At 44.2% G+C, this 72,089-nt stretch overlaps 1 protein-coding gene and 1 long non-coding RNA gene across 2 annotated transcripts; one reads left to right on the top strand and one right to left on the bottom strand.

Annotated features, from left to right (window-relative positions):
* Nucleotides 1-4,072: 4,072 nt before the first annotated feature.
* On the top strand, nt 4,073-8,360 carry LOC139566420 (uncharacterized). Its single transcript, XR_011673100.1, has 3 exons — nt 4,073-5,111; nt 6,286-6,430; nt 6,596-8,360. It is a non-coding gene; the product is annotated as an uncharacterized lncRNA (long non-coding RNA).
* A 5,349-nt stretch (nt 8,361-13,709) lies between these two features.
* Nucleotides 13,710-55,664, bottom strand: LOC139566325 (fidgetin-like). The gene is made up of 3 exons (XM_071387441.1): nt 55,512-55,664; nt 54,642-54,672; nt 13,710-22,602 (listed from the first exon to the last, which is right to left on the bottom strand). The coding sequence occupies exons 1-3, from the start codon at nt 55,623-55,625 to the stop codon at nt 20,414-20,416; spliced, it is 2,334 nt and encodes a 777-aa protein (XP_071243542.1). The 5' UTR covers nt 55,626-55,664; the 3' UTR covers nt 13,710-20,413.
* Nucleotides 55,665-72,089: the final 16,425 nt, after the last annotated feature.

The raw sequence follows: 72,089 nt of genomic DNA, 5'->3' as shown, positions 1-72,089 counted from the left end.
TATTATTGTACAGTATAATAATGTGTTCTAGTAATGATTATTTCATGCAAACAATACCAGCAGTTGCTACTTTCGAAATAATAAATATAGTGACAATCTCTTTTGAAACAAGCTGAGTGTTGGTGTTTTTCTCTCATGCCTCAGCGGAATTAGAAACATCTTTGAATGCTGTTTCGTCAGTTTTAACTTTTTGGCTGCAGTCAACTTTAAAATCTCAGAACTCGGGTTCTGATAAAGATATCTCAGTTAACAAAAATCTAAAAGTCCAAATCTGACGATGTGAAGGTTTTTCCCTCGGCCGCTACACATATTTTTTTGCCAATTCAATGTTCAAACAAATCATGTGAAGTACTATGATACTGTATCTGTCAACGTTGGTATGAAGAGATACGGGAGACAGGCGCAGGAATGCGTAATAGTTCTAAAAAATTATACCCCGAATGACGGCGTGCCGTGTAAGGGCACGGGGGCGGAGACCAAACACACACGTACACAAAACATAGGGTTGAAACCAAAACAAAAAAGCAAGGAGTACCTCGAATAAATACACACATGCACAATGATTAACACACGGGACGAATCATCTGCGCAATCCACAAGGGCACGAAAGCCCAAAACACACAGCACAGGTACTCACACGCAGCAACGGACATTGTGACAATAATCGACCCCCCAATGGAAACCAAAGGGCACATATATACAAATACTAATCAGTTGGAATAGGGGACAGGTGTGCGTGGTGAAAGTTCCGGAGGGATCCGTGACAGTACCATCCGACGTGCTGCAGCGCAAAGACACCGGCCTCGAGGACGATCACAGGAACGCAGTGCGGCTCGATCAGGACCCGATGCAGCTGCCGAAGTTGCGTCATCGTTAGACAGGCCGGTTGCCGCTGCTAAAGTTGCAGCGGCATCGGACAGACCAGTAGCAGTGGCGTCGGACAGCCCGGTTGTGGCGGCGTCGGATGGGCCAGTTGTAGCTGCTGAAGTTACGTCGTCGGACAGACCCGTTGTGGCGACGTCGGATGGGCCAGTTGTAGCTGCTGAAGTTACGTCGTCGGACAGACCCGTTGTGGCGACGTCGGATGGGCCAGTTGTAACTGCTGAAGTTACGTCGTCGGACAGACCCGTTGTGGCGACGTCGGATGGGCCAGTTGTAGCTGCTGAAGTTACGTCGTCAGACAGACCCGTTGTGGCGACATCGGATGGGCCAGTTGTAGCTGCTGAAGTTGCGTCGTCGGACAGACCCGTTGTGGCGTCGGATGGGCCAGTTGTAGCTGCTGAAGTTGCGTCGTTGGACAGACCCGTTGTGGCGTCGGATGGGCCAGTTGTAGCTGCTGAAGTTGCGTCGTTGGACAGACCCGTTGTGGCGTTGGATGGGCCAGTTGTAGCTGCTGAAGTTGCGTCGTTGGACAGACCCGTTGTGGCGTTGGATGGGCCAGTTGTAGCTGCTGAAGTTGCGTCGTTGGACAGACCCGTTGTGGCGTTGGATGGGCCAGTTGTAGCTGCTGAAGTTGCGTCGTTGGACAGACCCGTTGTGGCGGCGTCGGACGGGCCAGTTGTAGCTGCTGAAGTTGCGTCGTTGGACAGACCCGTTGTGGCGTTGGATGGGCCAGTTGTAGCTGCTGAAGTTGCGTCGTTGGACAGACCCGTTGTGGCGGCGTCGGACGGGCCAGTTGTAGCTGCTGAAGTTGCATCGTTGGACAGACCCGTTGTGGCGACGTCGGACGACCCAGATGCAGCTGCTGAAGTAGCGGCGGTGCCGGACGGACCAGTCGCAGCGTCGTCGGACGGGTCATTCCCGCTGTCTCCCTCAATGGTCAACTATTCTGTCACGTTGGTAACAATGATTCGGGAGACAGGCACAGAAATGCGTAACAGAATATTTTTACATTTTACCTAAATTACGGCGTGCCGTGTAAAGGCACGGGGACGAAGACCAAACACGTTACAAAAACACAGGGTTGAAACCCAAACAAAAGAGCGAGGAATACCTCGAATAAATAACACTAGCGCACAATGATTAACACACGGGACGAAACCCATAATCATCTGTGCAATCCACAATGGCACGAAAGCCAAAGCACACAGCACAGCTACTCACACACACCAACGGACATGGTAACAATAATCGACAAGACCATGGAAATCAAAGGGCACATATATACAAACACTAATCAGTTGGAATATGGGACAGGTGTGCGTGGTGAAAGTTCCGGAGGGATCCGCGACAGTATCCTTATAGAGAATGGAGCTCAGCCTAGAAGAGTCTACTGTACACCAGCCTCTCTTAGTCTGCCTCTCTTGATCTGCCGCTGGAGTGTCTTGACAGGCACCCAACATATAAAACAGCATTTCATCCCGTGGAGAACAACTCACCAGAAGCACTCAAAAGAAAAGAGTGGAAGCGGCGCGGCGTCGAACGATAAACGGAGCTGGACACTCCGTGACTTATTTACTGGCATTGTATTATGTAGAGAGAAGAAGAGCCGGAAATATCGCTACAGGCAGCTAGCGAACATAATGGGGCCCCTCTCAATCTTCCCAGGAGTGCTGTTGGATTGGCTGCGTCGGTTTTCACAAACACTATCCGATCAAGCACCCGGAGACATCGGCAACTAGACAGATGATTAGTCACTGTTAACAGTAGGGAAAAAAACACAGCGAGTGAGCGGATATTAATGATTCAATACAGTTGGGTGACAGATGATTCTGTTACTGCGTAGATAAAGTGTCAGCGGCCTTGTATCAATCATAATAGGCTTCTTATTGAGCATCAAGAAACATGTTTAATATCATTAAATCTAGATCTGTATCCCCCCTCCTATTTCTCCCTCCTTCCCTCCATTTCACATCTGGCAGTTATCCACGTGTGTAAGAGAGAGGAGATAGAGAGAGGAGTGGGGGTGCTGGGGTGGGGGAGAGAGGGAGAAGGTAGGGGGAATAGAGAGAGAGCGAGAGCGAGAGAGAGGAAAGAAAAAACTCCAGGGGCAATCATTCTTGGCAGTGCTCTGGCAGCTTGTGCGTTTTTGTAATTTCAGACTGTTTCACGGTGGCACCTGCAGCGAGGTGCAATAACGCTTTACGGACTGCTGCTGATGTCATCACATTTTGACAAACTTCTCAATCTGAAATGACCTTGGTCTGTTGACACTGGCCGGCCTCTGTCTGCCTCTCCTCTGCTGTTCGTCACTGTCCTTGGAGGGCGTTGAGAGAGACGGCTGCGTGTGTTTGTCTTTGAACACAGACCTCTATTGTACTTCTACTTTTGTCCTATTGAAACAGCACTACTCAGTCTGTTTCCATCTTCTATACTAGGTTTGTACATTTTGGGCTGGGTCTTGGTAAATGTAGCTGGAAGGCTATCAAACTACAGAGACAGACAGGTAGACAGGCAGGCTGACATCAATTTGGATCTCTCCATCACACAGAGGATTAAACAGGGATTCCCATCTCATTCCTGTTCTGTCTATCCCTCCATCCCTCCCTCACTCCCTACTGACCCCCCATTCCCATCCACACACAATTCCAGGGTCTGGTCTGGAATCCTACTGGTTGTAATGAAGTCATTCCATCCACACCTGATTGGTTGACATTGACATTCCCTCTCCCCCTTCTTCGTCCATTGCGGTCCTCCGTCCACCCACTACCCACTGGACTAACACGGGTGAACTCGTGTGGAAAATGTAAGATAAGTGGGTGGTGATGGTGTGGATTGTAAGTTGTCTTAACTAAAATAAAACAACCAGACAAACTACTAATTGGATGTAACCATTGGTAGTCATACATGGTGTGATTCTGTAGCCGAGAGAGTAGCCACACCGTCTAACCTCTATGAACCAATGGAGGCTCCTCAGAGGAGGAAGGGGAGGACCATCCTCCTCAGTGAAATGTCTTTTTTATTATTATTGTGAAACATTTAAAAAGTTATCCTTTTTAGACAAAACTAAACTAAATATATTCATGTCACCAAATAATTGATTGAAATACATTGTTTTGCAATGAAGGTCTACAGTAACTTCAAAAGCACTGTCTGGGGTAGCGCCATGGTGTAGCCGGAGGTCAGCTAGCGTCTGTCCTCCTCTGGCTACATTGACTTCAATACAAAACCTAGGAGGCTCGTAGGCCTCACACCCTTCCATAGACACACATGGTAATTATGACCACTTCCGGAGGACGTCCTCCAACCAATCAAAGCTTTTGCAGTATAAACTGACATGTTGTCCATCCAATCAGAGAACTAGGATCAGAGAACGAACATAGTGTGTTGAATTGGGATTGTGCCACAGAGCATTATGGGGATTCTATGTGTTGAGAAGTTTGGTGACATTGTTGGATTAAGAGTGAAGAATGATAGTTTAGCATTTTGGGGATATTATTCCATTCAAATTAGTTTTTTCAAATTACAGGAGATGGAGGAGGTATATTATGAATTGTTTTATTGGTTTTAGAACTTTATTATTGTGTCCAGTTAGTACAATTTATTTAAATTTGCCTTGCTAACTTCAGTAGCTAGCTAGCTACCAGCGCGAGTTTGTAGTTTTCTCTGCCAGAATGGTAGAATGGCCAATGCTGCCGAAAATGTTGTGGACTTTTTGTTGAAGAACCCCTTTCATTTTCTGGGGTACAGGGAAAAGTTGCGAATTAAATGCAGGGGTTGACCTCTGCCTGAGATCAGTTTCATGAAGAAGGATGAAAAGTTGAGGGCGTTCAATACCAACTGGTATCAAAAGTATATCTGGTTAACAGGGAACTTTCATCACGCCGCCTTTATTGCTGACCTTGCCTGCTTTTGGAAAGTCGGAGCCTTGGTCGAAAGGTGGGTACAGTGACCTGAAGAACATTGATCGTTCAGCTAAATGGCAAAACAAAAGCAGGGAGCATATACATGCCCACATCAGATTCAAGCTTCAGGGAAAAAGCTGCATCGATTATGATGAAGGTCTGCGTATTCAAACTGCGCAACACAACGAGAAAGTAAGAAGAAACAGGGATGTTATCAAGCTGCTTATCAACACAACTGCGTTTTTGGGCATGCAATAATTTACTTTTAGAGGACACGACGAGAGGGAAAGTTCCACCAACAAGGGCAACTACAAGGAGCTTGCAGAGGTAATTACACATTACGATGCTTTACTTGCTGAACATCTGGAACTTTCTACTGTCTTTTCTGCTTTGTCGAAAACAATTCAGAACGATTTGATAGTTTCCATCGCATCATCCATTAAAAGTTAGATTAAAGAGAGCGGTTGACACAGCGGATTTTTTCTGGTACACTCAAGTAGACTTTCCACTTTCTTCCGGTATTTATTTAGCAAAAATGATAACACATAATCACTCCGGACAGACACAAGCAAAAAGTAATTACATAAATGTTGCAGCAGCCTAGGCTACACTCAAACATTAGAAATCTGGGATGAAAACGAGACTGTCTGATCAACTTCAGTCTGATCAACTGTAGACTACTAATAAGAGCAGATGCATACAGCCTATGCACCCTGTCCATCTGGTCAGGGTAAACTAATTGGTAACGTTATGTATTTATAGTCCATTTGTGTGTCAGGAGAAAATGTGTATGTGATCAAATTTAGTTTCTATTCAAAATTTGGCTGGCTTGGCTGCCTATATTTTTTTACATCCAAAACGATTAACTGGAATTAATTAATCAACATAATAGTGATGACAGATTTGAGTACATTTTTTATAAGGCCTACAGTTGCATAGGCCTGCATGATGCAAACATGCATAAAGCAAGCTCAGCCCTGTGAGTTATATTGTCTATCAGTTGTTGTCTATGTGTCTGGGTAGAGGAAATCCCACTCCTAATCTAGTCTAAATATAATGTATATGAACCAATATAAGGTAGGTGCAGTTTGACAGGGTTTTCATCCCCCCAGGGCCAGGAGGTTATTAAAACCATGTGACCTGATTAGGACAAACTGGTCACATCATAGCCCTTATAAAACCTTTTTACAACTGATTAATCACTGTCATACACTGTCATAGAGTTTTCCTAGTTATATAAGGAAAAACTCCAGGTCTCAGTGGGTAAAAATTGCCCCATCGCTCTGGGACCAGTCTGCTTGCAGTTGTCAGTTATCATCAGGTATGTGGACGATCAGGGCTTTATTCAGGAACGTTTCTTTGGATACTTTGATGTGTCAAGTGGGCGAGATGCGCAGTCTGTGTTTGACTTGATTAATTTTGAGACTTCATAGAGCAAGTCGTTGTCCAAACCTACGATGGCGCAGCTGTAATGGAACGTATCTGATGTTTGTATTTACAGCTAAGTCCCCTCCTGTTCCCTGATTTAAGAGGTGATGACTACTCCACTTGACTACCATAGTTAACTTTCTCCTGACAATAACTGAAGACCCTTCTCATGTGGCCGCTCATCCACTGGCACATTGAATGTTTCCCCTCCAAGCACTGTGAGTACCCCTATCAATTTTCTCTCATTACTGTATGTAGAGTCAATCACATACACAATCACATTATTACACATCAATGATTTTACTCCTTGCTTGGACTAACTCATTCTTATGTATTTTGTCTAACTGTGTAGTGTGTTGTGTTATTGTTTTTTGTCTTCCCAGTCAAATCCTGTCCTGCACTGAACGCGTCTCCTTCCTGAGCGGTATGACGACTGCGTGGTCCCATGGTGTTTATACTTGCGTACTATTGTTTGTACAGATGAACGTGGTACCTTCAGGCATTTGGAAATTGCTCCCAAGGATGAACCAGACTTGTGGAGGTCTACAATTTTTTTTCTGAGGTCTTTGCTGATTTCTTTTGATTTTCCTATGATGTCAAGCAAAGAGGCACTGAGTTTGAAGGTAGGCCTTGAAATACATCCACAGGTACACCTCCAATTGACTCAAAAGATGTCAATTAGAATATCAGAAGCTTCTAAAGCCATGACATAATTTTTGGGATTTTTCCAAGCTGTTTAAAGGCACAGTCAACTTAGTGTTGACTGTGAACTTCTGACCCACTGGAATTGTGATACAGTGAATTATAAGTGAAATAATCTGTCTGTAAACAATTGTTGGAAAATTTACTTGTGGCATGTACAAAGTAGATGTCCAAACCAACTTGCCAAAACTATAGTTTGTTAACAAGAAATCTGTGGAGTGGTTGAAAAACGAGTTTTAATGACTCCAACCTAAGTGTATGTAAACTTCTGACTTCAACTGTACATACAAAATAATATGAAATGCTCTGAGACCAGGTTGACGGGGAAGGATAAGGAATGTCCCTTGCTTCAATTCCATGTGATAGTTTTTTTTGTCTTTCTCTCAACTATTTTACTCCACTGTCTACAGAAAGGAACAAACGATGGAAAGACTATTGTGAAATGATCTGAACAAAAAGCAGTCAAGCAGTCAGTCTGACAAACAAACACACACACACACACCAGACGATAGATTCGAGGAGAAAACCACCAAAAATCCCTTCAGAACTTCACAGTCTGTCTTTTGTCAGGCTATCTAGCGTTGCTATCACACTATGTGAACGCACGCTGATGCCCCTCAGTAGGCCTCTGCTGCATATCTGTCTGCCTGTCCATCTGTCACGGCTGAGTCTAACATGACAGCCTCTGCCTGTGTGTCTGAGAGCGTTAAAGCACAGTGGAATCTGACAACACAAAGCAGCAAGAGCTCTAAAATAACGATGAAAGCTCTACTCTGTACCCATTGTTTTAATAAAGCTCTACTCTATAACCATTGTTTTTAACAAAGCTCTACTCTATAACCATTGTTTTAATAAAGCTTTACTCTAGCCATTGTTTTTAACAAAGCTCTACTCTATAACCATTGTTTTAATAAAGCTCTACTCTATAACCATTGTTTTAACAAAGCTCTACTCTATAACCATTGTTTTAATAAAGCTCTACTCTATAACCATTGTTTTTAATAAAGCTCTACTTTATAACCATTGTTTTAATAAAGCTCTACTCTATAGCCATTGTTTTAATAAAGCTCTACTCTATAACCATTGTTTTAATAAAGCTCTACTCTATAACCATTGTTTTAATAAAGCTCTACTCTATAGCCATTGTTTTTAATAAAGCTCTACTCTATAACCATTGTTTTAATAAAGCTCTACTCTATAGCCATTGTTTTTAATAAAGCTCTACTCTATAGCCATTGTTTTTAATAAAGCTCTACTCTATAACCATTGTTTTAATAAAGCTCTACTCTCCTGTGACGACCGACTCAACAGAGTGTTCCTTTTAAGCACTAAAGGTGGGAGAAGGGAGATGAAATGAAGACATCAGCATCTGACTCCCTGTCATTGAGGGGGACTGGATGAAACGGATCTCCGCTTGTTTGAGTCATTAGCGGACGTTTGGGGCTCAGTAATAGATGGAGCGCCGCACTGATAAGGGACGTTAAACCCGCCATATTTTCTATTAGCTCTATCAACTCTAATCTAAAATGTATGGGCAGGGATACGGATAGGCTACATCTCTGATGACTTGTGATGATAGTCAATGAAGATACTGTACATCTATGAATAACAATGCTTTAGTGAAGAGAGAACATTTGATCTTGTCTCTATCGGATATGATAAGGCATCATGAATGAAACTGAATAAGTGAATGGTGTATTGGCTTGAGTATAACAAATGGCGGTTATCTCTTAGACTGAACTGTCCATGTATTTATCGACAACCTGAAGTAAGTGTCAATTAGGCTTACTCCATAAGTTCCAGACATACAATTTGCATGACAAAATGCAACGTGTTATCAATATCTCAATGTCAATGTCATGCATTATGTATTATTGATGTATTATCATAAAAATAATACATTATTAATAATGTATAATTTGCATAGGGAAAGGACTAATAAACCAGAGTTACATATTAAGCATCAGCAAAAAATATCCAGTCCTGACAACCTTAAAGGGATTGTTCACTCAAATGACAAAAAATTGCTAATTGTAATTTGGGTGAACTATCCCTTTAAAAACATTCTAAGATATATATTGTTTTGCGATGTCTCTCTGAAACCTCCAAGCACATGTGTTTTTAAAGGGCACAAATTAATGTCATGTCTTCTGAGAGGCAGGCAGGGAGGCATCAAGGCTGACTAGCTGCCTGAGGAGTGACAGTGTTGGGAAGAGACCAGCTCTAGGAAAACAGACATTGTTGAGGAAACAAAGTCTGTGCACTCTTCAAGATTATACTTAAGAATGTGTCTTACGTTTTGTTCTAAAAACCTACACCCCAAATCATTTCCACAAAAATATGACCTGTTTGAAAACAGACACACAGATGAAAGAGTAAGTAGTAGAATGTATTTTCTTAAGAACGCAACATTCTTATTCTAAAACACTGAAATTGATTAAAATAGGAACTTTGAACCACTAAGGGCCACTTTCAACAACACTTTGCTAAAAGAAACACGACGCTAATAAAACAAATGCTAATTTAAAAAAATAGTACCTTGTGTTCTTTGCTATCAGTCCCTCTCAACATTAATATATTGTTTTTGTGCATCTGAGGGAAACAAGTAGGAGGTCACGAATTAGAACAATACGTGTTGATTCCAATTACGGTAAAAAGCAATGAACAAGATGCGCTAATGATGAAAAAAGAAGGTGTTTGTGTGCGCTATCAAGAGCCAGTGTGGAATATTTAATATCAGATTTATTTCCATGATGTGTGTTGTGATGAGACTTCAAATTATTATTTTCCACACAGTGTCTGCATCAACACAGCAACACATTGTGGGTATTTACTTCTCTGTTAGAGTGGTGAAACAATCAAGGCTTGGATTGTAGCGACTCTTCAAGACGGCACCGATTATTAGATCGTCCCCCACTTCATCGTCAATGAGTGGCGGTAATAAAACAGACAAAATGCTTAATAAATGGCCAAGGTGTTTTATTTTATTCACATCCCCCCCAAAAAAGGAAAAAAACACAATTTTCAATTAATGAAGCTGGAAAATGTGTACGGGGTCCCTCCAGACTCGCATTAACTATGACTGGAGGGGCCAATCATACTTAGATCTGTGCTGTGGTCTACATTTCCTATGCAGGACATGCCCACTACTCTCCTCCTTTCCTCTCCTCTCCTCTCCTCTCCATCCTCCTCTCACACCCTCCACCACCCATGCTGAGGGTTGTCGGTGCAGGGCCACTATTAGTGCTGGAGAGATAAAACTGCTCCCAATTAGCGCATCACTGACCACGCTGTGGGTTCTCTTCACCCGTTAACGCTGGCTGAGAGAGGGAGGGAGGAGGATGAGCAGGGAGGGAGAGAAAGGGAGAAGCGATGGACAGTGAGAGAGAAAAAAAGAGAAAGGATAGAGTGGGATAAAAGAGCGAGGGAGTGAAATGGGGCTTAAGCATTCATTTTGAGTGGAGAGACAGGTCCCATTAGCATTTAACAGCGGTTGTGCAACTTGGTGCGGAGGTTATGATGCAAATGAGGAGGAATTAAAAGTGGACAGAGGTTTGTCATTGATGGATTGCAGTCTGGCAGTGCTCACCACTTCCTAGTGTCCATCAGAGGCGATTACTGTGTAATTAAACCTTATTTCTGGACTCTCCGGCGCATAATTACTTGTGGGGGGGGGGGTGGAATATGGAACCATCATCTAAAAGCTGTGGAGGCAGAAGTGCGTTAGCGTGATGGTCTCTCCGCTGTCTCAGTCCAATGTCAGATCCAGCCGGCTGACAGTGCAGAAGAACAGTCACTTTTAATAAGAGGTGAAAACATATTAAACGACACAGTATGCTGATTATAGTGGAATTAGGCTTTCAAGTGCTCCAGTCCTTTGTGTTATTTGCATAATGTATTCTTTCTATCCACCTCTTCTAGAGCTTTGGGCAATTTCCTCACAATTTGAATCTATTGCACATTTAAGGCTACTTAAAGAGAATTATCACGTTGCATATTTGAATTGTTGTGCGGGGAGAGGTATGTTAGTTGTATCCTATTGAGTCTTGCTCTGGCCAGGTGATTCTAGGTGTGCAGTGGTGACCAGAGTAACCCTCCAAGTTCACACATACACAAACACACACGCACGCAGGCACGCACACACACCAATATTTGCAATGCAAATGAAGAGCACAGGAGTAAGTTTCTCTTTGATATCAACAAAATGACCACATATTGATTTAACAGAGCTCCACTAATGATCTACCGGTACTCATAAGATTACCATAACAATACATACATATATAACGGTTTCAATGAAACCTGAATGAGCTAACATTATGCACTGTATCTATAAACCCATCCAAGGTTTGTATTGTAATGAGAAGACCTTGGACCTGCAACATATTGTTGCTATGTAGACTCTCTGGGCCAAATTGTAATTTAATGTACATACACGCAATAAGGATGGGACTGGTTGTAGCTTTTCAAATCAACTTAATATTTCATGTTTTGTTTCAAAAACAAGGCAAGAAAAAAGAGCAGCGGCTGAACCTCAAATCTCACAGACCTCATAAAGAGATAACATGTAGCAAAGTACAGTAGACAAAGACCAAGCAGAAACTCCATTGCTCAGCAACCTGAAATCTCAGTCTGCTTTGCACAGCTAATTACACTGTAGCTAGCTTCCTACGCTTACCATCAACCATATAATGATGCTTTCAAAACTGGTAGAGAAAAAAGCACCTCATTTACATTCAGAGTAGTCATTTTATGTGAATTCTTTGTGTGAGGTAAGGTTTTAGTGTTTGTACTTGACACTTTCCCCACAAAAATACATTAATTGTTACATTTTAATGAGAGAAATGTATGACTACACTTTTGGTGCACTGCAACATAACAGAAATATTTTAATTGCACACGTTGTAGGTTGAGGTGGCACAAGGTTTCTTAAAGAAATGTGAATTATCTACTGTATACTGCATACACAGTGCATCTTGCTGTGAAGATATTCCATAATATCTGTGTTTGATGTCAAATAATTTGCCCTACAGGAAATGTACATTGTGTAAAAACAACATTTAACATTAAAGTATATTTAAACAATTTAAAAAAAGATTACAAAGATCTCGCAGAGCAGGGACTTTGTTTTTTCAAAAGTACAGCCTTGATTTAAATCGAAACTACACTTTTAGAAAAAAGGGTTCCAAAACGGTTCTTTGCAGAGGGATAGGGTTCTACCAAGAACGGTTTTGATCTGAAGAACCCCTTTTGGAAGACAACATTTCTCTGTAAGGCAGAGTTCTACCTAGAATTATAACATCCTAAGAACTGTTTTTGGAAGAAAGGGTTCTTTGATGGTTCTTTGGAAGGCAAGAAGGATTCTTCGGAAAGGCAATAAGGGATCTTTGGAAGGCAAGGATTCTTCGGAAAGGTAATAAGGGATCTTTTGAAGGCAAGAGGGATTCTACGTAGAACCATATATCATATTTTCCAGCATGCTCTATTTCAGGGTGATTTTTAGAATTTTTTCAAATGTGTTTTTGCATGTACATTGATTGGTTGATTAATTTTATGCTACACAAAGAAAAATAACATATATTTTTTAACTAAACCAATCTGTTAGTAGTTGGACTTATTGCCCACGTTAAAGAGATGGTTGTTACAGTTTAGATCATTGAGGTAGTCTCAGTATTCAATCTTCCCTAATTCTGAATGAATGTTGCGGGTGATAAAAAATGTGATTTGTTGGATATCCTAACTCTGGCTGGATTCCATTAGGAATTACACATCACTTTGCAAGCTAGCATAATGTGAATTGCAGGCCTGAAGTGGCCTGTAAACCAGGGTTTCCTAACACCACTGTGTTAGGGTATAACTAGGCCCTCAATGAAAGGCCTCATGATATATACACTGAGTGTGCAAAACATTAGGAACACCTGCTCTTTCCATGACATAGACTGACCAAGTGAAAGCTATGATCCCTTATTGATGTCAACAGTTAAAACCACTTCAAGGGGAGGAGACAGGTTAAAGAAGGATTTTTAAGCCTTGAGACAATTGAGACATGGATTGTGTACGTGTGCCATTCAGAGGGTGAATGGGCAAAACAAAAGATTTAAGTGCCTTTGAACGGGATATGGTAGTAGGTGCCAGGCACACCAGTTTGAGTGTGTCAAGAACTGCAAAGCTGCTGGGTTTATCCCGCTCAACAGCTTCCTCTGTGTATCAAGAATGGTACACCACCCAAAGGGTATCCAGCTAACTTGACACAACTGTGGGAAGCATTGGAGTCAACATGGGCCAGCATCCCTTTGGAACACTTTCGTCACCTTGTAGAGTCCATGCCCTGACAAATGAAGGCGCTTCTGAGGGCAAAAGGGGGAAGGGGGTGCAAGTCATTAGTAAGAAGGTGTTCCTAATGTTTTGTACAATCAGTGTATAATGTATTGTTATAATTCCTTTAAAGGCTGGTGGAAGTTCTTCTAGGAAGAACCTTTAGATTATAAAATGGTTCTTGGTAGGATCCTTCAGAGGGTTCTAGGTAGAACCATATACAGGGGGGTCTTTTTAAGAATCCTACATAGAGGGCTTTAGGTAAAGGGTTCTACCTAGCACCAAAAAAGGTTCCCCTGTGGGGACAAACCGGAGAACCCTGTACGGTTCTACGTAGCACCTTTTTTTCTAAGAGTGTAAACTCTGTACTGTTATGTTGGCATTCAACACAGTTAGATGTCATGAAAACAAGCTTTATTTTCAAGGAACACAAAAACCCAATTGAAGACTTCAGATCTTAAAAAATACAACCAGAAGATATTATTTCAAGAAAACATCTTTAATGAATCAGTTGTTGTCTTTTATACCTCAGAAAGATTACATGAAAATACATTTAAGTCGACTGCAAGTATGGCAACATATTCACACATATAAACATGTATGTGGTGCATTTTGTTTGTATTTATGTATATAAATATGTACAACAGAAACACGTTACACTCAGTTAAAGTTTTGTGCAAGTGTGTTTTATATATACTAATTATATATAAAATCCCACACAAACCAAATCATATTCATGTGTGCCCACGTAATATACACAATCACACAACTACAGTTCACCAAAGATTAAAGCAACGCATTGGTTGATGCATCAAGAGAAACCTCGGAGAGGACCTGCAAAGTCCAACAGTTTTCTCCCGTCCACCAAAAATGTTTCCTTGCGGGTGTTGTGTGTCTATATGTCGCTCGGTGTTTTGAGTGAGTGTGCATCCAGTTTTGTCAGACACATGTTAGACTCTACCACCATCTCCTCTGCTCAGTGCCTCTGAGGTAGACTCAAGCTCAAGGACCTGTGATTTCCTGCTCCCACCCATTTCCTTTTTGTTTTTCTTTTGTTCGATTTTTCAACAAATGTAGGACATTCAAAAGACATAAATGAACTACTACATGTATAATATGTAGCCATGAGGTAGAAATGTTTTAAAGAACACTATAATAAAATGATTGAATAGAAAGCGGGAAAAATAAACAAACACGGAAACCACCAATAACATTGTTTGCCAGTTCTGGTACAAAGAAAAAATGAAGCCACGTACATAGCAACAAAACAAAGAAAATAAGATTGGCTGGAAAGTACAATTCAAGTGATTTGGTTGTGTCGAAAGTACTGTATATGTGAAGGAATGGGCTTTTTGTGCTCTAATGTACATCAGTTTAGAGAGGGCAGACTGAATTATGGGATAGACCGCGTTGTGGTCAGTCTGTTGACAGACTTCACTGCAGTTTCCATGTGCTGTTGCCGCGCTGTCACACACACACACACACACACACACACACACACACACACACACACACACACACACACACACACACACACACGCACGCACGCACGCACACACGCACGCACGCACGCATGCACACGCACGCACGCACGCACACGCACACACAAACAAACACACCTCAGCGTGTCCTTTCCTCTCCTCAGTGAGAGTGAATGGAGAAGTGAGATTCACACGCCTGGGCTGCGGGTCAAGGAGAAGGTAGGGAGACTCCATTTTCTATTTCCAGAACAAGCCTTCTAGCGATGAGCTTTTACACATACAGTACACTCAGGCTGTGTGTATTAGTCTGTTGACACTGTATCAAGTTTGTGAAACATTTGAACATTCCGATAAATGAAAGTTTTGTGAAAGTGCATTCAGGTAATTCTTAAGTACCTCCAGAGGTAAAGTGGAGAGCTCAACATGGATGCTTTGTGTTTTAAGGTTTGTTTGTGTGTAGTTTATCAATAAAACATCGTACATTTCACCCACCTACCAATATTTTATATGAGTGAAGTATAATTTGAGTCAGTTTCAAAGGCCATGTAAGTGGTTATATTATGGTCATGTTACTTCCGTGGATCTACCCTTTTATCTACCCAAGAGAGAGAAATTGGAGAAGTGTTCAATCTTAAATATCCGAGACATCGTGGTAGACTAGCGAGTGTGCAGTCACAGCAAGTTACATCTAAATTCCATCGAGTGCTAAAATGGAAAAGGTATGCAAACTAGAATTGGAAATATTACCAATCAAAGGAAGAGATAAACGTTACACTAGTCACAAGTTGACAAAACAAACAAAAACGTAAACGCAAGCAACATGGTACTGGCAATCTCAGTGCTCAGGGGATTGCAAACCCATGATTATTAAAGACGAGACAAAAATCCACACAAAGGAATGCTATAGTGCAGCTGTTGTACAATAACAATACACCTACGGTACTTCAACATCACCATTGTAGTGCTTAGCAACAGTCACGTACAGAGAACAAAAGAAGAGCAACAAAATACATTCAAATGCAATGAGCTATGAATCACTGTTCTGTGGGTCTTTTGGAACTGACCACAGTAGGTTGACTGAACGTTTCTTAAAGGTCCAATGCAGCTGTTTTTATCTGAATATCAAATCATTTCTGGGTAACATTGAAGTACCTTACTGTGATTGCTTTCAATTAAAATGGTAAAAAAACAAAACAAATATACGGTGGGGCAAAAAAGTATTTAGTCAGCCACCAATTGTGCAAGTTCTCCCACTCAAAAAGATGAGAGGCCTGTAATTTTCATCATAGGTACACTTCAACTATGACAGACAAAAGGAGGAAAAAAAATCCAGAAAATCACATTGTAGGATTTTTAATGAATTTATTTGCAAATTATGGTGGAAAATAAGTATTTGGTCAATAACAAAAGTTTATCTCAATACTTTGTTATATACCCTTTTTTGGCAATGACAGAGGTCAAACGTTTTCTGTAAGTCTTCACAAGGTTTTCACACAATGTTGCTGGTATTTTGGCCCATTCCTCCATGCAGATCTCCTCTAGAGCAGTGATGTTTTGGGGCTGTTGCTGGGCAACACGGACTTTCAACTCCCTCCAAAGATTTTCTATGGGGTTGAGATCTGGAGACTGGCTAGGCCACTCCAGGACCTTGAAATGCTTCTTACCTTCGTTGCCCGGGCGGTGTGTTTGGGATCATTGTCATGCTGAAAGACCCAGCCACGTTTCATCTTCAATGCCCTTGCTGATGGAAGGAGGTTTTCACTCAAAATCTCACGATACATGGCCCCATTCATTCTTTCCTTTACACGGATCAGTCGTCCTGGTCCCTTTGCAGAAAAACAGCCCCAAAGCATGATGTTTCCACCCCCATGCTTCACAGTAGGTATGGTGTTCTTTGGATGCAACTCAGCATTCTTTGTCCTCCAAACACGACGAGTTGAGTTTTTACCAAAAAGTTATATTTTGGTTTCATCTGACCATATGACATTCTCCCAATCTTCTTCTGGATCATCCAAATGCTCTCTAGCAAACTTCAGACGGGCCTGGACATGTACTGGCTTAAGCAGGGGGACACGTGGTCATGTTACTTCCGTGGATCTACCCTTTTATCTACCCAAGAGAGAGAAATTGGAGAAGTGTTCAATCTTAAATATCCGAGACATCGTGGTAGACTAGCGAGTGTGCAGTCACAGCAAGTTACATCTAAATTCCATCGAGTGCTAAAATGGAAAAGGTATGCAAACTAGAATTGGAAATATTACCAATCAAAGGAAGAGATAAACGTTACACTAGTCACAAGTTGACAAAACAAACAAAAACGTAAACGCAAGCAACATGGTACTGGCAATCTCAGTGCTCAGGGGATTGCAAACCCATGATTATTAAAGACGAGACAAAAATCCATTTTACATTTTACATTTAAGTCATTTAGCAGACGCTCTTATCCAGAGCGACTTACAACACAATACACACAAAGGAATGCTATAGTGCAGCTGTTGTACAATAACAATACACCTACGGTACTTCAACATCACCATTGTAGTGCTTAGCAACAGTCACGTACAGAGAACAAAAGAAGAGCAACAAAATACATTCAAATGCAATGAGCTATGAATCACTGTTCTGTGGGTCTTTTGGAACTGACCACAGTAGGTTGACTGAACGTTTCTTAAAGGTCCAATGCAGCTGTTTTTATCTGAATATCAAATCATTTCTGGGTAACATTGAAGTACCTTACTGTGATTGCTTTCAATTAAAATGGTAATTGGTATGGTGTTCTTTGGATGCAACTCAGCATTCTTTGTCCTCCAAACACGACGAGTTGAGTTTTTACCAAAAAGTTATATTTTGGTTTCATCTGACCATATGACATTCTCCCAATCTTCTTCTGGATCATCCAAATGCTCTCTAGCAAACTTCAGACGGGCCTGGACATGTACTGGCTTAAGCAGGGGGACACGTCTGGCACTGCAGGATTTGAGTCCCTGGCGGCGTAGTGTGTTACTGATGGTAGGCTTTGTTACTTTGGTCCCAGCTCTCTGCAGGTCATTCACTAGGTCCCCCCGTGTGGTTCTGGGATTTTTGCTCACCGTTCTTGTGATCATTTTGACCCCACGGGGTGAGATCTTGCGTGGAGCCCCAGATCGAGGGAGATTATCAGTGGTCTTGTATGTCTTCCATTTCCTAATAATTGCTCCCACAGTTGATTTCTTCAAACCAAGCTGCTTACCTATTGCAGATTCAGTCTTCCCAGCCTGGTGCAGGTCTACAATTTTGTTTCTGGTGTCCTTTGACAGCTCTTTGGTCTTGGCCATAGTGGAGTTTGGAGTGTGACTGTTTGAGGTTGTGGACAGGTGTCTTTTATACTGATAACAAGTTCAAACAGGTGCCAATAATACAGGTAACAAGTGGAGGACAGAGGAGCCTCTTAAAGAAGAAGTTACAGGTCTGTGAGAGCCAGAAATCTTGCTTGTTTGTAGGTGACCAAATACTTATTTTCCACCATAATTTGCAAATAAATTCATTAGAAATCCTACAATGTGATTTTCTGATTTTTTTTTCTCATTTTGTCTGTCATAGTTGAAGTGTACCTATGATGAAAATTACAGGCCTCTCTCAGTGGGAGAACTTGCACAATTGGTGGCTGACTAAATACTTTTTTGCCCCACTGTAGCTCTCAGCAAAGGGCAATTTCTCAAGCAAGAATTTTGATAGGACATCTGGGAGTGGTCTGAGTGTGGAGGGGAAAACAGAACATGTGCTGTTATTGGCAGAGAGGTTTGGAACTCTCTTTCTTATTGGTCTAATAACTAATTTACTGCATGGTGATATCACCATGAATGGCCAAAAATTCATCCCACCAAAACAGGCAGAAATTTCAGGCAGTCTTTTCAAACAGCTCTTACACTAAAATTACATTATCATAATTTTCCCAATTTCCCAGTATTATTCCAACCTCATAGTGTGGAAATATATAGAAAACACAGAAAAATCAAGTTTTTGACTGTACTGGGCCTTTAAGAGCCATGACGAGTGTCAAATTAGTAGTATATTCACCCTGACCATGTTCTTGGGGTAATGTGTGCACATACTAAACAATGAGGATGCGATTGGCCAAATATCTTAAACAATTTCTAGCTCTTACCCACAAGCCCTTGTTGAGTCTCCTTGCAGATATGACACAACTGGATAGGTGTTAGCAATATGACCGGAAATCTCCAGAGCATTCCAGAGGTCTAGGTGGCTCTACAGTCATACTGCTGTGAACAATCCAAGCATGTCAGATCTGATAAGCTAATGAGGACCTCTGGTAAGGAACTAAAAACCGGTTTGGAATTGAGCCCCTGGTGCTGAACCTCTGACCTCGTTGATGAATAAAGATGGCAGCCTTTTCTCATTCAAACTGACTCAACTGGCTGACATAGAGCAGTCATTAGCAACTAGCCATTTTGGATCTGAGGCTGTCCCCGACTGCTCTGCTGCCTCCTAGGTGAGTTGAAACCAACTGAAGTGGAACAGAAAGTATGTGTGATCCTGATGTTGCATTTATTCTGGGAAATACGGAATCACACAACTGTGTCACGGCACCGTTCGCTCTCTTTCATTTGGTTTCTGCTTCATCGTCAAGTATAGTAGTTCTATGGCTTCCTGTGATAACGCAATAGCAACCCGAAGTCCACCGTTCCATCTAAAGAGTTGTGGGTTGTTGACAACAATATAACCCACTATACGTGGTCATCAGTGCCCCATTAAAACACCAGGTGAACAACGCTCTTGATTCAATCAATACACAAGGCAGGATCAGAAAAACACACTAGGGCATCGCATTTTCGAAAAACCTTAAAATGGACACTGAACTCATCACCAAATTCTTCACTTAATCACCTCCATATTGACTTATTTGTCCCGTCATTCCAGAACTAAATCTGGTTACATTCATTTTCATCTCCTCGACCGTCTCGCCTAGAAGGTTTGAGGTAAACCTAAAACTGTTTCTCTAGATATTATATAAATTACTAAAATCTTGGTCTTAATACTCTCAGAGGATCGTAGTGCTTATGTGTGGTGATGTCGTTGAGTTTCACAAACACTTTCCTGAGTTTTTTTGCAGACAGAGGATCAAAAGAGATGAAGTGTATGGATCGGGGGTCCAGATTACTGTCACCCCCTGAGGAATACTGTTGATACTTGGTGAAATGGCAGGAGAAAAAGATTGACCATCTCCATTGGCAACCGCCACTCTAATTTTAATCTCGCTGTTGAAGTTTAAAGCTCTTAATATCAGCACATGCCATTCATGTAGATTGTGAGGCAAATGAAATCATTATACATTAAAAAAAAGAAATTACAATTTAGAAAGCACCACTACAGGCACTTGGTTAGCCAACTACATTTTAGGGGACAACAACAAAGGTATATATACACACAGGGTCCTCCTCTGTCTCAAGTTGACCTCTTCAAAATGTGTAAACAATGCCTGGCTTTAGCAGTGTCAAGCATCCTAATGAAATCTCTGCTCGTTACCTGCAAAACCATCAGGTATCACTCCAACCAAGTCTCTTGATGTTTCTCCACCTCTGGTGTCAGGTCTCACGTGTGGGGGGGTTACGTCGCCCCTCTTGTGTGCCTTCCTCTCTGGTTAGCACCACAGCCAGGTCAAAGAATTCCCAACTCCTCTTTCTTGAGGACTTTCCCCCCCGAGGTTCACTGACCGCACCCAAACATTTTGTTCCACTCGGTGTACGTGTCGATCTCTTTCTGCGATATACTGGGCTGGAATTTGCAAAAAACACTGTCAAAGTCCTGGTAGATGAGGGGTCGTATCTGGCCTGTGGGCATGATGCTCACCGAGAGGTCCAGGCCTTGGGAGGAGGTGTGCAGCATGCCCACCAGGGCCTCCTGGCAAAGCCTTGCCACGTCCATGCCGGAGAAGCCCTCAGTGCGCTGGACCAGCAGCACCAGCTCCTCCTCACTGAGGCAGTACTTGCGCTGGGACTGGGACAGCAGCTGGCTCAGCATGCGGTGGCGGGACGAACCATCTGGCAGCGGCACCAGGACCCGCCGGCCAAAGTACCGTCGCAGCCCCTCGTCCATGTCCTGAGGCTTGCTGGTGGAGCAGACCACCAGGACGTGGTTGTTGGAGTCATCAGCCGGCCCAAGGAGCAGCGCATCAAGCTGGGCCAGGAGCTCGGCCTTGAGCCGGTGAACGGGGCTCTCGTTGTTGAGCTGGGCCGACAGCAGCATGTCCACGTCGCTGATGAACAGCACTGAGGGCTGGCGGCAGCGCGCCACCAGGAAGGAGGCCTGCAGGATCTTGTCACCCTCTGCCAACCACTTGGTGGCCAAGGTGGAGCATCTGAGCTGCAGGAAGGGCGCCCCCAGCTGGCTGGCCATGCAGCGGCCCAGCAACGTCCGGCCCGTCCCTCTGGGGCCAAACAGTAGAATGCACCTCGGGGCCGAACCTAGGCCGCTGAACATGTCCGGACGTAGCATGGGCCAGAGAACCTCCTCCTTCAGAGTGGCCTTGGCCAGCTCCAGGCCTGCAATGTCACTCCAGTCCACCGGGGGTCCCTGCTGCAGGATCTCAGAGGTCACCATGTCCAGGAGGTGGGGGTCGCTGCTCTTCAGCTGCTCCTCAGCGGGCCGGGAGGATGAGGTCGCCCCCGTCAGGGAGAGGTGGGAGAGGTGCAGGCGGTGCTCGTCCCCTTGGTCGCTCAGGGAGGGAGAGGTGAAGCTGCCCAGGGAGTCGGCTGAGCGCGAGCCACCCAGGGTGGAGGCATAGGACGGAGGGGTGAGCGCTCCGCCTGCAGACTGCTCAGAGGCCATGGGCTGCTTGTGGGGATGAAACGGCAAAGAAGACTTGTCAGCGTTCCTGTCAAAACTGTTCCCTCCGCCCGCATTTGAGATGCTGCTGTCCGGTACCCTGTACATGGGGCTCTCTGCGGAGCTGCGCGCCTGGCCATAGACAAAATTTCCATAAGTGGAGTCCATCTCTCCTTGCCCTGTCATATAGAAGGCTTTTCTCTTCAGAGAGTTGGACGAGCTGCCATTCAGAGGCGTGGGCGCGATGGGGCCGAGGTTGTGCGACTGGTAGGGGTACCCGGGGAGCGTGGAGGAGGGGGGCAGGGGGGTGGGAGCGGCGATCCCTGACGGTAGGTAGGAGGATGGAGGGGGGGCTCCCCCGGGGCTGTAGCCTGGCCCCACAGCGCTCTGGGAGGGGTACCCGGCATGGGGGTAATTGTAGCCCGAGAGGTTGGAGGATCCCCCATTGTAGGTCGGGACCAGGGAGGGGTGTGGGGGCGGAGGAGGGGGCTGCAAGAGACCGGAGCTGTGCAGTGGGGAGGTGGTGACCTGGGAGCTGTAGCCCAGATAGGAGCCACTGTAGCTGGGGCCGTATTCCTGAGAGGAGCCTGCAGAGGAGTGGAGGGCCGTGGCGGTGTGACTACCACAGCTGCTGCTGGAGTAACCAGGCTCTGTCAGGCCGCTGGAGGCCAGGCCCGGGGACGGAGAGCTGCACATACCAGCCACCTCCGCCGCCACCCCTCCTTTCCTCATGGACATCCCCTCGGGGACGCAGTAGACCCCCTCCTGCCAGGCCTCACCCTCCCCCTTCCTGCCGTTCATCCCGGCCTCGGCGTAGGAGTTCAGCAGGGCCCTTTCACTGGGCATCTCCAGGATGCCAGAGTACTTCTCAGCGTACTTCTTGAGCAGGTTGGAGGCGGTGAGCGCAGAGATGTCGTCGTTGGCCCAGGCGTACTGGTATGTGCTGCCGCCGCGCTGCAGGTGACCCCGGTAAGCCTCGGCCTTGTGGGCCGGCGAGCGCGTGGTGGAGGTGATGTCAAAGTGCTGCTCCGCCCACTGCGCGTGCTCTGGGGTCCACTGCATCTTTAGGCCTGCAACGGCAAGAACATAGAGACAGACAGGACAGTTAGGTTGGTACAGCCACTCAAAATTCAGCATCTCTTCACTTAGGCTCTCTGTCAATTGGTCTTCATTATGCTGTCAACGGATTGATTTTAATGGCTGTGATGTGATGACAGTTTATTGGGAGTGATCAAACACTGTCATGCTTATGATAGTACGCACTGTATTCTGCTTAATCATGGAGATTCACCGCTGCCATTTCTTCAATATAAAATCGAGAATACAACTCATGAATATGTATATGAATCTGAGCTCGGAGGTTATACAGTGGGTCATTTATGAGGTTATACAGTGGGTCATTTATGACATGATTCACACATCATGATCAATAATTAACATCCATGATGACTAATGTACTACTGAGCAAAATGTGTTCTAGTTTAATGAAATTTTACATTACGTGCTACTGTATATTGAATAATAATTACTGTGAATAATAATTGTATATTTTATTTTTGACGTCCATCAGTTTCATTTAGTGATTGGCTTAAAGCGGCAATATGTAACATTTTGGGCGACCCGACCAAATTCACATAGAAATGTATTTTATAGATCTGTCATTCTCATTGAAAGCAAGTCTAAGAAGCGGTAGATCTGTTCTATGTGCGCTATTTTCATGCTTTCTGTTCTTAAGATTCGTTTTTGCGTCTTTTACTTTCGGTTTTGTTCACCAGCTTCAAACAGCTAAAAATACAATATTTTGGTTATGGAAAATATATTACACAGCGGTTTAGATGGTACAATGATTCTCTATACTATACTTGCTTGTTTGTCACATAAACTGAAATTAGGCAAACTATTATAATTTTTGCAGCCAGGAAATGGCAGAGCGATTTCTGCAAAGTGCATCTTTAAATAAACGTAAAATATTACATTCTTGAAAATGACTAACTAACGAACATTCTTGACATTTAAGTCGTCTGATTCTTTTCGGCCTCTCGCATTTCTTTTGTTTCTAGGAACACGGATGGTAAATATGACACGAGTACTGACAGATCACACGAAGGACACCGCCTCTCTGCCTTGGGACCGGGCTGGCCGCTACCAGGTTAGGACAAAATAATGCACCCTGCACAGAACAATATGACACAGACATGGCAGGTCACTCCATAATCCCTCTCTCATCTCAGGCGGCCGGAGATGGTTTCAGAACGCGCCTCGCCTAGTGCAGCAAAGCAATCTCCCCCCGCCGGCAGTGTTCTGCTGCTTTCATCAATACACACACACACACACACCAGAGCCACAGCTGGCTATAAATTACAACACCCTGTGTATGAGGCCTCCGCCATACACCGCACAGTGCCTGACTGCACCTCCACCCCGTCACCTCTCTCTCTCTCTCTCTGCCTTTCCATCTCCATTTTCTCCTACCTTTCTCTTTCCCTTTCTCTCTCGCACCTTTTCCCTGTCCACCCTCTCTCATTACCCCCTCCCATCTTTGTCCTCATGCCTTTTTCTCTCTCTCCCCCCCTCCTCTGGCTCGTTCGCTCCATCTCACACACACTTCAGTCACCTAGCTCCCTTTGTTGCCTCTGAGGCTCAAGAGCCACTATTTTATATAATCCCCGAAGACTATCTGCAAATACTAACACACGCACACACACAGTCATCTCACTATCAAAGCATGGTGCTATCAAAGGCCAGACCCACATCGTCGTAGGAGCCTCCTCTCAGATCGGACTCTGTTTGATTTGATTTAACACACAGCGGATTATGAGGATCATTTATGACCATCCTCTGTCCTTTCTTCAGTTTCAGTAGCATGTCTTATGAATCCACTGTTGGAGACCCTTTAAGCACTGTATGCCTTACAATTATCGTACCACGGACGTTCCTTTTGTTTTTTTTAAGTGGAACTGGCGTGAACACACACACACACACACACACACACACACACACACACACACACACACACACACACACACACACACACACACACACACACACACACACACACACACACACACACACACACACACATATTCACAAACACACATCTCCAGTACGTTCGGCGTGTCAGCGTAGCATGGTGTTTGTTTGGTAATAGAGCGGGGGGAATCCCCCAGACTCCTCTCTGATTCTCTCTCCCAGACGTCTCGCCAGACACCAGCAGCTAATTAGCAGGATGACGATTTGCTAATTGTGTTCATTTACAAGGTTTTAGCCGAGGGGAGTCTTGCCGGGGCTGGCACGCATGTCACGCTCATTTATGTAATGACTATATGAAACTCGACGGAGAGAAAGGGCTTGGAAATACTTCAACCTGGATCATATTGATCAATAAACAGCAATCAGCTAATATAATGGAACAGTGGGGTGTGTTTCATGACATGACGTTTCATTGACAGTGGTTTCTGAAAAATAACTGCTGCATAATGGGAATAATTGTTGCTATTGATAATTATTCACATAGCATCTGTATTCTTTTCTTGTTTTGTAAAACAATTATATTTCTGCAGAGTAAAACGCGTTTGAATATACAACTAGAGTGTTTACTCAACGTATATTTTGGGCTTAGAGGTTCAATACAGACGTGAACTAATTGCCAAAATGTAAAAAAGTTGAAGTTTAGGTAAGGATGGGAGTTAAAAACAAAAAGGTATTCATTTGCCAATGCAGCTCATTTGAAAATTCTTAAACATAATGCATCCGGATTGAAATACATTTAAATAAAATAAAAACATCAGCAGAAAATATTCTTCTCAACTCTGTGATTTTCCGGTTCATAATAATATTTGTCATGGTTAGCTAATGGAGAACGTTACATCTTGTACCCAGCAAGACATTACACCCGATAGCTATGTGGGTGGTTATTGCAGTAATTCTCACATCCTTTACACTAATTGTGAGGTTCAAAAACCTCACAACTTCTCCAATATACGATAGCTGCAATATTTGTCCAAAGTTCTAAAATACTTCGATGGCATTTCAATTTTTGGGGTAAATGTAATTTATTGGAAGAATGATCATTTCAATTGTAGATAGCAGAGTATTAAGTAGTTCAGAGGTTATGGTAGCAACAGTTTGGGTGGGAAAAGACCCTTCTGTACTCTCTTAAAAATATAGTATCTCTCTTCAATATTTCAACACAACAGTATATCTTCTTGTATCTCTCTCACAATACCCTGGTCTACCCAAACAACATCTCTCTCTCTCTCTCTCTCTCTCTCTCTCTCTCTCTCTCTCTCTCTCTCTCTCTCTCTCTCTCTCTCTCTCTCTCTCTCTCTCTCTCTCTCTCTCTCTCTCTCTCTCTCTCTCTCTCTCTCTCTCTCTCTCTCTCTCTCCTTGGAGTGCTAGCTAGTCTCTCCCCTCACAGTGTTATTATTAACTAGAGATGCCTCCCTCCCTCCTCCCTGCCTGTGTTGCAGAATTCACAGTCTGACTCCTAGTACTGTGTACCGGGCCTTGCTCTGGGGACCACGGTTCAGCTGCCAGCATGTCAATGGAGAGAAACACACAGGAGGGAAGGAGGGAAAGAGAAGGGGGATGACAGAGGGGGAGAGGGACAAAGGAAGAGAGAGAAGCTATAGGGGAAATGGAGGGTGAGAGAGAGGGTATGCAGTGCCAACGGATACAAGCACACACACACACACACACACACACACACACACACACACACACACACACACACACACACACACACACACACACACACACACACACACACACACACACACACACACACACACACACACACACACACACACACACACACACACACACACACACAAATAAATACACACACACACACATAAATACACACCCACACACAAATAAATACACACCCACACGACCTTCTACGCAGTAAAAAAACAACAACACATCTTCCAAATTCCAGCCCACTTAAACAACCCCCTAACCTCCCTTTTATCACCGTAATATTAACATAGAAAACCTCAATCACCCCTATCTTATTTAAATCCATTTAGAAAACATGGAATCTTTATAATTCCATCATCAATAAAGCCAACACTTCTAAGAGACGTGTCAGGCTCCATCAGTGCCTTCATCTCTCCAATCAGGGGGTTAATGTAAAGCCACAGCATGCGTCTCAATGGTATCCTATTCCCTACATAGTGCACTACTTTTGACCATAGCCCTATGGGCCCTGGTCCAGAGGTGCAGAATATAGGGAATAGGGTGCTATTTGAGACGCATCCAGAGTGATTACCTCCACTATGCAAATGAGGGCCAAATGATAACTTGCACTATTTAAATCAGGTAACACTGATTACTCTCCCGTTATTCAGATGAGGGCATATGAGTTTGAACTCAAGGCTTTGAACCTCATGCACTTCCACAAACACATGGAATAAGGCCCTAAGACTGGCACTTGAATCATACATTGTAGTCTATGTGATGGTTAAAACATGGAATACACAAATCTCTATGGAATATGGAATATGGATGGATCACCATGAATGACCGTGTAGCAAAATTGTCAAGAGCAACTAGACTTTGATCAGGAACTGTGTGTGTGTGTGTGTGTGTGTGTGTGTGTGTGTGTGTGTGTGTGTGTGTGTGTGTGTGTGTGTGTGTGTGTGCGTGCGTGCGTGCGTGCGTGCGTGCGTGCGTGCGTGCGTGTGCGTGTGCGTGTGTGCGTCTGGCCGAACATTAATTCACTCATCTGCAACAACATCCAACAACATTTGGATACGTCCAGAGAGCATCAAGGCATGTCTGTGTCCTTTCTGTCCGTCATATAGAAGATCAAATCAAACTCATTTCTGCTTCTGGACATTGGCATCAACGCGGCTGTATAATAGAACGGGGTGTGTGTGTGTGTATGCGTGCGTGTGTGTCTGTGTGTGTGGAGTAAACAGGTCTTCAGAAAGCACTAATGAGCTCTTTGAAGCTGTGTGATTCTGCACAGAGAGTGTGTGAGCGACTACCTATTTCAGCCCTGTCATAATTAAGATCCATGCCTTTACAGCGACAGACACGTGAACAAACACACATCCAAAGATCCTTCTCTTCCGACGAGTCATCTCATATTATGCACACCAAACAAGTTATGCCGCAATATATTCAGAACACGTTCAGCAGCGGGTTTTGAAATTAAATGTGGTGAAAGACTGAATTTGTGGCAGCAACTGATTGACAAGTGATCTAACTTCATCAAATGAGAATAAGAGACCAATTAAATTTCATGAGGAAACGGTCACAGCAATTACTGAAATAGAGCAGAGGGCATCATTTAACCCCGAATTCAGCGAGATATTGTGTGTGTGTGTGCGTGTGCGTGTGTGTGTCACCTTGTTAATGAGGCTGCCACATTGACACTGTTACTAAGCCAGTGGCGATGCCGTATTGGCACGCTACCTGCCGTGTAAAATAATGTGATTAAGCCCTCTAAAATGCAATTAATTAAGTAATTAGTCGTGAATGAGTGTCAGACACTGCAATCAAAATTGCTTCAGTGTTTTGGTTAATTGATTGCACCTCTGCACTTACAAATACTGATGTCAGGTCCCTAAGCTAAGAAGTTACAGTTTGACTCTTAGCGTATGACCCAGCTATAACATTGCATCAATGTTGTCATCTGGATTCCTAAACGCTTGTGTACTTCTAATGAAGGTAACTATTGTGTGGTGGCCCACGAATACTCATAGTGCTGTTCAGAAATGTGGGTACCTGTATACAATAGATTGTCAGGCAAAAAACTCCACTTAGAATCAAGCTGCCTGTTTATAGAGCTTGAAACAGAAGAGAAAGCAAGGACTTGGGAGTCTGGGGTTCAACCTCAAAGACAACAGAACAAATGAAGTTATATTTTAAGTATTTCTTTCTCTTCTGTTGGTATGTAAATGCGGATTTAAAGAGGTACTTTGTGTCTGAGAAGATGGAGCTGAAACACCTCACGTGAATGTTTAAATTCCAATGTCTGAGGATTAGATCATTTCATCCTCAAAAATATTATCTGTCACTCCACAGATCCCTTCCAAAACTGAAATATATATAAAACAAAATTAAAATAAAATAGCTTGAACCCAAAGCCTGACAAATTAGTTACGAACCCCCACAGACCAAGCAAAGACCAAACCCCCCCCCCAATTTCTTCTGAAACTGTAAAGATAAACAACAACCAAGCATTGCAGTCTTTGAAGCACGTATTTTGAAGCCCAACCACTGTTCGGTGGCCTACCATGACAACAACTAGACTGAGGGAAAACAACAACCACAAAAACAGAGCGAGTTAAAAGCACAGACAGCGAGCAGTGACTTCCCACTTTCAATACAGACACAAAAGATAAGCTGTCATCAACGAAAATGAGATTTTATATTAAAAAACATATAACAACTGGAATTCAGGAAATTCTGAGTGACAGGTCATTTGAGAAAATCCGACAGATACCCTTTAAATATTCCTAGTAATTTGGTGATCCCTCATCCCTACTAATTCTCCCTCACGTATGGATTTGCTCTAGAAACTATAACCCGCCAGCTTTCAGGGATAGTTAAAGTGATAGTTCACACTCCACTAAAGGTTTGCCAGATGTTTCAGACCTTAAAAGTGAGCTAATGTTGCGAAGAGTCCATGTCCCATGACAATACAGACACTTTTGATTACTCCATTGAGCACTAACAAATCTACCTAGGCAAATATAGTGACACTTTCCTCCGAGCTGCATAATAAATTGACACTGGATAAATTGCCTTTTACTAGACCTACTATCAGAGCTCTGGGTTAAACGGAGAGCGCAGTTAAACAAATGCTCCGGATCAAGGAAATTGTGCATGGCTTCACGTGTCAGTCAGGGAGGAAATTGAGAGATATTCAGAGTGAGCTCTAAGCCGCGGCGGCGACACGGGGACGCTAACGCCCTAGCGCCTCGCCATTCATCTTTAATGCAGTCGGGCCTGTCATTCAGACAGTCCATTTCCTGTGACTGGCGCACCGTGCCTAATCACCCGGTTATACCCACGATGGCATTCTCAAAGACACAGCACACACATACATAAACACACACCGGGCCTGTAGCCCACTGAGACAAGACACCAGATCATTTTAACCCAGTGTTAACACCGACAATGCCTTTCACCGCTGTTAGCCAACCTAATGACCCCCCCTCTTACTCCTCCCTCATCTCATCTCATCTCACCAACACATACCACACACACCATCACACACAAACTGCAATCCTGCAGATTCATCTTAACAAGCATGGACATGTCCTAATACGTCCCCAGAATGTGCTGACATTCTCAGGACGGTAGAAAAAAACAGGGCTCATTTAAAACAGTAAGCCACTGCTGAGGGACCTCATCTACATATATTCTAAACCTGTTAGAGGTGATGGGATCCTCCTGGTGGCGTAGTCCAGGACTTTGTTCCAAATGGCACCCTATTCCCTATACAGTGCACTACTTTCCACCAGTGCCATATGGGCCCTGTTCAAACGTAGTGCACTTTATAGGTAATAAGGTGCCATTTGGGAGGGGCCCAAGATCTCCTTTCTTTAGGGGGTCTGCAGGGGTTAACACAGGGCTAGGTGGTATTGATACACCCCAGCCTGGATCTATACCGGCGGTGCGACCGCGAGTTTGTTTACCTGCTTGTTAAGTAATTAAAATAGATTTCAGACTGAAGGCCCTAATCCTTTTAGAAACCACATTGATTGGACGACCGGCAGAGGAGAGTCATTGTGTCATTCAGTTCAACGTTTATTTTTTAACACAGGTGGAGTGTGTGTGTGTGTGTGTGTGTGTGTGTGTGTGTGTGTGTGTGTGTGTGTGTGTGTGTGTGTGTGTGTGTGTGTGTGTGTGTGTGTGTGTGTGTGTGTGTGTGTGTGTGCGTGTGTGCACACGTGCGTGCCTACATGTCTATGTGCACTGTGTGTTCCTCGTGAAATCGAAACATGGAAAAGTCCTCGACGTGGAGGACGTCATTAAGGGACTGTGGACTCTGAGGGGGTGTAGTAGAGAGGCAGCGAGAGAGGCCCACCTACAGATAATGGAGGGGAAGGCTCTCACCTCGTCTAAAGCTGTCTGTCTGCGTAAATAAAATGAGATAATTATTGAGTGAACAAGAGGCGAGACACTGAACGTCGCGAGGCGCACTCTTTTTTTTTACCGTTGCGGTCGGTAAATCAACGCAAACAGGTTTCTTTCAGACATTAAGTGCCCGCTAAGCACAGTAGATGCATCATATTTCAAGAGCGCTGCGTTTGTGTGGGTGAGGAGGCAGGGAAATGGAGTGTGATGGTTATCCATTACCTTACACGGTGTTGGACGATGATCATTTTCAAGTGACTCATTTCTGGAAGTACCATCTATTGGGTGCTTGGGGAGAGAAGACTGATAGGTAATCCAGAAGAACTATTCACAGGGTTTTTACCGCGGCAGCACAAAGAGACACTAGAAGAGAAAGGCTCTTTCCCCGCTCATTATTCTAATGTTGTAGTCAGAGAATAATCCACACGACGACGCGTACAAACACAACGAAATCACAGAGCAGGCCATTGGATTCACGGTCCGTAGGTACTAAATGAGACACAATATCAGCATATGCATACATCTCATTGTCAAATCAAATCAAATGTATTTGTTCCAAACACAATTTACAGCAGGTATAAAAGATGCACCGAAATGCTTATGTCCTAGCTCCCTCAACAATGCAGTACATTAACCAGTGATTAATAATAACAATGCAGTACATTAACCAGTGATTAATAATAACAATGCAGTACATTAACCAGTGATTAATAATAACAATGCAGTACATTAACCCGTGATTAATAATAACAATGCAGTACATTAACCAGTGATTACTAATAACAATGCAGTACATGTGGTCCCGTGTGGCTCAGTTGGTAGAGCATGGCGCTTGCAACGCCAGGGTTGTGGGTTCATTCCCCACGGGGGGACCAGGATGAATATGTATGAACTTTCCAATTTGTAAGTCGCTCTGGATAAGAGCGTCAGCTAAATGACTTAAATGTAAATGTAAATGTACATTAACCAGTGATTAATAATAACAATGCAGTACATTAACCAGTGATTAATAATAACAATGCAGTACATTAACCAATGATTAATAATAACATTGCAGTACATTAACCAGTGATTAATAATAACAATGCGGTACATTAACCAGTGATCAATAATAACAATGCGGTACATTAACCAGTGATCAATAATAACAATGCAGTACATTAACCAATGATTAATAATAACAATGCAGTACATTAACCAGTGATCAATAATAACAATGCAGTACATTAACCAGTGATTAATAATAACATTGCAGTACATTAACCAGTGATTAATAATAACAATGCGGTACATTAACCAGTGATCAATAATAACAATGCGGTACATTAACCAGTGATCAATAATAACAATGCAGTACATTAACCAATGATTAATAATAACAATGCAGTACATTAACCAGTGATCAATAATAACAATGCAGTACATTAACCAGTGATTAATAATAACAATGCAGTACATTAACCAGTGATTAATAATAACAATGCAGTACATTAACCAGTGATCAATAATAACAATGCAGTACATTAACCAGTGATTAATAATAACAATGCAGTACATTAACCAGTGATTAATAATAACAATGCAGTACATTAACCAGTGATCAATAATAACAATGCAGTACATTAACCAGTGATTAATAATAACAATGCAGTACATTAACCAGTGATCAATAATAACAATGCAGTACATTAACCAGTGATCAATAATAACAATGCAGTACATTAACCAGTGATTAATAATAGCAATGCAGTACATTAACCAGTGATCAATAATAACAATGCAGTACATTAACCAGTGATTAATAATAACAATGAGAAGAGTCCAAAATAGTAGATGTAATAGAGCTAGTTGTACATTAATAATGGACTGGATTTACACTGTATTTTCTAATATTAAGTGGGTAGTGAGATCAATAGTATATAATAGAACAGCAGCGTTGACTGTGTGTGTGTGTGTGTGTGTGTGTGTGTGAGAGTTCTGTGTGTGCTTATGTGTGTGTTTGTGTGTAAGGGTTGGATATGTGGGTAGTCAGTGCAAATAATTTCTATGGTCCATATATAGTCTCCGGTGCAAATAGTCTCTAATGTGCAGCAGGTCTGTGCAGGGAGACAGCTAGGTTGAGTTTTTCAGCAGTCTGATGGCCTGGTGGTTGAAGCTGTCTCGGAGCCTGTTGGTCTGGGACCCGATATTCCGATACCGCTTGCCGGATGGTAGCAGAGTGAAAAGTCTGTGGCTCGGGTGACTGGAGTCCTTGATGATCTTTTGGGCCTTCCTCAGGCACCGCCTGGTGTAGATGTCCTGAAAGGCAGGAAGTCCGCCCCAAGTGATGTATTAGGCCCTCTATAGGGCCTTCTGGTTTAGGGCGAAGCAGTTGCCATACCAGGAGTACCAGGCTGTCAAATGTGCAGCTGTAGAACTTCATTAGGATCCGAGATCCCATGCCGAATTTCTTCAGGCGCCTACGGTGGTAGTGTAATTGGACCATGTCAGGTTCTCTGTGATGTGGACGCCGAGGAACTTGGAGCTTTAGACCCTCTCCACTGCAGCCCTGTCAATGACAATAGGGGAGGGCTCCTCCCCCTGTTTCCTGTAGTCCACGATCAGCTCCTTGGTTTGGCTGACGCTGAGGGAGAGGCTGTTCCCTGACACCACAAGGAGCAGAGGAGGGGGCTGAGCATGCACCCGTATGGGGCCCCCGTGTTGAGGGTCAGCGTGGCAGAGGTGTTGTTGCCTACCCTCACCACCTGGGGTCTGCCTGTCAGGAAGTCCAGGATCCAATTGCAGATGGTCCTCATACCCAGGGCCTTGAGCTTAGTGTCAAGCTTGAAGGGGACTATGGTGTTGAACGCTGAGCTGTAGGCAATGAACAGCATTCTCACATAGGTGTTCCTCTTGTCCAGGTGGGATAGGGTAGTGTGTAGCGCAATGGTGATTGCGTCATCTGTGGATCTGTTGGGGAGGTATGCAAATTGGAGTGGGTCCAGGGTGTCAGGTAAGGTGGAGCTGATGTGGTCCTTGACCAGCCTCTTGAAGCACTTCATGACAACAGATGTAAGTGCTACAGGATGTTAGCAGTTGATGTTATTCTTCAACAACACAGACCCCAAAGCAAATCAGGGGGAGAAAAATAGATTTATTCAAAGAGAACAAATCATAGTTGTTATGCTTGAAAGTGGATGTTCGATGGTCATTCTTCCCTGTTCTCGTTGTTTCTCCACTGAGACAGGATGTAGTTTATACCGACGCCTAGCCTGTTGTTGACTAACTAGAATTCACTGCAGTAAAATTGGGCCAATGGCCAAATACAAAGTATCCTGTTTCAGGCTTCAATGTATAGATAGTTTGGACCAATGAGAACTTGCCACACGCGCTATGAGTCCCAAACTGGAAGCCCTACACAGATTCTAAACAGATGTTGAACTGAAAAACAACTAGTTCCATTGATCTCTAGTTCTCTGCACTTTGTATTTATCGCTGAATATTCTTACAAGGGTGATAGTAATTTAGGCGGGTTGCCTTAGTTTGCTTGGATAAAGGGACAATGATGGACATCTTGAAGCATGTGGTCACCACAGACTGGGACAGGGAGAGTTTGAATACTCCAGCCAGCTGGTGTGCACATGCTCTGAGGACGCGGCCGGGGATGCCGTCTGCTCTGCGAGTATTCACATGCTTGAAGGTCCTACTCACATCAGTCACAGAGATTGAGAGCTCAGTCCTCTACAGCAGTGGGGGGCCTCGTAGAGTGATCAGTGTTGATTTCCTCGAAATGAGCATACAGTAGAAGATGCTTAGCTTGTCTAGGAGAAAGGCATCTGTGTTCGCCATGCTGATAGTTTTCCCCTTGTAGTCCGCAATGGTTTGTAGTCCTTGCCACATGCTTCAAGCGTCAGCCATCTAAATGCAATCCCTGTACTGTCTTTTTTCGTCTTTTGATTTATTTCTGGAGGTCGTAGCTGGTCTTTTTGTATTCATCCATATTCCCAGAAATCCAAGTTGAATGCGCTGGTTCGCGCTCTCAGTTTTGCACGGATGTTGCTATTGAACTACAGTTTCTGTTTGGGATATGTGTGAATAGTCATTGTTGGGATAACATCCTCTATGCATTTCCTGATGAACCCTGTGACTGAGTCTGTGTACTCGTTGATGTTATTGTCAGAGGCAACCCAGACAATTTCTCAGTCTTGTAGCATAAATTCTGATTGGTCAGACCAGCGTTTAACAAATCTTACCATGGCTTTTCCTGCTTTAATTTTTGTTTGTAGACTTGCAGGATCAGAATGAAGGTGTGGTCTGATTTTCCGAAGGGGGTCGAAGGAGGGCTTTGTGTCCGTCTCGGAAATGGAGAAATGTCCAACTTATTTTTCCTGCAAGAGGCAAGAGATGTGTTGGTGGAATTTTGGGAGAACTTTCATTAGATTTATTTTGTTAAAGTCCCCTACAAAGAATGTGGACTCGAGATATGCTGTTTTCAATTTGTTCATATTCCTGTGTGATTCCTTGAGTGCCAGTGTGGTGTCGACTTGAAAAATATTGTTCATGGAAATCAAATGTCAATTAAAGCCAATTTGGTACATTTCATGTACAAGAAATACCTACAATTACTATTATCTTCATTTGAAAGAGTTTTGTCACACCTTCTGACAACAGTGGAACCAGAGTTTCCTCTTGAATGGTTATTGAACACCAGCCACTGATGCATAACTTTGTCTGTTGTCACTGGCTTTCTGTCTGTGTGTGTGTGCTGCGGCAGGCACGGTAACGTTAAGCTCTTGACAGACGAGTCAGGCATGGCTGTCAAAGTGACACTGTTTGTGAATGAGTGTGTGTGTGTGCGTGCGTGCGTGCTTGTGTGCATCGAATGCATGCGCTTCTTGATAGTGGTTGGTGTCAGATTAAATTCTACACTGCCATAGCCAACAGTGCAAACCCCTCCAACAGAGAGAGGAGTCACCAGTTAAGAGTTCTGCTGCTGCTAATTATCTGATGATAGCCACCCTGACAATCCTCCAAAAGAGGAAAAGGCGGGCGACCGCGTGTTGGTGAGATGGGGGTCAGAGGCCCGCTCCAAACAGGAGTTGGCTCAGATTAAAAACTGCCTTCAGCAGAGCACAGCCTGTCTCTACTACTGAACAGCACCATTCTGAAATAACCCCAACCTCCATATTGAACTGTAAATGCATGGGATCAGTTTGGGAGTCAAAGGTGTCAAGTCTTTCACACTTCACATCAGGCACTGCCAGCTCAGGCGGGTTTTTCATCCAACAAAAATCTACATGAAGGGATACAGACACACCAAATAAAAGGACATTATTGACAGTTTGCAATTATTTAATTCATGCCTGAAATTATACGGAATAAGAAAAATGTGCTTACTTTAATATTGCTAATAATATTTTACAATTTGGTAAAACATGACGAAAACCATTGGTTAATTCCAGACTCATTTGGAGTCTAAAATACCTCTACTTTGAATTCAATGTGGATTTCATTCTGGTGTAACTCACACAGGTTGTCTAAGCACTCAAACAGTGGATCAATATGGCCATCGATCTGTGGCATTGAGACTGAGCCAGACGTGTCGAGGGGGCAAGAGATTCTCACTAGCGTTCCCCAGTCTACCTCTGAGGAGCGGCAACACACTCACACCCCACACTCTCAAAATAAAAATAACTCCAACCAAACTACACCACACTTATTTCAGTCTCTTTGCTCCCGAGACATTTGTGCCTTTGGAAGTTGGAATAAGCTGTTAGTTTAACTCTATGAGGACATCCATTACAGTTCTCTGAGTGAATATCAATCCAGCCAGGCAGTCAGCGTAACATCATCACAGGTTCTCAGACTGAACTGACGCCGTCGATTCCTTTGAATAATTCATCTGGACTGAGTGATAAGATGCCCTCTGATGCAGCTCTGAGACTGAGGGGTAGATTTGGAAAAGTCCAAACTTTACAAGAACCAGCCCGTGACTGACTGATCAATATATATTTCAGACAACTCACTCATGATATCACACCACAAGACGAGGAAAGACACAGATACTTGCTTCATTTACAAAGAGAAGATCTTAGTGTCTTAATGTCATTAGTCATTATTTCCTCTCCTATCCTCTATTTTCCCTTTTGTTTTACAATAACTGCTTTAGTATTACATCAAATTAGTGGGGAGGAAATCAAAAAATCGTTATTGTAAGTATAATTACAATTGACAAAAAGAATATCAATCATCGCTTATTTCCATTTCACAGAGAGACCAGGTTAGTCAATTCCTCAAACAAGTTCCAGACAGGTATTTGGAAGCATCAAACTAAACAGGCAAAACCACGGCGATTACAAAACGCCTACCTCCTTAATATGGCATCTCGACGGATGGAGCGTGATGGGGGGTAGCAATAAGCCAGACGGTGTCTCAGAGGAATAAGAGAGAGCAGATTTAATGTAATCATAAGGGAAGCTCATCTTTCAGGGAACAGTAATAATGAGCAATCAATAAGGGCCCTAACAGAGTTAGAGAGAGTGCCTGACAGCAGCTGTAGGCCTGTTAACAGGCAGTGTCTGCTCTCATATTACTGGGGTGGGTGCACCGTGACACACACACACACACACACACACACACACACACACACACACACACACACACACACACACACACACACACACACACACACACACACACACACACACACACACACACACACACACACACACACACACACACACACACACACACACACACACACCTGGTGTCACCAGCAGTGTGTCAGTCTCTATCGATCTCTGGCTTTAATCACATTCACTGTTAATGTACCCGAAAGGTGTTAGAGTGGTCTAAGCTGTACTACAGATAAACTAGTGTAAAGCGGATATTAGAAACACACTTTTCGTGTGAGCACCGTCAAACGTTTGACCAGTATCTCACTTCAAAAAACAAGGACATTGATTTGAATGAGAACGCCTAAAATGGCTTCGTAATGGTCAAAGTGAAAGAGTGCAATGAACCTTAACGGCGCTGAGGAGATGACATCATTAGCTTCGGTGAAAATATCTGACCCTAAATCAGTTGCTAGGGGCAACGTCTACCCCCTTTCCTCTGGACAACACAGTACTGCAATAAGTCAGTCATCTCCTACCTTACTGTGATCACACTTTCAGACAATCAGCGAGAGAGATAGAGAGAGGGGAGGCTAACAGAAAGAGAGAGCGAGAGAACGAGAGAGAGAGAGAGAGAGAGAGAGAGAGAGAGAGAGAGAGAGAGAGAGAGAGAGAGAGAGAGAGAGAGAGAGAGAGAGAGAGAGGGGGGCTAACAGAAAGAGAGAGCGAGAGAAAAAGAGAGAGAGAGAGAGAGAGAGAGGGAGAGAGAGAGGAAAGTAAAATAAAGGAAAGGAAATGCGACACACCACACTGACACTCTCACTTGACTGACCCTCCAAGACCAGGTACACATTAACCCAATTACAACATGCTAGCCCAGGTAGCCTAGCTCTACACATTAGCCCAATTACAACATGCTAGCCCAGGTAGCCTAGCTCTACACATTAGCCCAATTACAACATGCTAGCCCAGGTAGCCTAGCTCTACACATTAACCCAATTACAACATGCTAGCCCAGGTAGCCTAGCTCTACACATTAGCCCAATTACAACATGCTAGCCCAGGTAGCCTAGCTCTACACATTAGCCCAATTACAACATGCTAGCCCAGGTAGCCTAGCTCTACACATTAACCCAATTACAACATGCTAGCCCAGGTAGCCTAGCTCTACACATTAGCCCAATTACAACATGCTAGCCCAGGTAGCCTAGCTCTACACATTAGCCCAATTACAACATGATAGCCATGCTAGCCTAGCTCACACCCAATTACAAATCAAAACAAATTTTACTGGTCCCTAGACATATTTTGCAGATGTTATCGCAGGTGCAGCGAAATGTTTCTAGCTCCAACAGTGCAATATACGTAATAATACACACAATACACACAAATTAAGAAATAGAACGAGCAATGTCAGAGTTGAGAGTATTTTTTATTTAACCTTTATTTAACTAGGCAAGTCAGTTAAGAACAAATTCTCATTTACAATGACGGCCTAGGAACAGTGGGTTAACTGCCTTGTTCAGGGGCAGAACGACAGATCTTTACCTTGTCAGCTCAGGGATTAAATCTAGGCAACCTTTCGGTTACTGGCCCAACGCTCTAACCACTAGACTACCTGCCGCTCCAAGCTATATATAAATATATACTGTGTATATATTGTTGTATATAGACCGTATGGACATTAAAGGTGTGGAATGAATATCAAAGGTGTGTACAGCAGTAGTTATATAGATTGAGCCTTGACTAGAACACAGTATATAGATATGAAATGGGTAAAACATTATGGAAACATTATTAAAGGGAGCAAGTGTTCAATGACCATGTACATTGGGCAACACGACATATGTACCTGTGTGAGCAAGGCTTGCTGGGCTAGCATGTTGTAATCCACTACAGGTACCTGTGTGAGCTGGAGGATGGAGCAACATGCTAGCCCAGCTAGCCTTACTCACACAGGTACCTGTGTCATGTAATAATCTTCCCAGTGTGAAATAGTTCTCAATCGTTTTGATTGTGTTCTGATTGTGACGTCATGCTGTATAATATCTCCCAGCGCGAAAATGTTCCCAGTTAATTGCACGCACATCTCTTTATGTGGATGGCTGAGCTCGTCTCTTCATGTGGATGGCTGAGCTCGTCTCTTTATGTGGATGGCTGAGCTCGTCTCTTCATGTGGATGGCTGAGCTCGTCTCTTTATGTGGATGGCTGAGCTCGTCTCTTCATGTGGATGGCTGAGCTCGTCTCTTTATGTGGATGGCTGAGCTCGTCTCTTTATGTGGATGGCTGAGCTCGTCTCTTCATGTGGATGGCTGAGCTCGTCTCTTTATGTGGATGGCTGAGCTCGTCTCTTCATGTGGATGGCTGAGCTCATCTCTTTATGTGGATGGCTGAGCTCATCTCTATATGTGGATGGCTGAGCTCGTCTCTTTATGTGGATGGCTGAGCTCGTCTCTTTATGTGGATGGCTGAGCTCATCTCTATATGTGGATGGCTGAGCTCGTCTCTTTATGTGGATGGCTGAGCTCGTCTCTTTATGTGGATGGCTGAGCTCATCTCTTTATGTGGATGGCTGAGCTCGTCTCTTTATGTGGATGGCTGAGCTCGTCTCTTTATGTGGATGGCTGAGCTCGTCTCTTCATGTGGATGGCTGAGCTCGTCTCTTTATGTGGATGGCTGAGCTCGTCTCTTTAAGTGGATGGCTGAGCTCGTGTGGATGTTTCTCTCACACCCTGCCTCGACCTGACTTCACAATCAGAACGATTGAGAACTATTTCACACTGGGAAGATTTGTACATGACAACCTGCAGTGAATTACAACATCCTAACCCAGCTAGACTAGCTCACACAGGTACCTGTAGTGAATTACATATAACATTTTGCAATGGGCCTTATTATAGGACAACAACCACCCAAGCCACTGCCTGTTCACACTGCTATCATCCAGAAGGTGAGGTCAGTACTGGTGCATCAAAGCTGGGACCGAGAGATTGAGAAACAGCTTCTATCTTAAGGCCATCAGACTGCTAAACAGCAATCACTAACTCAGAGAGGCTGCCTACATTGAGACCCAATCACTGGACACTTTAATAACTGGATCACTAGTCAATTTAAATAATGCCACTTTAATAATGTTTACATACCTTACATTACTCATATCAGATGTATATACTGTATTATATACCATTTACTGCACCTTGCCTATGCCGCTCGGCCATCTACTTCCCGCGCCGACAGAGATGGCCGCCTCGCTTAGCGTTCCTAGGAAACTATGCAGTATTTTTTTTTTTTATGTGTTATTTCTTACATTGGTACCCCAGGTAATCTTAGGTTTTATTACATACAGTCGGGAGGAACTATTGGATATAAGAGCAACGTCAACTCACCATCATTACGACCAGGAATACGACTTTCCTGAAGCGGATCCTCTGTTTTGCCCACCACCCAGGACTATGGATCCGATCCCAGCCGGCGAACCAAAACAACAACGCCGTAAAAGGGGCAGACGAAGTGGTCTTCTGGTCAGGCTCCGTAGACGGGCACATCGCGCACCGCTCCCGAGCATACTACTCGCCAATGTCCAGTCTCTTGACAACAAGGTAGATGAAATCCGAGCAAGGGTAGCATTCCAGAGAGACATAAGAGACTGTAACGTTCTTTGCTTCACGGAAACATGGCTCACTCGAGACACGCTATCGGAGTCGGTACAGCCAGCTGGTTTCTTCACGCATCGCGCTGACAGAAACAAGCATCTTTCTGGTAAGAAGAAGGGCGGGGGGGGGGGGGGGGGGTATGCCTTATGATTAACGAGACGTGGTGTGATCATAACAACATACAGGAACTCAAGTCCTTCTGTTCACCTGACTTAGAATTCCTTACAATCAAATGTCGACCGCATTATCTACCAAGAGAATTCTCTTCGATTATAATCACAGCCGCATATATTCCCCCCCAAGCAGACACATCGATGGCCCTGAACGAACTTCATTTGACTCTATGTAAACTGGAAACCACATATCCTGAGGCTGCATTCATTGTAGCTGGGGATTTTAACAAAGCTAATCTGAAAACAAGACTCCCTAAATTCTATCAGCATATCGATTGTGCAACCAGGAATGGTAAAACCCTAGATCATTGTTATTCTAACTTCCGCAACGCATATAAGGCCCTCCACCGCCCTCCTTTCCGAAAAGCTGACCACGACTCCATTTTGTTGCTCCCAGCCTATAGACAGAAACTAAAACAGGAAGCTCCCGCGCTCAGGTCTGTTCAACGCTGGTCCGACCAATCTGATTCCACGCTTCAAGATTGCTTCGATCACGTGGACTGGGATATGTTCCGCATTGCATCAAACAACAACATTGACGAATACGCTGATTCGGTGAGCGAGTTTATTAGCAAGTGCATCGGCAATGTCATACCCACAGCAACTATTAAAACATTCCCAAACCAGAAACCGTGGATTGATGGGAGCATTTGCACGAAACTGAAAGCGCGAACCACTGCATTTTAATCAGGGCAAGGTGACCGGAAACATGACCGAATACAAACAGTGTAGCTATTCCCTCAGCAAGGCAATCAAACAAGCTAAGCGTCAGTATAGAGACAAAGTAGAGTCGCAATTCAACGGCTCAGACACAAGAGGTATGTGGCAGGGTCTACAGTCAATCACGGATTACAAAAAGAAAACCAGCCCCGTCGCGGACCAGAATGTCTTGCTCCCAGACAGACTAAACAACTTCTTTGCTCGCTTTGAGGACAATACAGTGCTACTGACACGGCCCGCTACCAAAACCTGCGGACTCTCCTTCACTGCAGCCGACGTGAGTAAAACATTTAAGCATGTTAACCCTCGCAAGGCTGCAGGCCCAGACGGCATCCCCAGCCGTGTCCTCAGAGCATGCGCAGACCAGCTGGCTGGTGTGTTTACGAACATATTCAATCAATCCTTATCCCAGTCTGCTGTTCCCACATGCTTCAAGAGGGCCACCATTGTTCCTGTTCCCAAGAAAGCTAAGGTAACTGAGCTAAACGACTACCACCCCGTAGCACTCACTTCCGTCATCATGAAGTGCTTTGAGAGACTAGTCAAGGACCATATCACCTCCACCCTACCTGACACCCTAGACCCACTCCAATTTGCTTACCGCCCCAATAGGTCCACAGACGAGGCAATCGCAACCACACTGCACACTGCCCTAACCCATCTGGACAAGAGGAATACCTATGTGAGAATGCTGTTCATCGACTACAGCTCAGCATTTAACACCATTGTACCCTCCAAACTCGTCATCAAGCTCGAGACCCTGGGTCTCGACCCCGCCCTGTGCAACTGGGTCATGGACTTCCTGACGGGCCGCCCCCAGGTGGTGAGGGTAGGTAACAACATCTCCACCCCGCTGATCCTCAACACTGGGGCCCCACAAGGGTGCGTTCTGAGCCCTCTCCTGTACTCACTGTTCACCCACGACTGCGTGGCCATGCACGCCTCCAACTCAATCATCAAGTTTGCAGACGACACTACAGTGGTAGGCTTGATTACCAACAATGACGAGACGGCCTACAGGGAGGAGGTGAGGGTCCTCGGTGTGTGGTGTCAGGAAAATAACCTCACACTCAACACCAACAAAACAAAGGAGATGATCGTGGACTTCAGGAAACAGCAGAGGGAACACCCCCCTATCCACATCGACGGGACAGTAGTGGAGAGGGTAGTAAGTTTTAAGTTCCTCGTACACATCACGGACAAACTGAATTGGTCCACCCACACAGACAGCGTTGTGAAGAAGGCGCAGCAGCGCCACTTTAAACAATGCCACTTCATATAATGTTTACATACCCTACATTACTCATCTCATATGTATATACTGTACTCGATACCATCTACTGCATCTTGCCTATGCCGTTCTGTACCATCACCCACTCTTCTTCATTCCTTTACACTTGTGTGTATAAGGTAGTTGTTGTGAAATTGTTAGGGTAGATTACTCGTTGGTTATTACTGCATTGTCGGAACTAGAAGCACAAGCATTTCGCTACACTCGCATTAACATCTGCTAACCATGTGTATGTGACAAATCAAATTTGATTTGATTTGATTTGAACGCTCATCCATATACTTTTATGTACACATTCTCATTCACCCCTTTAGATTTGTGTGTTGTTGGTAGTTGTTGGGGAATTGTTAGATTACTTGTTAGATTTGTGTGTATTAGGTAGTTGTTGGGAATTGTTAGATTACTTGTTAGATATTACTGCACTGTTGGAACTAGAAACACAATCATTTCGCTACACTCGCATTAACATCTGCTAACCATGTGTATGTGACCAATAAAATTTGATTTGATTTCTTATAGAGGTGGGGGCAATTTTGAACTGTGTATTAAATGAGCTATTCAAACATATTCCTAAATTGACTTCAGGCAAGAGAAATGAGGCTATGAGGCAGTGTCTAACATGGGAATCTCTTCAGATTACTTTTGTTTCCTATCCCACAGCACCACACATCACTGAGCCAGCCTGTGTGTGCTGTGTGTGTGTGTGTGCATTAAGGCTGGGTAAACTACAGCCCTCTCTCCCTGGGGAGCACTTACTCACTCCAAGAAAGCAGAGCTGGAGGATGGAGCTAAACAAGGGTTCATTGGCCAAAATATCTCCTCTTTCTCCACACACACACACACGCACACACACACACACACACACACACACACACACACACACACACACACACACACACACACACACACACACACACACACACACACACACACACACACACACACACAAACAAACACTTTCCCGTAAGCAATATCCCCTGAAGCACTCATCCACTGAGAATAGCCAAACAGTGGTGGAGCGAAGAAAAGACAGAGAGAATGAATGGAAACAGAGATAAGCGAGTCTAGGAGCTGGACTAGGTCCAGGGGAGCAGGGGAACAAACCACAGCCTTCCTCTACGACCACTTCTTACTGCGTCCGTAACATGTCAACCTAATGGCATGGACATGCAGCCAATTGATTTGTAAACCAATAGGCCTGTCCCTCTTGCACATTCAGATTACTTAGTTCACCGGTTCAGCACGGAATGAATAGTCTTCTCCAACACTCACTCTGACCACAGAGATGGTACTGGGAGGGTACATGACGGTAAAAGGGGAGGGGAATATGCATATCTTCATGTTTACAGATTGCTCATGTACATTATTTAGACATAGACGAATGCAAGTGCACACAAGTATGTAGATAGCCCATTCCATGTCAAATGAACCTCGTTTTTCTTTTCATCAAAATAATCATTTGACTGCTAACCATATAGTAATCTATATCATGTTTAATGGAAGCTAGGGATATTTGACAGTCTGAAAGATATGTTGTGGTCCTCAATGTGAAAATGGTGGAAAACAACGACCCCGGGACTGAAGTAATGATCATCTCAGGTTATTTACAAGTGATGGAGTGTGGTTGATGACTGATGTGGCCGCACACGGACACTAAGCTCTAAATCTAATATCTATTAAATACAACCGTACAATATCTCTCGCTGACCACCGGCACAGTACAAAGGACTTGAACTATAGTTGCGAGCGGTGAGAATAACTTCATATTATCCACAGTCCGAGCACATTTCACTCATGTCTGTGTTCAAGTGAATCGCCATGAAAATCCCTTTATCTACAAAGGCACTGTAGTCCGTATTGTACAGTGCTGCTATTATGGTCTGTCGAGGTCCGTCTCCCCCACGATACGTGGCCCTCTCCCTTTTTCACTGACGTCTCCACACGGACTCCTCTGTCTCACTGCTAAGTGGGGAAACATTCATTTGAAATGCTTGAAGATATGAGAGAGACTAAGATTGATTGGCCTTAGGTGACCTATACATTTACAGTATTAAGGATTAGATGTAGTCTTTATCACGTTATTCAGGTGTGGCCTAAAAATCCGATATTTGGTACTGTCGTTCCGCGCATGTGCGCATGCGCGAACACACAATGAAAGACCTACTTAAAGATAGCACTCAACTACTATAATCTCCTAATACACATACATTTTCCCTCGTGTTAGGATGATTTCACACCCCTGTAATCGTTAGGGGGAGGGCTGGAGAAATAAGGCGTTATGAGCATTGTACCTGGGAGACCACAATGGGCATGCAGATTACAGAAACAAGCCGTTTAGCAGGTAGACATCTCAGAGCTTAACTCTATCTCAGCTAGACTATAGCAAGTCATAGGAGAGAGTCTTAATTGTGCTAACAGAACACCACATAACCATATTGAGAATGATTCTACTGAAATCAGACTAACTTCCGGTAAATGTGTAATATCAGGAAATCTACACATTTAAGGTACAGAAGCTAACTGTTTGTCTTGTCTAGACCCTGATCTTACCAATCTTATGTCTGAACCAACCCAGTATGTAATGTGCTACTAATGAACGAGCAGGCCCATTGGCAGGCAGGCGGGCAGCTCTAATTCTCCTTCACAGGCGATCATGTTGCAGCGGAGAGCCAGATCAATACCATTTGCTCGATACACGGGAGGACTGGAATCCATAAAAGCGCTTTTATTGAGTAATTAAACACCCATTACAGTCCCAGGCAGCCAAACAATAAATTTGATAATCCTCTAAGACGCAGATCCACAGTGGTGATTAATACCCGGGTGAATGCATGGCCAGGGTGACATAAAGGCTCTAGACTAGATGACACTCTGCTAAGGGCTAGCCTAGCGAGCGAATACCGTACTGTAAACAGGACTGGACTGCCTTCCAAGGGAGCAGAGATTCTAGTGCTTCAGAACAAATTAAAGGGTGTGGTACTGTACCCAGCTAGCACAGAACATTCCCGTAACATTCCCGAAAGGTTCTCCTTTGGTTCTCCTACAATGTTCTTGGAATCAAAATGTGTTAGCTGGGTAGTACATTCTAAAGGTTATGTCTGTTAAGAATATTCTGCTATTAGGATTATTAGTGGAGAATGCTGGGGGAAAGGTGTCTGTAGCAAATAACTGGGTTGCATTGTAAAATTCATGGAAAGAGAGGGATAACTGACATTGGCACCAGACAAATATGGGTCAGTTGAAATGTTGCAGTATCACGAGCGTCAATAAAACCCATTCTGGAGAACAGTAAGTGAACCTTTTGCTTTCTTAACAATACATTGTGAATTTAATATGGTGCTTTGAAGTACAACCATAAAACTATCACCTCTAGCTGTCTCTAAAATGACAAATGTGTTCGACCCTGAGATAAATCTACAGCTACCAGTTAGTGATGTGGGAAAAAATCGATACAGTTACATATCGGGATATTATTTTTGACGATATTTCGCATCGTACCATTTTGACAATACTACAATATTATTTGTGCGCTAGTTGGCTGTACCTGCACTAAAACTCCAGTATTTTCCCTTTATAGCTTGTTCTCCATCTTCGAATCGCAATACATATAGAACCGTGAGAATCACAATACATATTGTATCGACACCTAAGTATGGTGATAATATTGTACCGTGAGGTCCCTGCCAATTACCAGCCCTTTCTACTACCACTTTAAAAATACTCGCACCACTTTTCATAATTGCAACAATGATTTTATTCCATTCATACGGCCCACCGCAGTTCTTTTTGAAACTTTTTTAAGGACCCATGCTTTCTACACTTTCACAACTCGTCAAAATACCCACAATCTCGCCCTTGTTGGAGAGCGTTTAGCCTTGTTGCGCCAACAATATGGCGCCTGGGTAATTCTTCTTAAATATGAATGGTCCATTCAGTCTGCTCAATGGACTCTTCTGGCAAAACCCCCCTTTTCTATCCTGACAACAATATTCAGCGCAGCGCTCTTGGCAGTTTCCCGGCCAAAGTAACAAAAGAGGAACTCGAATACGTCGCTGACGGTTTCAAAAGCATTAAGCCTTCAGTGAAATGCCTAGTTCTTGGCAAAAGCAAAGTGATTTGACAACAATGGACAAATCATACAGTGGTTTATGAGCTTTGCAGGACACAACGGCAGTCTTTATTCCAAAGCACACATTAGTAATCATGTCATTGAGCCCCCCCAGGGTTCTCATTGGCCCGGAGGAGTGTGAAGAACAGGATTAATGTGTCGACCGGGTGGAGGGTGGAAGTTGGCCAAGTCTCTCAATTCAACACTAAATGTGATGAGGTTCTTTTGCCACACACACACTAAGAACAGAAACACATACAAGAAGAACACCCACACACACAAACACCGATTTTTGCATGTTTTCTATCTAATAAGACTAAAACAAGCGAGTGGTGAGTTAAAAGTAGAAGAGGATATATTTTCTACATGTCAAACAAAACCTTCTGAAAATAATGGAAGCAATTGCATCGGTTGGGTTTAAAAAAAAAAATATATATCTTCCTCTTTGACCCAAAACAACTCCCACGACTGATGCACACCCACTCAAAAGTCAATACCACGCGTGTATCTGCCTATATGGATAATGTATGAAACCAGGTTGAGGAGCTCAGAGCTGCATCTCATTACCCAGTGCATACAGTACCATCCTTAGCCGAGTCTACATTCTCACACACAGCCAAACCCTGCACCCGACACAAACACACAAAAACTGATAGAGACTCTAACACACAAATTGGCAAGCACACCCACAAAGACACAAACATGCTTGCATACACATTGCCGCACACAGACACACACCCTTCTCCACAGGTCCCCCGCAGATCAACCTGATTATGCACACGCTTCTGCTGGACGCGGCACTTTACAAAACACTACTCTCCTCCATCCTCGCTGTCTGTTTCTCTCCCCTCCCTCCCGGAGACAGGCCACAGGCTGCCGTGCTGGCCGTGCCGCACACACACACACACACACACACACACACACACACACACACACACACACACACACACACACACACACACACACACACACACACACACACACACACACACACACACACACACACACACACACACACACACATAACACACCCAGCCCAGCCACTCAAGGTCCTTTATGCCACCCCCTGGCAGCCTGCCAAGCTGTCAGACACACACACACACACACACAACTCTGCGGAGAGAGGGGCTGGGTGAATAAATATGCCAGGCAGGGACTTACTTGACCGCGGCTGACAAGAGAAAGAGAGAGAGAGAGATTGCGCGATTCTCCAATGATCGTCTGCCTAATCAAGCTGTACACCAGCCGAGACGCACAGAGTAAGATATAGGATCAGATCACAGGCAGATGAGAGATGACTCAATTCTCTCCCTCTCTCTGCTGCTGTCTTTTCTCTCCACCCAGCAGCCCTGAAAAAAAGCAGTCATCGTTTAATAACTGGTTCCCTCATCAGGCAATTCGCATATCAACGCACCGTTTAACTCAGATGTCCATATCAATAACTTAATTAGAATCATCGAAGGTCTCATTTGAAAATACAATGTACAGGATAAGCCGTGGTCTATAGTGGATCTAACGAAGCCGAATATCCGGTGGCAGGACGTTGGCTTTAATAAGTCTTTAGCATATTTAACTTTTCCCATCACCTCGGTAGAATGTGTTAATATCTAAGAGAATCTTAGCCATGGGTAGTATGGAGAGATTGAGCAGCAGAGAAGCCACGCGGGGTGAGAAATGACTGATTAAAATTCCAAATGGGCAGTGAAAAAAAGAGAGGGGGAAAAATCCATAGCTTCGATTTGATTAAACCTATGAAAATGGTGCATTACATAAAAAACAGGGGAACTTCAAACACTTTGAGCACTTGCCATGCACAGGGAAGATATTATTTTAATTCCTGTATTCACACCAAGGTGAATTCAGCTGAACTCTGGATGAAGAAACAGTGCGACGTTCCCGAGATGTGTGCTGTCTGTCTCAAGTGTTCACAGATGAGTATAATTGCATGATGGGTAAAGTGTTTGAAACGGTAGATGGTCACTAGTGGACTGTTGTCTGACACTGCTTCTCCTTCCAGGCCCCATACTGATTCCTTTACTTATCTACTAATTTACTACCACAATCTCAACACACACCTGAGCTCTCACACTTGTCTTTCTGCACCATACACAATTACAACGTCAGAAAAAAAACTCCCTGAAACCCACTTGTAATGTTGAATGATGGGGAAAGTATTTTACGGTAAAAAAATGATAACAATAGATTTTACAATAATGGGCCCCACTTAAAATAGCATACTCAAAATACTAAATAGGCTAATGAATACAAAGTGCTGACTATCATCACCATAATGAAAACATCCATACATACAAAAAAAGACATCCCTCCCCTTATTACTGGGTATATGGTGATACCTAAAGTACTGTGCCTTCAGAAAGTATTCATACCTCTTGAATTACAGTATTCCACACTCTGTTGTGTAACAGCTTGAATTCAAAATGTATTACATGTATTTATTTTCATTTATACACAATACCCCATAATGACAAAGTGAAAACATGTTTTTAGACATTTTTTGCAAATGTATTGAAAATTAAATACATTCATGTCTGATTTACATAAGTATTCACACCCCTGAGTCTATAATTTGTAGAAGCACCTGCAAAGATTACAGCTGTGAATCTTTCTGGTTTAGTCTCTAAGAGCTTTGCACACCTGGATTGTGCAACATTTGCACATTATTCTTTTAAAAGTTAATCAAGCTCTGTCAAATTGGTTGTTGGTCATTGCTAGACAATAATTTGTAGCTCTTGCAATACATTTTCAAGTAGATTTGAGTCAAAACTGTAACTTGGGCACTCAGGAACATCCACTGTTATCTTGGTAAGAAACTCCAGTGTAGATTTGGCCTTCTATTTTAGGTTATTGTCCTTCTGAAAGGTGAATTCATCTCTCAATGTCTGGTGGAAAGCAGACTGAATCAGGTTTTCCTCTAGGATTTTGCCTGTGCTAAGCTCAATTCTATTGATTTTTTATCCTGAAAAACTCCCCAGTCTTAACGATTACAAGCATACCCATAACATGATGCAGCCACCACTATGCTTGAAAATATGGAGAGTGGTACTCAGTAATGTGTTGTATTAACACAAAAAATGTATGGCTTTGCCACATTTTTTGCAGCATTACTTTAGTGCCTTATTGCAAACAGGATGCATGTTTTGGAATATTTGTATTCTGTACATGCTTCCTTCTTTTCCCTCTGTCAATTAGGTTAGTGCTGTTGAGTAAATACAATTTTGTTGATCCATCCTCAGTTTTCTCCTATAACAGATATTAAACTCTGAAACTATTTTAAAGTCACCAATGGCCTCATGGTGAAATTCCTGAGCAGTTTCCTTCCTCTCCAGCAACTGAGTTAGGAAGGACACCTGTACCTTTGTAGTGACTGGGTATATTGACACACCAACCAAAGTGTGTATCAAATGTCTGCTTGTTTTATTATGTGACTTCTTAAGCACATTTTTACTCCTGGACTTATTTAGATTTGCAATAGAAAAGGGCTTGACTCAAGGCATTTCAGCTTTCCATTTTTTATGAATTTGTAAATATTTCAAAAAACATAATTCCACTTTGACATATTGGGGTATTGTGTGTGGGCCAGTGACAACAAATCTAAATTGAATTAATTTTAAATTCAGGCTGTAACACAACAAAATGTAGAAAAAGTGTGAATACTTTCTGAAGGCAATGTATATATGCTCCTAGACCAGATACAGTAGCAAGTATTACTGTACTAAACCAGATGCTCTACATCAGGAGACCTCTTTCTCTCCTAAACCCCCACAAGACACAGGGCTGTCAGCACTCAGAATGATAACAGCATGATGACAGTCTGAGGGAGGGGAAGAACAAACAGATCACCGTTCAAATGGCTAGAGGAAGGATTTAGGCATTTGTCTCTGGGACTATCATACTTTCCAAAAGAATGCCTTTGCCCATACACTGTCATTCAGAGGAACACCAAACACAAAAAAACATCTAAACAGACAGCCAGAGCTGACAGACTGATCCAAAGAAATGAAGGAGGAGGAAGACGAGGAGGGGGTGCAGGAGGAGAGCGAGGAGGGGCAGGCTGGATGTCAAGGATTTACGGATTGGCGGCCGTTCATCTTTGCAGCAGCAGAACGAATGCTTCTTCGTCTCACAGACAGTATAGCAACAGACAGCTGCCTCCCGTTTCCAGCGCTGTGTGCCTCTCTAACTTAGATCACTGAGAGAGTTGTCAGCACACACAGAGAGACACGCACAAAGACAACATAGCCAGCTGCCACAAGTCCAGGGACTAGTTTTTGGAGAGAGAGAGAGAGAGAGAGAGAGAGAGAGACAGAGAGAGAGAGAGAGAGAGAGAGAGAGAGAGAGAGAGAGAAAGAGAGAGAGAGAGAGAGAGAGAGAGAGAGAGAGAGAGAGAGAGAGAGAGAGAGAGAGAGAGAGGGGGGGGGGGGGGATTTGCATGAGCCAGGCTCCCTTGGGGTCATTCCTCGCTCGCTGAAATGGGGAGAGCACAAAAGACAACACTTATATTTGCTAAAAGATGACAACCCTGCCTAGATCTCATTTGAAGCCGGCCTTTGTCAGGAGCTGCAGACGAGAGAAATCCACTGATATTTGCGAGAGAGAGAGAGAGCGTCTGACAAGTGTCTCTTTCTTTAACATTACAAGGAATCCATCTACATACATCTTCCTGAGCAGTAATTCCCCAGGGTTCAGTATATGCATGGGAGTCATTTTGGAACGTTAATAAGAGAGAGGGCTTCTTTAATGGTAAACATTACAGACGGATAGAAACTGTCAGGCTAATTCCTGTCTTTAGTCCCACAGGGAATAGTCCAGCTAGCCTTAACGCCAAACCGCTCTCTGTATTCATTCTGAGTCAGAGGGAAAATCACTAGCTAGATAAACAAAGTAATCGCGAGGAGACTGTTATATGTTAGTGTCTCTGTTTGTGAAGACCGTTTTCTTTAACCCTCTCTAATATCTCTACTATCCCCTTCATTATCTCTTTGAGCAACTATTACGGCGCTTCTGACAAAGACATAAAATGAGACATTATGTACATAATGAGGGGAATCATTGGTGCTGTCAGTTTCAGTTTCTAATATAGTAGGGATGTGTAGTGGATAGTGATCTTTAGTGTTTAGATCTTTAGCACAACATGATAATACTATGTGAGAGTGAATAAGCACACACACACACACGCACACACACACACATACATCCAACACACCTACACATACACACACTCCACCCCCCGTCCCACACACACACAACTCTCATTACATCAGCAACAGCCAGTATAAATGACACGGGGTATAAGTCACTCTCTGTGCCTGTAGCCTCCACAACTTCCTTCTCTCTATCAATTTATCAGGAGAACCACCGGGTAGAAACACACCATTAAGAGACTGCTCAGTGCATACCAGCTATCCATCACTACACTAAATGACGTAGAACGTCAACTTCCTTATTTAGGAAATAACCAAATTAAATCCAGTAAATATCAGTACAGATAGTTGTCCTGATTTTAAAAAAGGAATAAATCGTGTTTAATGTTCACACGGGCTTTTGCCTTGACTTGTGCGACAAGAGATCACTCATCTGTAGGGGCCCAAACTGAGATATTTGGATTTGCAAACAGGCTCCATGATGTGCGTAATAGAATCGAAAACAGAATACAGATGTGCTGTATAAATCAAGCAAAATACATTTGAGAACGAATCAAGCAACAGCATTATAGCAAGGGGACATTTTTACAATGCAACGGAATATCTCGATCTGAAACAGTCTTCATCTTTATTCCAGAGAAGTTCTTGGCTGTATTAGCCTGCACTATAACAAGCTGCATTATGTGGGCTAATCTAATGAAAACAAATCTATTCTATCATCAGGCAAATATATAGTGGATTTACATGAAATTAATGAATTAGTAAAGTAAGGGGGTGGAAAAGGATAATCAATCGACATATGTGACTGACTACACCACGAGCTGTGGTGCGTTTCAGAGAGAGAGAGAGAGAGAGAGAGAGAGAGAGAGAGAGAGAGAGAGAGAGGCTAATATTAACATTCATCTCTATACTAAGGTATAAAACAACAAGTGAAAACTTAGTGACAGATTAACATGACAAATTAACAAAATGTTGATGTTGAAGAAAGTAGGCTAAGTCCTGTTTGTTATTTCTCGGAACACACAGAGAAATACAAATTAGACTTGGTGCATAATATTCTGTCTGGCCTACCTTGTGATGAATGTTTCATTACATTATCTAATGAACAAATACTATTTTTTGTGACTTTAAAAAAGTTAATTCTTGTCCATTTTGAATTGCACACCTCACATTATAGTTTGTATGATGCATACGGATCAGCGCCACAAAGCCAGTCCAGAAATGGGATAGGCCTAAATCTTCTATGCTCACATATTCAGGATGAAGTAGAATTATTGTCATGCTCATTCGGGATATTTTGGTTTTGATGCAAAATATCTCAATAGTCTTTTATCAATTTGAAATATGTGTCTAATAGCCTAACTAGGCTATATATTTCAGTGTTCAATGTTGATAAAGGCCTAATGGTGACAAAGATGATCTCTTAATGTGTTATTAATAGCTGCTTAAAACTGCTGTTTGTCATTTCTGATGAGGTTAATAATCAATTACTATCTATAATTCTTATTTGTAGGGTAGGTTTCTGGTATAAGAAACATTCTATTCAACTGATAAACTGATAAATGACTGATATATTGTGATTATATTACAGATTGTTTGCCACACCTGAGACTAACAAAAGCTAACCTTATAGTGTATTCTCCTAATCATTTGATTATACTCATTTACTAGTAGTATATCCATAATAACAACGTTTGAGGATTAGTATAACACGTGTACCGGTATATTAGTTATAATTTAGGCAGACTAATATATTCTGAATATAGCCTACATAACAAGTGAACCTGGGATACATTCCTGTTAGTCTACTATTGCCCAAGCTCAGCGCGTGAAAGGGGTTCTGGGTGCAGCAATTCCGAAAACATATCGGCATCATAATGATGTGCATTCAAAGCCAGCACAGACAGACGTCAAGGGTCCGTTTGCATTCACGGCGACCATCTGATGCGAGGAATATTCCATTAGGTATACTATAGTAATCATTTGTTTTCCGAGAGTGGCAACAATTCGGCCTAGATAGAGTCTGATGCAAAATGATTTTGATATTTTAATCGTTTTAACTTGGACACAAGCCTGAGGATGATAGGCCTAATAGCATGGAAAAATCAACATGTAGGCCTACATTGCTAAACTCTCACAAAACAATGTACACGCATGCAACATATCTCAGTATACATCAGTAATATTTCCTGACATTATTTTAAAGAAACTGACACAAAACACATGCTTGAACACAAGCACGGTCAAAACAACCACAATTTAAAAATAACAACAACAGTTCATCAAATGAAAGATTGGAAAAAATAACCTACCATAGACGCTGCTGCTACTGATCATTTCTCGCTGCGAATAACGGGGAAGAAGAGGGGAGAGCATTGGAATTGGAATTTGGACGAGGAGGAATTCCAAAGGTTGTTTTACATAAGAGGCACTACTCTCCTTCTAGTCAGGGCTACTCAATACTCATTCTAACCTACATGTATACTATTACAGGGAAAGTGGACCCTGGCAGCAGAACGCTGTTGGATAGCGCTGTAGAGGGGGGGGGGGGGGGGGGAATCATATGATGGTGCATCCACTTGGTTCACACCAGATCATTTGCCCATTGATTACTGTTATTATGTTATCGAGAAATTACATGTGGTGATATCGCTCTCGCCTAATAAAAATACACCAGCTCTAGCATAGGCTACTCTCGTGCTTTAACAATAGATGGCGTGTCACAAGGACTGTGATATTGCATCCGCTCATGCGAACGATAAGATGCATAGGGATACTTGTTGTAATCACCGTATGCATGTATAAAAGTTGGCTACTTTGAAACAATTCAAATATCGGCCCAGCATCCCCCCCACATGCACTGTCATTCGAACCGAGCAATAGCCCTTGGATCGCCTACATAAGAACACAACATACCCATGCGGTTTTAAGTGACACTAATCCAAAACGCAAATGCGCTACTTTACAATCCTAAAACGAACAAACTCGTTGATAAATGATTTGCAAAACCACTAAAACTTGTTTTTAACTGTGAATGCTTAAATCCCGTATGATTCATTGCGTCTCGGAGGGCGGTGGTGTCTTTACGGATAAAGCGCTTAGGTGCCCTGCTAAGGCAAGACTCGCCTAATATCGGCTACTTTAATTGCGGACATCTCGAATCTAGTTCTGGAAAGGCTTACCTGTATGTGCGACAGGTCGACCTCTGGGGTTAGAGAAACATCGATCCACGGTAGAATTTGCTGATGAATGACTGTGCGGTGGGTTAAGCGAGGCTGCCTGCGATTTAAAACCATTCCAAGTTAGCGCAGGCAACACTGACCACAGCCACTGCCATGTTGGAATTTCAAACCCTAAAACAGCTGCTTCGGAGACTGACCAGTATGCCTCGCATTGCGCATGCGTCTAGCAAAGACCAGAAATTCAAAGTCCCGCGTAAAGGGGGTAATTATGCAAGGTTATTATCTTGTTATACCGACAGACATCGAGGCAGCATTGTATTGGGAAATAAGCAGAAGCTCGTGATTGTGTTCAAGTAAAAGCTACAGTAGACTATTGTAGGCTATGAGATTGGATCTGTCTAAGCAGATACTTTTAATCTATGGATTATTTATAATAGCGTGCAGATAAAAAAAAAGATCAATTGCAAATAAGAAATCAATAACCATTGTCCCATATTTAGAGAACTATCTGGGAATGTAGCCTATCGTGTGAATGTGTGATTGCTGTGTGACACACGCGCGCACACACAGACACGCACTCATTCCACTAGCCCCAGTGCTGTATCTCCCAATGATAATTATAGCACCAATGTAGAATTATCTATCTGAGTCCTAATTAGAGCTGAACTGTCCCAGTTAACACCAGATAGGTTAACACCTATCAGAGCATCAGTAGGGAGATCACATTTAAACAAGACATCAAAGATGGAACAACTGTCAGATGAAGTTCAGTGTGTCAAATAAAGGCTCAATTGAAACATCCCAATTATCATGGCAGATATATTTTATTTATTTACACAATCAAAGTCCTGGTAATAAGAGCCAGGAATTGATTTGTATACAGTTGAAATAAAGGGAATAAGTACATTTAAAAAATAGTGAGACGTCTGCGATGGTCTTCAGTGCTCACAAAAGAACAGTTGACGACACTGAGTGGACACTTGCGCGCGCCCCCGCACACACACCTAGACACACAAAGAGGTTCAATTGGGAATTATTTTTTAAAGTGCTATAAAACTGTCCCCAAAAGGGGTTGCTATTTCGATGACCATTTTTAACAGAGAATCGCTTCAATTCCCACTGTATGCTCCCATCTGTTCCACTCTGTTCCCCTTCAATTTAACCCCTGATCACACATGGCCTGGCTGGCTGACTGACTGACTAGGGCTGGCTCTATACTGTAGGGTTTCACTGGCCTTTTACGGGACCTCTGGTTTGGACATCATCAGTTCAGCATGGAGCTATTCCAAATCCCAGTGCTCCAGTTTCCATCACACCTCCCTATACAGGTTCCAATGTAGGTCTACCACCTTGTGGTCCCCAGGTATACCTCCAGACAGTGAGACAGACCAACAGACAGACAGATAGACAGACAGATAGACAAGCAGACAGACAGACCAACAGATAGACCAACAGACCGACAGACAAGCAGATATACAGACATTTTCCACGCTAAAAAATAAGAGGTGCAATTTACACTGAGTGTACAAAACATTAGGAACACCTACTCTTTCCATGCCATAGACTGGCCAGGTGAATTCAGTTGAAAGCTATGATCCCTTATTAATGTCACCTGTTAAATCAACTTCATTCAGTGTAGCTGAAGGGGAGGATACAGGTTAGAAAAAGATCTTGAGACAATTGAGACATGGATTGTGCATGTGTGCCATTCAGAGGTTGAATGGGCAAAACTAAATATTTCAGTGCCTTTGAATGGGGTATGGTAGTAGGTGCCAGATACACTGGTTTGAGTGTGTCAAGAACTGCAATGCTGCTGGGTTTTTCACGCTCAACAGTTTTACGTCAAGTTGGACATCCAACCAACTTGACACAACTGTGGGAAGCATTGGAGTCAACATGGACCGCTTTCGACACCTTGTAGAGTCCATGCCCCGACAAATTGAGTCTGTTCTGAGGGCAAAAGGCGAGGTGAAACTCAATATTAGGAAGATGTTCTTAATGTTTTGTACACTCACCGTATTTGCATATTTTGTTCACATGCTGAGTAAATCTCACTATTTTGTTGCAAAAAAGTACTTGACACATTGAGAGAATGTCCCCCTCCCCATTATGTTGAAACCTGGACTCTAAACTGGACTGAGGCCGATAGGAGGCCACAGCTGAATGTGAGTCACACTACTAGGAGTGGTATTGCTGTGGTGATAGAAAGTGATGCAACAGAGACAGAGGGTTGAATCATTCAGAGGGTTTGGGGGCTGAGAATGGAGGGGGTTTGGCTCGCCTTGTGTGTGCCAGCCACTGTGATGGTGTACCTACGTGGCTGTGAGGTCCACACAGCTGCCGACTGGCTTGGAGGTCATTCTGAGATACAGCCACGCTGTGATTCTTGATGGTGCTGTGGGTGTGTAAACACACACTCACACACACACAAATACACACATATACAAACACACATGCATACACACAAATATACACAAACACATGCATACACATACAGTGCACACACACATACATGAAAATACGCACGCAAGGACACACACACCTTGTGTCCGGCATTTTGTCCTTGTGTCAGCAAGCAGGACACATGGAATTATTAGACTTCTTTGACGTCTCCTTTTCTTTCTGTATAATATCCACACTTCACATACACTCCGAATTTCTTCAGAATTTTGTTGGTTTCTCTCTACTTGCGTAATATCTTTGTCCCTTTCCGTTTGATCCACTACACTATTCTTTTTTTGTAGGAAATGGTGGAGTACCTAGAGTATTTCAGACTTGATGTAGAAAGTACTGTGTAGGCTCCACACATAAATTACCCTCCTGTGGTAGGCAGAATATTTGCATCTAATTTGCAAATTGCAGTGAAGACAGCAATTCAAGGGATACTGAATATTCAACGGTAGCATGAAATATTTGACACTAATCTGTAAAATACCACCTAGTGTACGAATCTCCCAAAGTCATCTATCATTCGGATTTAGTTTTCAAATTAACCACAAGTCCAATTTGAAAGAGAATTTGCAAGAAAGCTCAGTCCGCCACCACCAACATGATTCCCTAAGAGTAATGGATAGGCTAGATAAACTGTGTGTGTGTGTGTGTGTGTGTGTGTGTGTATGTGTGTGTGTGTGTGTGTGTGTGTGTGTGTGTGTGTGTGTGTGTGTGTGTGTGTGTGTGTGTGTGTGTGTGTGTGTGTGTGTGTGTGTGTGTGTGTGTGTGTGTGTGTGTGTGTGTGTGTGTGTGTACTGTATGTGTAAGCATGGCCTTGTTGAATTTGAGCAGGCCTAGCCGTGATTTTACTGCTACATTAATCTAAATGGATTTGAAGTCATTAACCATTTCAGAGGTAATGATGTGGTGCTACCACTACTGAGCTTTAGCTCTTAATTGAATAGGAGGGGGTGTACAGTGATGCTAAACCCACAGTAGACGTTCAACTCCACCCTCCTCGTTTCCATCGTACCACACACACACTGTAGACACACACATGCATGTGACATTTGGTGATGCACACACACATACACACCCTCGACGTTGACAACGTTTTCCCTTCCTTACACTCACAGGGGTTAGAGAAGGGGTTCCTAGTCACGTGACTGTCTGGATTACAGCCTCTCCGCCCGAGGACTTTGATGTCACCCTTCATCACTTCAAGACCACAAGCTGTACTTTTGTTTTACATCAATTACAGGAGAAATCTCTGTTTTTTTCCCAGTCATCCTGAAAATGAAAAGAGAAACATTGTCTGGTGTCATATTATGATTGAATTATGCATTATCTAGTAGGCTACTGAAGTGCCGGATCCAAAAACATCTTAAAAAGCTTAATTTGAGATGCATCTCGTCCTTAAAAACAAAACAGGCAGCTTTGTATAAAGGCAAAGTAGTTTTATCAACTGTCACACAGATCAAACATTTAAATTGAGAGAATGTGTTTTACATACATTAAGAATACAAATCTATTTTCTTTCCTTGATGTCTATAATCCTCAAATCACAGATATAATTGTATTCCTCATTTATAAATCATTATGCAAACATTTAACCTGCAATATTTATTAACAGATAAAGATGTCAAGTACAATTTGAATGAAGCTGAAATCTAACATCAAAATCTCACCTTTCTAAATACCCTACAACACAATACGTTCCCTTGATAATAGTACCTATGTGAAATAAGATTGTGTTGGTGTCTCTTATCAAGTACAGTTACACTGCATAGAAAGCCCCAGTGAATAGAGAACACTGATATAAAAATAACACCCTCAAAAAGCAATGAAAGCCTAAGGGAGAAAAATGAGACTATTTACAATGAAACCCAGTCACTGTTCCATAGTGCCTAGCGTTCAGAGAATCAGGAAGGAAATAGACTGAGTAGGCAGGCTGAAAGGCCTGTGTGTCTCTGCTGGTGTGTGGTCTGCTGTCCTTTATGGACTGAGACTAAGACCCTGATGGGTCGGAGCTTAGATTGAACGGAGCCTATTGACAATAAGCAACTCAATCTGGCAATAAAGGCAATGTGATTTACTGTAAACGCCACTGGGCCCACTGAGTCACGGCTGTAGAGGCGCAAACACATAGGGACACACACGCGCGTGCTGGCTCACACACAAGCCCACGCACACACACACACATTCAGGCACACACACACACACTCTCTCTCTCCCGCCTGGTTGGTTTGCCTCTGTCTGCTACGTGAGTCGCCCCACACACTCGCTCTGTGCACCCAGTCATGCGGCTCAGCAGCAGTGACTTTGACAAATAACCAGGAAGTCCCACTGTTGGCTTAAAACTCCAAGTTGTTCAGTTGCATTTCTGCATTTGTCCTGCCTTAATGGCTGTGGAAGTGGCTTTCGAGGTAATCTGTCATTGATTGATTAGGTGCTGGCCAAATCCCCTCACCGAGTGCATTGGTAGGCTGGCCGCCCGCTGCTGCTGCTGCTGTGTGAATGTGCAAGGGAATGGCTGTATTAGGGGAGTGTGTGTATGTGTGTGTGTGTGCGTGTGCGTGTGTGTTAACGCTGCCTGCTACACAAACACACACTTACATCCACTCAGGTGGACAGGCTCATGAGAGGACTACCACTGCAGCGGGCAAGGACACCAGACATGCTGCTGTTTGTTATTGCTCCTCAATAGAAACATGCTTTAGGCCTGCGAAACCAGACAGACAAAACATGTCCTTTCCATAAACATGCAGACATGTCGTGTCAGTCAGATTTCAGGTGGTAGCTAATAAGTGTCATTGTATCAACTGCTGTTGATTGGATTATTTATAATACAGCACATCGCATCAATACAGCACAGTGGATCACTCAGAGCATAGTGGAAAGATGATCACATTGAGAAGTGTTTGTCAATTAGATTGCAGTCTAATCCATACATGATAAGGTCAGACTTGTTAAGCATGCATAGGGTAGTCAATACAGTGCATTCGGAAAGTATCCAGACCGCTTTCCTTTTTCCACATTTTGTTACCTTCCAGCCTTATTCTAAAATGGATTCAATTACTTTTTTCCTCATCAATCTACACACAGCAACAAAAAAAAGTTACATTTTGCACATTTAAAAAAAAAAATCAAAATGAACAGAAATATCTTATTTAAGTAAGCTCCAGAGTTACTCTGTGGAGATGGGAGAACCTTCCAGAAGGACAACCATCCCTGCGGCACTCCACCAATCAGGCCTTTATGGTAGAGGGGCCAGACGGAAGCCACTCCTCGATAAAAGGCACATGACAGCCTGCTTTTTGTTTGCCAAATGCCATCTAAAGGACTCTCAGACCATGAGAAACAAGATTCTCTGGTATGATGAAACCAAGATTGAACTCTTTGGCCTGAATGCCAAACCTCGCACCATCCCTACGGTGAAGCATGGTGGTGGCAGCATCATGCTGTTGGGATGTTTTTCAACTCCCCAAATAGAGGTGTGCCAAGCTTGTAGCGTCGTACCCAAGAAGACTGTAATCGCTAACAAAGGTGCTTCAACAAAGTAAAGGGTAAAGGGTCTGAATACTTATGTAAATGTAATATTTCTGTAAATAAAAATATACATTTGCAAGAATTTCTAAAAACCTGTTTTTGCTTTGTCATTATGGGGTATTGTGTGTAGATTGATGAGGGAATTAAAAAAATCAATTTTAGAATAAGGTTGTAACGTAACAAAATGTGGAAAAAGTCAAGAGGTCTGAATACTTTCCGAATGCACTGTACATTGTAGACCTTTAAATAGTCTAATGTTTTCCATGTGGTATGCTTTAATGATTAAATTACATTAATTAATATGATATTTGATTTAACACTATGCAATAATTTAAATGTATTCCAATTAAATCAACATAAAATCACCTATCCATTTCACGTTCTCCTTCATTCTATATCACAACTAAAACTAAAGAACATCCTCTTAACAGTTCTCAATCAAAGAATAACATGTTAGTCTCAAAAAAGCCAGAGACGTCTGGGCCATGAACAATTTTACATTAATTTTAATGGAGACACTTAAATGGTAATTATTCCAACTCGGCTCAAATGTGGAACTAACAAATGGAATTCAATCAGGGCTGGCACATAATGACCGTCATTAGGCCACCAAAAATTATAATGACATCCTATCTGCATTTCAACCTGACGACTCTTTTACGTTGGGATATCGAAGCCAACTCACATCTCCATGGTGATAAGCCGTATTTTTTTTAACGCCGCTCATGACTGGTAACCACCTCATTGTTTGTGGCGTAGTCTTCCGCTGAATGAACGACTGGCTTCATCTAATTAACTACTTGAAAGGTCTATTCTTGAGTTCGCCCTTAATTGAGAGTGGGAGAGTGCTGGCGTCATTGACCGCCATGGGTCTCTGTCTCCTATCTAGGCCTTTTCACATGATGCAGTTCTGCTCTGGCCTGGCCTTTTCACATGATGCAGTTCTGCTCTGGCCTGGCCTTTTCACATGATGCAGTTCTGCTCTGGCCTGGCCTTTTCACATGATGCAGTTCTGCTCTGGCCTGGCCTTTTCACATGATGCAGTTCTGCTCTGGCCTGGCCTTTTCACATGATGCAGCTCTGCTCTGGCCTGGCCTTTTCACATGATGCAGTTCTGCTCTGGCCTGGCCTTTTCACATGATGCAGTTCTGCTCTGGCCTGGCCTTTTCACATGATGCAGCTCTGCTCTGGCCTGGCCTTTTCACATGATGCAGTTCTGCTCTGGCCTGGCCTTTTCACATGATGCAGTTCTGCTCTGGCTTTTTCATATGATAATAACAGTAATATATGCCATTTAGCAGACGTGGTGCAGTCCTTTGAAACAGTAGGCATCTTGTATATTCTCTGCCTGGTAATGGGTCAAAATCTCAAGGGATAAAACAATGTGTGAGTGAACAATTGTCTTGATAGTATCACACTCAAATCTTTCAATTGGGGGCAAATCCTGACTTGCCCCAAATGTATGTGTAATTTCAACCCTTTTTTAGGTAACGTTCTAGTACATTATAGGATTGTGCATCTTGGTCCTTAGAGATATAGTATTTCAGTGATGGGTTATTACAGGTTCACTACAGGTCTACCTCATACAGTATGGGAATGTGTACCTCCTGTTGTTACAGTGAGGGGGTTACAGGTCACAGAGAGCACAGTATTATATTTACTTTGCTTGGTGCAGCACAGACAGCAGCACTCCACAACATCTCATGGTCACCAATGTGTCTACACAATTAGCAAGGGGCTGTGTATGTTCAGCGTGTGTGTGTGTGTGTATATATATGTATGTGTATATATATATATATATATATAGCTGGGTGTGCTAGACCATGTCCCTGAGGTTTACTCTCTTGATTCAATAGCGCTCCACTTGGATGGACTCTATCAGATAGCTGAGGCCCAATGAAGGCTGCTGTTCAACAGGGCTTAAAGTACAACACTGCTGCAGGTCCGCAGCGGGAAGGTACCTGGTCTTCAGATAGTGTCCTACTACTGTGTCCACACTGTACCATGTGTATACAGACACAACCACAACAACAATGGTGTTGCAACAATAGGAGTAGATACAATGTGATTAAATAAAGAAAAATAATGTTGCTATAGTGATAATCAGTGATAATACATTACACCAGAAACGTACATTACCGTTCAAAAGTTTGGGGTCACTTAGAAATGTCCTTGTTTTTTAAAGAAAAGCAATTTTTTTGTCCATTAAAATAACATCAAATTGATCAGAAATACATTGTAGACATTGTTAATGTTGTAAATGACTATTGTAGCTGGAAACAGCTGATTTTTAATGGAATATCTACATAGGTGTACAGAGGCCCATAATCAGCAACCATCACTCCTGTGTTCCAATGGCACGTTGTGTTAACATATCCAAGTTTATCATTTTAAAAGGCTAATTGATCATTAGAAAACCCATTTGTGATTATGTTAGCACAGCTGAAAACTGTTGTTCTGATTAAAGAAGCAATAAAACTGTCCTTCTTTAGACTAGTGGGGTAATTGCCAAGAAACTAAAGATCTGGTACAACGCTGTGTACTGTACTACTCCCTTCATAAAACAGCTCAAATTGGCTCTAATCAGAACAGAAAGAGGAGTGGGAGGCCCCGGTGCACAACTGAGTAAGAGGACAAGTACATTAGAGTGTCTAGTTTGAGAAACAGACGCCTCACAAGTTGTCACGCCCTGACCATAGAGAGCCTTTTTATTCTCTATTTTGGTTAGGTCGGGGTGTGACTAGGGGGGTGTTCCTAGCTTGGTCTTTTTGTTTTTCTATGTTGGCCTGGTATGGTTCCCAATCAGAGGCAGCTGTTTATCGTTGACTCTGATTGGGGATCATATTTAGGCAGCCATTTCCCCACTGTTTTTTGTGGGATCTTGTTTTGAGTTAGTGCATGTAGCACCTCTTATGTTACGGTTCGTTGTTTGTTTCCTTTTGTTTTTGTAAGTTTCACATAAATAAAGATGTGGAACTCAGAGCACGCTGCGCCTTGGTCCGTCTCTACACACAACCGTGACAGAAGATCCCACCACAACAGGACCAAGCAGCGTGCCCAGGTAGAGAATGTATCCTGGGCTTGGGAGGAGATAAAGGAGGAGAAGACATCCTGGACTTGGGAGAAAATCATGTCAGGACACGAAAGCCTTCCGTGGAAGCAGACGCAAGGAGAGAAGGGAGGACAGTGACGACGCCGGGGTTCATGGCACACGGGGTGGTCGGCGGAGCCGAGGAGTGAGCCAGAGCCAGTCTGGGAGAAGAGGGAGAAACTGGAGGAGAAGGAACGGAGAGAGTCAGAGACCGTCAGAGAGCTGATGGAGAAACTGGAGGAGAGAGAAATTAGAGAGTTGTTGGGTTGGTGTATGATGCACGACATTCGCCCTAAGGAGCATGTCATCAGTTTACTGCCACCTGAGTCAGCTCTCCATACTCGTCCTGAGGAGCGTGCTAGCAGTCTGGTTAAAACTGTGCCGGCTCCACGCACCAGGTCTCCAGTGCGCCTCCACAGCCCTGTACGTCCTGTGCCAGCTCTCCTCACTCGCCTTGAGGAGCGTGTCATTTGTCCAGTACCATGTGTGCCGGCTCTATGCACCAAGTCTCCAGTGCGCCTCCACAGCCCAGGTCGTCCTGAGCCAGCTCTCCGCACTCGCCGTGCGAAGTGTGTCATCATTCCGGTACAATTTGTGCCGGCTCTATGCACCAGGTCTCCAGTGCGCCTCCACAGTCCGGTATATCCTGTGCCTGCTCCCCGCACTCACCCTGAAGAGTGTGTCACCAGTCCGGTGCCACCTGTGCCGGCTCCACGTATCAGGCCTCCAGTGTGCCTCCCCAGTGCGGTACGTCCTGTGCCTGCTCCTCGCACGCGCCCTGAAGTGCAGGTCCCCAGTCCAGAGCTTCCGGCGACGGTTCCCAGTCCAGAGCCTCCGGCGACGGACCCCAGTCCGGAGCTTCTGGCGATGGATCACAGTCCGGAGCTTCCGGCAACGGTTCACAGTCCGGAACCTCCTGCGACGGTCCACAGTCCGGAACCTCCTGCGACGGTCCACAGTCCGGAACCCCCTACGACGGTCCACAGTCCGGAACCTTCTACGACGGTCCACAGTCCAGAACCTCCTACAACGGTCCACAGTCCGGAACCTCCTACGACGGTCCACAGTCTGGAACCTCCAGCGAGTGTCAACGGTCCGGAGCTTCCAGGCAAGGTGTCCAGTCCAGCTCTAGGGCCGGAGCCTTCTTCTGTGCTGGTGCCCAGTCCAGGCACGGCATCCAGTCCCGCTCCATGGCTGGAGCCTTCCTCTGTGCCGGTGCCCAGTCCAGGCACGGCGTACAGTCCCGCTCCATGGAAGAAGCCTTCCTCTGCCGATGTCCAGTCCAGGCACGGCGTCCAGTCCCACTCCAGGGCCGGAGCCTTCCTCTGTGCCGGTGCCCAGTCCAGGCACGGCGTCCAGTCCCGCTCCATGGCAGGAGCCTTCCTCTGCGCTGGTGACCAGTCCAGGCACGGCGTCCAGTCCCGCTCCATGGCAGGAGCCTTCCTCTGCGCCGGTGCCCAGTCCAGGCACGGCGTACAGTCTCGCTCCATGGCAGGAGTCTTCCTCGGCGCCGATGTCCAGTCCAGGCACGGCATCCAGTCCCGCTCCAGGGCGGAGCCTTCCTCTGCGCAGGTGCCCAGTCCAGGCAAGGCGTACAGTCCCGCTCCATGGCAGGAGCCTCCCTCTGTGCCGGTGCCCAGTCCAGGCACGGTGTCCAGTCCCGCTCCATGGCTGGAGCCTTCCTCTGTGCCGGTGCCCAGTCCAGGCACGGCGTACAGTCCCGCTCCATGGAAGAAGCCTTCCTCTGCCGATGTCCAGTCCAGGCACGGCGTCCAGTCCCACTCCAGGGCCGGAGCCTTCCTCTGTGCCGGTGCCCAGTCCAGGCACGGCGTCCAGTCCCGCTCCATGGCAGGAGCCTCCCTCTGTGCCGGTGCCCAGTCCAGGCACGGTGTCCAGTCCCGCTCCATGGCTGGAGCCTTCCTCTGTGCCGGTGCCCAGTCCAGGCACGGCGTACAGTCCCGCTCCATGGAAGAAGCCTTCCTCTGCCGATGTCCAGTCCAGGCACGGCGTCCAGTCCCACTCCAGGGCCGGAGCCTTCCTCTGTGCCGGTGCCCAGTCCAGGCACGGCGTCCAGTCCCGCTCCATGGCAGGAGCCTTCCTCTGCGCTGGTGACCAGTCCAGGCACGGCGTCCAGTCCCGCTCCATGGCAGGAGCCTTCCTCTGCGCCGGTGCCCAGTCCAGGCACGGCGTACAGTCTCGCTCCATGGCAGGAGTCTTCCTCGGCGCCGATGTCCAGTCCAGGCACGGCATCCAGTCCCGCTCCAGGGCGGAGCCTTCCTCTGCGCTGGTGCCCAGTCCAGGCAAGGCGTACAGTCCCGCTCCATGGCAGGAGCCTCCCTCTGTGCCGGTGCCCAGTCCAGGCACGGTGTCCAGTCCAGCTCCAAGGCCGGAGCCTTCCTCTGCGCCGGTGCCCAGCCCAGGCACGGCGGCCATTCCCGCTCCATGGCAGGAGCCTTCCTCTGCGCCGATGTCCAGTCCAGGCACAGCGTCCAGTCCAGGCACAGCGTCCAGTCCCGCTCCATGGCAGGAGCCTTCCTCTGCGCCGGTGCCCAGTCCAGGCACGGTGTGCAGTCCCGCTCCAAGGCTGGAGTCTTCCTCGGCGCCGATGCCCAGTCCGGGTGCGGCGTCCAACCCAGCTACATGGCCGGGGCCCTCCTCTGCGCCGATGCCCAGTCCGTGCACGGCGTTCTACCCGGCTCCATGGCCGGACCCGTGGTCTGGGCAGGGGCAAAGACCCGCACCGGAGCCGCCACCAACAATAGTCACCCCCCCTACCCTCCCCAGTTGGTTTCAGGTTTTGCGGCCGGAGTCCGCACCTTTGGGGGGGGGGGGTACTGTCACGCCCTGACCATAGAGAGCCTTTTCATTCTCTATTTTGGTTAGGTCGGGGTGTGACTAGGGGGGTGTTCCTAGCTTGGTCTTTTTGTTTTTCTATGTTGGCCTGGTATGGTTCCCAATCAGAGGCAGCTGTTTATCGTTGTCTCTGATTGGGGATCATATTTAGGCAGCCATTTCCCCACTGTTTTTTGTGGGATCTTGTTTTGAGTTAGTGCATGTAGCACCTCTTATGTTACGGTTCGTTGTTTGTTTCCTTTTGTTTTTGTAAGTTTCACATAAATAAAGATGTGGAACTCGGAGCACGCTGCGCCTTGGTCCGTCTCTACACACAACCGTGACACAAGTCCTCAACTGGCGGCTTCATTCAATAGTACCCGCAGAACACCAGTCTCAACGTCAACAGTGAAGAGGCGACTCCGGGATGCTGGCCTCAAAAACAAGGACATTTCTAAGTGACCCCAAACTTTTGAACTGTAGTTTATATGTTCCTTTTATGAGTGGAGAGTGTTCCGGTTGATTCTATTTTCATTTGTTTCTGATTTTTAAATGACTCACAGTCTCATGATGATTATCATGCTGTCATAAAGCTGTCTGTAGAAAAGGACCCAAGGCTAAGCCTTTCTTCCACGGTGCTATTGGATACCAGAGACTACATTCAAAAACCCAGCTGGATTTAATTCTCCAACCTCTCTGCAAAATGACTTCTGAATTGCATCTGTGCTCACTAAAAACATTCCTCTCAGAGCCTGAACATGATTGAAAGAACCTCGGAGAGATAACAAAGAGCTCACCAAAACAGTTGAAATGACCAAAAGATTCAGAAGGCATTTCTCCTAGAATACCTTGAAGATAATGGTATCTTGGCCTGGGTTACAGAGAGTAAAGACAGGCTATAGCTGGGCTGTTGGGCTGCAATGAGGCATTTCCAATTTCAGTTTGAACCCGTAGCATTGGCCCGCGTCATCTGACAAATGACTGCTAATGTGAGATCACAGGCCACTTATGGGAGATTATTGTTTGTTAAAGGTGAGGCCGTCGGGAAATCCCCGTCCAGACAATGTTTTGGAGGATGTGCACGGCTTGAATGGGAGGTGCAGTACAGGTATAGAATGAGCTGATTTGTCTGCAAGGCAATCACTGAGGGGGACGTTTTCATCACGCAGAAGAGCGCAGATCTGTGAAAAGATACCGTGAAACTTCTGCAGCACAAACGATTTTGAAAGACGATGTTGCCCTTCATGTGTTTTCTCGCCGCACTTTGTGAATGCAACAGTAACAGCGGCTAAAACCTTCAAACAATAATTTGTACCACTAACAAGGGTGAAATCGTCTGTGATTGGTTGATTTGAGGAGACATGTGGTTTTGTGATAGGCTGGCCACAACACCCGTGAGCTTCCACTGTCGGTTCTTGAATCTAATGGCTGATGCCAGTTTGAAACAGAGAACTTTGTCTGTTTGTCTTGACCCTCAGGACACTGTGTGTTCCTGTTCTAATGTCTTACAAGGACACACATCTTATCAGGCATGAGAGTGTGTGTAGCGCGATGCCTTCAGGAAGTATCAGGAAACAATACTATAGAATTCCAGGGGCTATATGCTCATGCAAAATGCAGTGCTTTGCTACAGAGCAAGCTACACCAGGAGGCCAGGAGAAGCCTGCCTTAACTAGGATAGCTGCATTATAACAACTACATGTAAATGTGTGAGAATTTGACCTTTGCAATTGAAACAGATGTAAGTAAATGCCTCAGTGACATGGATAGGGAAGTTCAGAGTAAGACAGGCAGTCTCACCTCGCACCGGCTCAGTCCTCTCCCTTTTCTCTCCCTCTTTCTACTGACTCCTTTAATGGAAGAAAATTAAAATGGCCCTCAACTCCACACAGCATCCAGTTGTAAATCTCTCTCCCTGCGGCTTACAGTTCAAATTAACGGCCCAACATAAGTATTTGAATTTCATGAATTGCAATAATACTTACATCACAAGATTGTGAAGTCATGTCTCGAACAGCGATGATATGATACATTTAGAACCATGTGCAAAGTGGTCCCCAGATAGATCCTGATGCATTATAATAGAGTTTATTGGCCAACCCCTGAGTGCAGATATTCATGTTTCATACTTGAAGGCTTCGCTGCCTTCCACACTGGAGCGTTTAGATGGGAGCATTAAGTAGTAAAGGAGATTAAAGGACTGTTGGCTTTTCTTAATAACTGGGGCATTCACTCATGGGGTGAGACATATTTTCACTCTGATAGCAGTCTGCCGACTACGCCACAGCCTGGCTTAAACTATTGAATAAATATAAAGGCCTTAAAAGTGTAGTGATTTACCGTGAAAATGGCAAAAGTAAAAGTTAAATACTTCTGATTCATTATGGCATATTGATGAGGTATTTCAAGCCATTTTTATTTGTATTTTGATAGACAAAGTAAAGGTGTTTGCGTTTTTGCCTGTGGGTTACTTGGGTGCATATGTGTGCGCGTGTCTGTTAGTATGTGTGTGTTTGGGTGGGACATGCATCCGTCCATGCATGTCTGTCTCTGTGTGTGAGTGCCACGCACGCCCGTGCCTGTGTGTGTGGTGCAGAAGAGGACACCGTTGATGACTCTCATCTCCTTCCTTGCGACTGTGTGGAGTCAGTGAGCCGTGGCAGGGCTGCCATAACTACTAGTTGAGCACTGTCAGCCACATGACCCTCTCCTCTGTACCAGGAGATGTGCTTCCCTGACGGACAGGCCTTTCCAAACAACAGACGTGGGCATTGAATGTCCCACAGAAATGGCAGTGCTTCTTAACTGAGTACTCAACCTCCTGTCACATAGAGTGACTATAAAGTGAATAGATTGTATTTTAAAGAGCATCTTCACATGGTAAACAATGTTTCACCTTTTAGCATAGCAACATTGTCCTTTATAGGCTGTAGACTACAAGCTCTGATCAATATGTCGGCTAAATTTATTGGCCGTTCTTTGACAAAAAAAGCTTCTGCAACACTAGCTGTAGCATATATTTCCTAATGGCCAGATTGAGTCTATCTCTTAACCTTCCTGTACCTGCCCTCTACAGACCAATGCTCCATTCACAATCAATGCCACCTCGGCTAGAGCTGAACAGGCCTTAATAACACACTGGTTCCATATAGACAAACAGGTCAGTGTTGTTCTCCTGCTACCCAGCTTCCTGTCCTGTCCCTTCAGTATCTGGGCCCAGCATCTCTGTTTGTGTCTGTTAATTGGGGAGTTAATTGATATGTACCTGAGTTCGATCCTGCCGTTTGTCAGGCTCCACCGCTAGCACCGGGGTCACGACCGGCATCCGGGTGCCGGTCCCCTGAGAGCCAGCCTGCAGCGTGGAGTCTACAGCGCCAGGCCAACTAACACCACAAACAATTAAAACAACTACACTGTCTCTCTGAGTCTCTCTCTGGGTCTCTCTCTCTCTGGGCCTAGAAGGAGTGTTCCATCCATCTACTGCTGTTCTGAAGGAGCCGGGTAAAGGTTTGTCCATCGGCTAGGCTGTTGGCTGGGCCTGATGGTCATTCCCCTGGCCTATATAACGATGCTGGGGAAAGAGTGGGGCTGGAGAAATCGATACCAGCACAACAGCTGTGTAGCTGGAGGTGGAGGGGGGAAGGTGAGGGAGGTGAGGGATGTTTTGGGGTGTCCTTTTTTAACCACCTGAGCCACTTACATCACGTGGAAGACAAGAACTCCATCCTGTATTTATGCCATTTGTTTAAACACACAATGATAACCAGTTACTGGTCACTGCATATTTATTATTCAAAACAGCAATAAAAGGCCTTGAGACTCATCTGAATAGGGTTGAATCATACAGAATGAATCACCAACGTCATCTTCTGAGAAAACAACATATATCATATCATACAGTAACAACAGAACAAATGTCCGACGCAATAACAACAGCACATTCCAAGCAGCTCTCTTACACAGAGAAGTGTATAGTACAGTGAATGTCGATGTAAATGTAGTTGAAATCCAACTCTCCGTCTGAGCCCTTTGCTCCTCAGTCCTGTTGCATGGCTCCCGTCTCCCCAGCCCTCCCTCACAACAAGCAGGGGGGAGAGGGAGCCATCCCTGGGTCTAAAAATGCAGTGTCCGTGGCTAGGGAGACCTGCTGCCAAAGCAATTGTGAATCCTAATGATCACAGAGCGGCCTGCGGGTCCCCTCTCTTCCTCTCCGCTCCAAGGGCCCGAGCTAAGCGAGGACGTTGGGGACTTTTCAGAAGACAGTGATTCTTATCGCCTGAAGGAGCCTGAAGGCACTGTCATCAAAACTCCAGACCCCACTCTCTACCCTTTTTCTCCCTCCTCCTATTCCTCTTCTTCTCCCTCCTCTTGCTGCTGTTCATTCACTTATCCTCATCCTCCTCTTCACCTGTATACTTTCCTCGTCCCCTCATCCTCCACCTCATTCCCCTCCTCCTCCTTCCATGACTCTCTACTTCCTTCTCCCCTCCTCTTCTCTCCACCCTCCTCCTCCTCTTTTTCCTTTCATTCCCGTGCAGAATATATGAAGCAGCATGCTGGTCTGTCATCAGTGTGGGGGGGAATCTGAGTGGACGTGACTACGTCCTGTAGGAAACCTGCGTGACATGAACATGAAACCTGCCTCCTTCTCAGGTATTCTGGAACACTGTGAGACT

This window comes from Salvelinus alpinus, chromosome 38, assembly GCF_045679555.1.
Source record: "Salvelinus alpinus chromosome 38, SLU_Salpinus.1, whole genome shotgun sequence".
NCBI classification, from domain to species: Eukaryota; Metazoa; Chordata; class Actinopteri; order Salmoniformes; family Salmonidae; genus Salvelinus; species Salvelinus alpinus.
The sequence above is the reverse complement of the archived record's forward strand: the minus strand, read 5'-3'. Positions and strand labels throughout refer to the sequence as shown.

Bases quoted from the DNA above. Each gene is read 5' to 3' on its own strand.
- LOC139566325 (XM_071387441.1), bottom strand. From the start codon at position 55,625: ATGGTTTTAAATCGCAGGCAGCCTCGCTTAACCCACCGCACAGTCATT. The intron at 54,673-55,511 runs GTAAGCCTTTCC...CGTTATTCGCAG, and splicing joins TCGACCTGTCGCACATACAG to CGAGAAATGATCAGTAGCAG. The intron at 22,603-54,641 runs GTAGGTTATTTT...TTGCCGTTGCAG, and splicing joins CAGTAGCAGCAGCGTCTATG to GCCTAAAGATGCAGTGGACC.